The following is a 72,089-nucleotide window of genomic DNA, read 5'->3' on the forward strand; positions in this document are numbered from 1 at the left end:
AACTTTGTATCAACCTGAATGACAAACCCTGGATACCACAAATGGCTCCATATCTAGATATAAGTCAATAAAATTTCTGTAGTTTTATCATAAAAAATCGAATCGATCGTGTTTGAGGCCTGCATCAATCACAGTGGGTGGAGCTTAGTTAGGGTTGTGCTATAAATAGCAAAGCACATGGTCATGTGTATATGTGACACATTCAGTGTATTAGTATTTAATGAATTTGTTGTCAAAGTATATTGTTTGGGTACTTTTACGACAGAACAGCACCAGAACAACGGTTTCGGTTTATGTAACAGTAACGATACATAAATACGAAATTGATGACAAGATTCTTTCAGTTCAATCCGAAAATTACAGATACTTGTTTAGTTTTGGTCATTTGGATTCAACAGTATGATCTATACCAGACAATAATCAGATTATATTTATAAAATTTAAATTATTACACAGATATTTCAACTAGTGTTTCGGAAGGGGCTTTCAACAGTAAGATCTATACCAGACAATTATCAGATTATGTTTATAAAATTTAAATCCTTACGCAGAGATTTCAACTCGTGTTTAGGAAGGGGCCTAATTGGAAGCACCAGAAGTTGCACCAATATTTCTAAGCTTGACTACAATATATGAACATGTCACGTGTATCAACATAACAATGCACATAAGCAACTCATAAATACGTAACGAAATATACTTGATGTTTTGACCTACATATGATCCTATCTAGATAATATTGAACTTACGACAAACGAAAACTCCAATACACATATTCCAAGACAACTTGTATTATGGATTTCCTTTCCTTTTACAGTATTCTCACACACAGTTTGACCATTAGATCCACACTTGTCCCATGTATTTATTGTTTGGGGGATTTGGAAACACATCGCGCACTATTTTTGAAATACAATCAGGGACCAGTTTCCCGTTTTGTCCACACCAATCCTTCATCTGCTGCAACGTTTAATATCCGTTTTTTCAAGTCCGAGTATCTACGATCTCTCAAAACACTTTGTATATTTAGCTCAGCTCAGTCGAGAAGTTTGGGCCACACTGTTTTCGAATCGACGAATTTCTGCAACATGGTGGCCGCACCATTCCCTAACTGCGATTGCCTGTGCTGTGTCACGCATGGTTGACAAAAGAACTATGAACATACATATTCGGCTTTATCTGGTTCCACAAGGAAATATCGTTGTGACACGATTCACCAATCCAAAGGATCGGCACTGAAGTTGTCAAAGTTCCTGTTGCACTTGCAAGGGCGTGAAGAGAAGCGCCGTCTTGTCGATTCGAGTTGACGATCGGAATTATGTCATCTTGAATTGGAACTTTCTCCACGATAAAGTCACCAATGTCATAATCGAAATGACTAAAGGCTCCCTGATCATCTCGAACAGCTCTCCGTCAATTAAGCGCCACATGAAAATTTTTGTTGCTCATAATGAAGTTGGCGAACTTGCAAAGTTCTTGACAGTTGTAAGCAGCAACCAACTTTGATGCTTTGGGCGTGGTTGGTAAGAGATCGCGCGGTCAGAACGGGGTAAAAAAAAATGTTTTAGAAAGGAAATCCGCTGTAAAATTCAAAAGTACAATATACAAGGTATTTTTTAAAAATAATATCAACGAAAATATTCTTTTCTAAAAATGCAATCTAATGTATTAATTCATCCGAAGGTCGTAACCCCAATCACGTGGTGGGTATTTGAAGGAATCTTGTGATGCATCGTGAATGAGGCTGTGTGTATTACATTGTTGAAATCAACTGACCAGGAAGATTGTCGAGGCATTGACAGTATGGCAGATGCTCGTCATGGATGGAGAAAAAATGCATTCGAGAGAAACATTATTGCTTTGAGCTTCGAAACCAAACATGTGTTCAACTAGTTTACAAGAGGGGATGATCTGTGCGGCCAGCGGCCTGAATGAGCTTGATGAAAAAAATGTTAAAATCCATGTTCACGCACATGACAGAATTAAGGTGAACAAATATATATCTGAACATCTTTTCGAAGTATCTGAGGCTGTCTGTATTTTATCTCCTTTCCGACGTGAATTGATATAAAATCTAATTTTGTGTCTAAAGTTTTCCTGCCGCTGTGGAAAATTGCGCACCGATCTAATAAAAGAAATACTACTAGACCTACCATTGCAGGTCATACAAAGAACCAGGTCAACTTTATCTTTCTTCAGTTGTTTATTAAAAAATCGTTTCCGGAGCAAAGCGACATCATAAATTAATTCAAAGACTACATTCTAGAACCAAGTGTTTAAACTTTTGTTTAAAAATGTCATACAATAACTTACACAATTATTGATAGACATTTCTAATGAGTAATATATTTTATTTCGCCCGCCCGTTCTCTTGTTAGTTTAGGCTGCGGGGGAGAAACACATACAAAAAATATGGATGGCCTTATGCAAACGACACTTGGCATGTCAATCAACGGGGAACCTGGGTCACTGCATGGAACCCGCCACGTGTCATGGATCGACTGACTTCGGCATGAGGAGCTTTCGGACAAGTGTGACCTTGCTAAGACACATTGCTGCTGGGCAATGAAAACATGTGACGGAAACGATGTCCCACGTGACCCAAACCCTGAACTCCTCAATACGAATGAGTGAGGGAGTATGGTTTTTCACCGCTTTTAGCAGTGTTCCAGCAATGTCACGGCGCGAGAATGGGCTTCACGTACTGTACAGTTATCGCGAACACAACCTTGCTGACACCTCTGTTTGAAATAGTTTGAAGTTTGTGTCATGAGGACACGTGTTCAGCGGAAACGACACAGAACTATTTTATAACTTGACGATATCATGATGAACGTCTTCACGATTCACTGTCACCCAGATTCATGATTTATGCAAGAACTAATTCCTTTGAGAAATGCTATTCATTAAGGGCAAATAATTTGAACAACACAAACTATATCTGAAATGTATTACAAAACACTGCTGTTATTTATTCCTACCCGACAGGAGAATAGAAGCGAAGAAAAAATCGATCTTGGTCTTTTCACAGTATCCTTCTGTAACTTGTGTCTTCACTGAAGACGACGAGGCAGTAAGGTTTTAAAAACAAAAGAGGTGTGGCTTTGTTGAAAGTGTTGGCAATGTTTCATTGATGGTGAGTGACAGTGCAGTTATTGTTCTTTTCAAATGGTCCAAGAGGGAGTGTTTACATGTCATGTCAACCGATAAACAGTAACCAGTGAGGTTGTGAGCTATCGTGATGTCATATTGACAGCTCAGCTCACTCCAATAGGCATCGCTTTCTAATAGTAGGGTAGAACTACCGCACATGTAATCAATATTGAAACTCAGTAGTTATGATGTTGTAATCATCAGACACTCAGTGTGTTATAGCTACAGTTGATCAGGGTCTTGCTTTCCCACAACTAGATCTCGAGAAGTACTGTTGCAAACTATGGTCATGTTCTTGCGGATCTTCGTTGTATTGCATCTTGGTCAATTAGTACTGACTAATGCACTATGTATAAACGTAGATTTTACGAGAATTCAACAAGTTTTCATGGCACATCTTCGAAACACCGCAGCCAACTCTACTGCTGATTGTAGCATCCAGTGTTTGTCAGAAGTTAACTGTGGCGCATTTACATTCACTGATGTAGATGGAACGTGTTCAATGCTCCGTGATGACACGGGGTCATCTGCAAGCTGTGTTCAAGGACATGTGTACAAGTCAAGTATGTATAACATTCTACTTATTATTTTTATCCCCCGCAGCACGTGGGTCCCTCCGTCGGTCTATGTTTGTTTTAAACATATTTTTTTTACATATATGGTCAACGAGATTGGGCCAAAGTTATCCAACTTAGATGGCACATATGCACATATTACATTTATAGTAACAAAGAGAAATATATTTACACAAGAACATAAACATAATGTTTGCGAGAATAACATAGACATGCATAAGAATTGCCTATAGACACAGTTTACTTGTATATACACATTAATCCAAAATACATGCAAGACTACATATATAATTACAGAATCATACATACACTTATATAAATGTACATATATGCATACATACACACACTACATGTATATACATACACATATACCCTTGTATACGCATGAATCAGATATATATACATACACATACACATATTTACACACTTACACTAGGATATATATACCCGTAAACATTATGTTTACAGAAGGAGGTAGAGATACCCATGTAATCATATACATGCATGCAGTTTATTCACTGATGGCGTAATTAATAATCAATGGTTGCAGAGCGATATTCTGTATTAATGATAAAGGGTTACTCGAATCTGTCTATCTGTGCAAGATGTCGTTTCTGGGGTAGCTCTTGAAAGCATACAATATTCCTTTGCGAAACTTGGCACATGGATTAGTCTGCTGATGAACCGGAGCCTTTTGATAGCTTGGGAATTTTGAAACAAATGAAACATGGCAATTAATCTTGAAAATCGTAAATATTTTATATCAAAAAGAAGTATTTACCATTGCGGGTGATATCGATGACTTTGCCCTCTTCGTGTTAATATTTCTGTATATTGTTTACGGTATTCAGAATACGGACAGACCGGAAGCATATATCAACTGTTTTTTATTGTTAGTAGCTTAAAACCAAATAACATTAATATTGGATAGTTCTGGCATCACTATCATAAAACTCCTTGTTATTATTTTCAAACTCAAGACTTATATCGGAAGAGGCGATTAACAGGATCGGGTGGTCAGGCTCGCTGACTTGGCTGATGCATGTCAACGTATCCTGATTGCGTAGATCAATGATCATGATGTCAATCACTGGAATGTATTTGCGGACGCGATAATGTACAGACCGCTTTTCATATAGCTGGAATATTTCTGAGTGCGGCTTTAAACATCAAACAAATAAATATATGTATGTCTTTGCAAAGAAATTGAGAGATTCTTTTTATATATAAAGTACTTGCACCATGGCGGGACTAGCGTAAGTTGTACATTAATAACATATAAAAAGCTTTTGACGATTGGCAACATATCTACCAGCTAGCATTTCACAGTTACACATTAAAGAACCTTTAACATTTACGACTATACAAGATAAAAAACGGTCTATAGATTGCCTTCAACCAAAATCAAATCAGGATACTTGCAAAGAAAATTGTACATCGCTGACAAAAATGTGTGTTCAATGAAGTCGTTGTACATGCTGATGCGGTTTATTGGATTCTAAAGTTATTCATATCATATATCATTTTGAGTTGAATTCAAAAATCCGTTGCGACGTCGTTATTCTATATAAATGTAGGAAATCATTATAAATGTCAAATGAAATATCTGTCTTTTCCACAAAAAATAATACCACAAATGAGGCGACGCTGCATTAGTGTGTAAAAGTTGAAAAGCTTTGACGTCACATTTCATAAAGAATTCTATTCCTAATGGCCAAGGATTTTGCCATTTTGCAAAATTTTTGAAATAATCCTCAAGGGAAAAGGACCTTAAAAGAAAGGTAATGGAAAACAATGAGGGAACGAGTGAGCATGATTTTACGCCCTTTTTTAGAAATATTTCAGCAATATCACGGCGGGGGCCACCTGAAAGGGGCTTCACCCATTGTACCTGTGTGGGGAGTCTAACCTGGGCCTTCGGCGTGATGAGCGAGCGCTTAACCACAAGACAACGAGGGCACCGCTGGAAAACAATGAGATAATGTAATCCAAATAATGGGATTCCCTACTGGGATTTAATTTATATAATATTATATATTACGCCAATTGCTGGCAACAAAACGATAAAATAAAGTGTCCTGGCTGATGTGCGGAAAAATGATGTTGTGCGGGTCCCCAAACTTGTTTATTTCCTCCTTTCAGTGAAAACATGTAAATCATTTAGAGCTTACTGAAACCGTAGTGTCTCTTAACACAACGCCTGTCATAGAGTAGTTATACTGTCAAGGTTCATAGGTTGTAGGGTATTATTTAATTCTTGTCACGATATCCCTGAATTTTTTTATCCCCGACCTAGAAATCATACATTTTCATCAAATTCAAATATGTTATCGCGAACACAAGCTATTTGAGTGCATTGTGTTTGACGGCATTGTTTCAAACAATAACTGACAAAGTAAACACCCATAACGACCGTGAGAAGCTTGTTGATAACAATAGGCAAATAAGCGTACTTTGTAACGTGTATGACAAACTTTCGATAGCAAACAAGACCCCTAATTGCATGCACATATTAGAAAAAAACCTCTCTTGTCACATAAAAAAATCGAATTGCACGTGAGCATCGTTGCGAAGAATATATAACTGTTGGTGTTTTCCAAGGAATTGGTGTGTGTTGGACGGAATGAAAACATAGGTTTTGAAAGTAAAGGTTACGGCTTTGTTGAAAAGAGAGCTGGAATCATGTGCTGTAAATTTTATTGTTACGTGCTGATATCCAGGGTATGATCATGAGAACGGTGGGGCCCAATGATCCCACACAAGAGAGTTGGAAGAGTAATGAGCCACAGTGTCTTTACTGTTGGTCTTGTAACATGTCCGACGGGGAAGGCAGAGCCTGTGACTGAATACACCTAGAGTCATCTGAGAACCATAATGTCCTATCTCAACTTGTACAAGTTTTGAGTAAATAATGTTTTAAAATTTGAAGTGCTGTGTAATATTCACTTTAAAACAACATGTATTTATTTCACATAAAGCGAACAAATACAAATTAATCTAAATGTTTTTTGAAGCAAAAGTAATTATTAATGTTCTCTCACAGATAAATGTTATTTTTATGTGAGTACCAAAGAAGTTTGGTCCATCCATACTGTTCAGTCTCCATTGGTAAATTCAAATGTTGTATGCATATTATTCTGGACCAACGTTTTCACCCAAAAGAGTGAGTGAGTGAGTGAGTGAGTTGGGTTTAACACTGCTTTTAACAGTATTCCAGTTATATCACAGCGTGTCAGCTTAATGTGGGAGGAAAGCCCAAAGTGATGCAGGTTTCAGACGTTTACCACTTTGGTGAAACCCACGAGCACGGGTATGGTGCTGACCAACCTAGAAAAATAATCGGGGCCACCACCCGAAGGAGAGATCACATACTTCACACATCACACATATAGACATGGACATACACCAATCTGGGTTGTAGCCACTGATGAGTTTTTTGGACATAGAATCACTGAAAAAATACTGTCCAGCAACACGGGCTTTGTGAAATTTACAACAATGTAAACACGAATTTGGAAAGAAACTGCCAGAAGGTCAAATGTGGACCTTCTGGTTTTCGGCGGCGATAGTGAATGGAGATAATTCTTGTAACACTGACTGCCAATGGTGGCAGACAGGATTCGACGAGGTTAGACGTGCATGTAGTCGCTCTCGCTGCTGGGCTCATATGGGGCTATACTTTGTTACATTTCAATCTTTCTTTATCAAATAGATTGATGATATGACCAAGGTAAGTTTAGAGACAGTCAGCTTAAAATAATGGCTTATTTTGCCAAATTTTTTCTTTGTTTGGAGTGCTGTTGATCGGACTTCTCGACCCATGTGGCAAGTCTTACTTTTCGCTGAATGTGTTTCTCGAACTCGGCGATATGGATAGTGATATAGCCGGGCAGGGGATGATGAACATCTACCGATGCAGAATTTGCGCGAAAAGCGAAAAGTATATTAGAATGGTGCCTTAAAAGCGCAAAAACACAAATGATGTGTCTCAGAACGACTTGAACTCAGTTTCTGATGTGCCAGTGACACCTGTACTTCTATTTTTACGAGTTAACCCCAGACTTAGCCTAAAAAACTTGAGCCCACTTTCAAGGGGAAATAATTGATCAACTTACAGGTCAAAAGTCATTGAGGTAAAGCGTCTACTGCGTGCGAGGGAAAAAGAAGTTACTACTTTTGTTTTGCTGAAATACAACCCCCTCATCTTCCAGAAAGGATCGGATTTTTGGTACAATGTGTGCACCCCATATCTGGTGTCCCCCGACGTGATATTGCTGGAATATTGCTAAAAGTGGCAGAAAACAATACTTACTCTCGCACTCCAGAAAGGGTCAAAATGTACTTTCAGTCATTCCTGGTGCGTCTTTTTGTTCCCCCAGATATAAGGTGCTACAATTTGTCAAGAATTTGGTCACGTTTCCTTTTAATGCAAAAGTAAGTCTCCTGTGTGCACAAGATGTATTTGGGCTCGACGGGTTGATGATTGGGAAGCTGATGGTGCTTCAAAATAGCGAAATTGTGAGGTGATCACAGTGCTTCTTATAAAGGCTGTCAAAGATGTAAGGAAGCAGTGTCTTTCTAAAGACTCAGCATAGAAAACAATTTTTCTCCATCAGTAAACAAGACACCAACAGTTGCTAACACCGAAACCACCCGCTGTGCCAAATGCTGTTGCCTGTTGTTCTTGAAACTGCCCTGTGCATGGTACACCAACTGATGCTATTGCTTTGACTCCCATTAAGTCCCATTCTAGGTTGCTCCCTAGATAAACTCGATTTCCTTACGAGCAATGGAGCTCTAAAAGTCTTGTGGCCAATGGCGATAACTTAAAACACTTTTTATCAAGCATTTCACAACTGCCAGATATTATTTGCGTCAAGGACACGCTTTTGTGGCCTGAAAGTAATTTCAAAATTAATGGTTATACTGCTTTGCATTAGGACAGGCGAACTAGTTTTGATGATGTAAAATGTCCACATGGATTGTCATTAAATCAGATGTATATCTCAAGGAACACACATTACTGAGGGCAGTTTTTGAAGCTAGTGCGGTAGAAATATATTCTGGTGATAAAAGGTAAATCATAGTCAGTAATATATACAACACTGGAAGACCAAGTGTGAATGACTACATGAAAATCAAAGATATCGTACCAAGATGGAAGTTTAAAAAGGCAAATTGGTTTGAATTTTTATCTCTGTGTGATGAACATATCACTCTTGACTTGATCACTGATGATTTTGATATCTCGAGTGGAAATATTATTGAACAATTTGTAGAAATTCATGGAAAACTACTCTGTGAATGCATCAAATAAACATGCAGTCTTAGGTCCGAACCCTGGGGAAAACAGGAATATGAACAGGCCAACAAGGCAAGGAAAACCGCTTTCAATTAGGTACGCTATACCTAACTCCCATGTGATTTGGCTGTGTTCTGCAGAATTTCAACGCATTGTAAGGAGTAGCAAACGTTCAAGTTGGCGATCGTTTATCTCTACGATGAATAGATTTATTCCATTTGGTCCGGAATGAAGATGATTTGTGGCAAAAAAAACAAATATCCTATTCCTGATATGGGTGTAAATGGCAACAAAGTGACGAATAGTTGGTTAAACAGTAAAAAAATGTAAGCAGTTATGAACACTTCCTTGAAGGATTTCACGATGTTAAGGAATCATACAAAAATACATTGACTTATATCTTGAGAATCCAATCATCATGTAAGACTCCAGACAGAAGCTCAGAAAGCAATTTGCAATCAAGAGTATTTCCTGGTGTTAAAAAGGCTTACGATATAATTTAGATAATGGTACTCCACAAGGATGTGTTATTAGCCCAGTTTTGTTTATTATCATGATCAACTTTTGACTCATCTTCCTCCTAATGTGGATACATTTTGCAGAAGATGGTTTGTTCTGGAAACGATTTGGTAACTTTCAGTTTGTTACATAATCAGTTCAAAAATGTTTAAACATAGTTAATGCCTGGTATTTATAATGGGGTTTCAAAAGATCCCGCTCAAAATCAGAAGCAATGAAAATCATACGTCGTAAAATTGCTTTAAAGGTTGTGTTATCTCTTGGGGACCGTAACCTGCGTGTTGTATAGGGTGTGTTAGATTTTGACTTTTGAGTTTATTTTTATCAAGTCTTACATGGTCCAGTCATATATCCCATCTTCGCAACCGTTGTAACAGTGTTATTAATCTATTGAAATATGTGTCCAAAACTAAATGGGAAGCTGATACAACGACTATGTTATTGCTACATAATGCACTCATCTTGTCAAGACTTGACTATGGCTGCCAAGTATCCATGTCTGCTTTTGAAAGCCATCACATTAAGCTTGATCGCATTCAGTCAAGAGCTCTAAGCGTTTACACTGGAACATTTGTAACAACTCCAGTCTCAGCTCCTCAAGCTCGATTGTTCCGATATGCCCTTGTTCCCACAACGTCAAATGATAGCACTTAAATAGTTTCTGAAGGTGAAGGCAATGTGCAGTTATAATTCACTTACTGATATACGTGATTAAGTCGTTTTGACTGGACTTCGTCTTAGTCAGTGAGCATTATTCGCCTACACAAGTGTTGTTTGATATGGAGGTATCCCCTCTGTGTGACCACTGCAGTGACCATACGCCTGAAACAGTTCAACAATACCTGTTAGAATGTCCTCGTTATGACAACATGAGACATACAACAGTAAATTGCTGCATCAGGCAAGTATAAGACAGTCTAATGTCGCCTGGTAGAAATAAACATCAGAACCAAACACATGAATTGCATTTTATCGCTTTACACTTGTTTGTTCTGCTATTTTACTGAAAGAGATATCTATTTTCTTCACTAAATTGTGCGTGTGATGTTTTAATGCATACCATTAAGCAGAAGATCCTGTCATTACATCGGTGTAATTGTGTACAATGTCATACAGTTTTAATGCTGGTAAATTAATTCCTTTGGTTGAAAACATATCCTTGTATTTATGATTGTAAAATATTATTTGACCTTATTTCTGGTCGAAATCGGCCTCAAGCTACACCACCAGCATCACCACCACTACCTGTGACGGCCAGTGACACGTTAATTGTTGTGTCTTTTTCAAATGGCCCACATGGGTAGGTGTTTGCATGTCATACCATCTTGTAATCCAATTACGCAGTAACAAATGAAATGTGTGTGCTGCAGTGAAGTCAGGTAGGTCAGGTCCCTCCAATACGCCCCGCCTCCGGAGAGGGCAGCTTTAATCAATGCTAACACCCAGTAGTCATTTTGTAATCGCCAGACATTGAATACCGACTGCCAACGTCGCTCCCTTGAGTTGCAGTTAGTCGTTGCATAACTTTGCAGTTGGTGAAAACGTTTTAGCAACAGAAATGACCCCATTCATGATGCTCAAGGAGCATCGTCCTAGCGCTATGACGTTTGGGTTATGTATAATGTATTTGGTTGATGCTGCGTTTTGATGATTCCAACAATGAGGTTATTGATTTGGTACCACATATGCATGTTTCACATATCGCTTTAATGTAGGTAGGTTGGTAGCTATGTATGCCATGTGTATTTCATGCATGAATGTCATGTGTCTTTTATGCATGTAGGTACACAAGTGCATTCCCCTGACACACGTGTGCAACCCGTTGAGCATTCGCGTGTGCCATGTGCAACCATGTGTACCCGCGTGTGCCATGCGTGTAACACCGGTCCAGGTTTCAGTTGAAGGTGGCAATTATATCAAATGAATAGTGAGATAAAACAAAACAGTGTGATGTGACTCTTCAGTTGATGAGCGGCCATCGACCTGTGTTCACCAGTCTTTGTGTTCGGTTGCTGGACTTTTAAGGCCTGAACCATCCCACGAGGGTCCAGTCTAGCCACTGTGGCTACCCGACAGTAGAACAGTAGTGAAGTAAGAAGCGAGTTTATTGCGAGGGGAACCCCCGAGTTGACACGATTGTCGCGGGTTGGTAATTGTTCGCCATTAATTAAGTGATTGTTTGTTAATTGCGGACATATTCGTTTTAAGTTTTGCCCACATGAGTCATTCCAGGTGATTGCAAATACAACTTTTTCGTTCGCCAAAAGTATACTTTAGATAGTACAATCACAATAGAGCAGTCACCACTTCTTATGTCTTATTATTTCACGTAGGAATATGTCCCTCTCCCCCACATCCAACTTTCTGTTTGGTATTTTGTAGGAATTACTAGGAGAATTTTGTGTGTGAGACTCTAATATGTATCACTAATTCTAAGAGGATAGTGGAAATGAATATGAACAACCATGTTGTCTGACTGTTGATAGATTGTGAGATCTTCACAATCACCGGGTGTGACCATGTAGACATAATTTCGTTAGGGTTTCTGATTTTTACATTCGCCCAATGACCATAGTGATTTTTTCTGGGGATACCAAACGTGACATTTTTATTATTAGAGGAAATTGGTTGTGGGTACTTATACCATGCAGATAGGATATCTGTAGGATTTTAATCCTTTCTTTCTCTGTGGGTAATCCTTTCATGTTCATGGAAGGACGTCACTCAACCAGGTCATGACAATGGTTATGTGCAAGATCACTAGAGGTGTTGATGGAGGCTGGACATGCAGCATACAGCATTTCCAGTGAACCTCGTCTTTGTTTTCACTTGGTATTTAAAACCTTGATATACAAGGCTACGACCACCGAGCCATTCACAGGTGCATTTGTCTATTTACAAAGAAGTTGTTTAGCGGTCCCAGTATTCCTATACTATCTCACTGATTACATGTTAATTGGTCACTGCAAGTGCTTTAATTATTTAAAGTTCAGTTTATTCACATGTTAGCTTTCATAGGTTGTGATGGATACTTGTGAAGCGGGCACTACTGTGAGAGTTTTGGGCATGACGTTTGTGCTTCTGTGCTTGTGTAAACACAGTAACTGCTAAAAGCGGCGAATAACCACACACACTCACTCACTCACAGTAACTGTTAATCCTCTGCAGTGTCCTAGCAAAGTAGGGATAAACATCTGTGTCAAAGACAATCAAACTTAGATAAAATCTTCCAACATCTTCCAACTGGTGAGATTTTAGTAAACTTGACAAGTGATGATGGATTTTAATATTCATATTATTATGATTTATCAAATTGTAAATAAAATTCTGCTACACTCTCGCGAAAAATATATTGTCTGTGAGTAAATTTAACTATCATGTCACACCAGCATTTTTTCAAGTTATATTGCGATGCTTTTTGGACTACATGTAACATATCTGCTTTTACATTTCTTATACAGGTGCCTCACTGCCTCAGTAGTTCATGATCAATTAATTAGATTTTTTATTGTGTAAACAAACCAGTTTGCAACAATAGATGAATAAGTTGATAAATTTGGACCGCAGTTACTGATTAGCAACTTAAGACATAGAGACGGGGAGTCGATATATAACCAAAGCTATGGTCCTGGTGAGATGGTTGACAGTTAGAACGTTGGAATAAATGATAGGAACAAACTTGAACATCCCCCAGTAATATTATGAAATACATCATTACCCATAACAGTCCGAGAGACATTTTCAAGCGTCAGTGTAGGGTCAATCGGTTTTGACATGTTTACGAATAAACTCACTTTAAGGCACATGACAAGTCAAAACTGGCCGCCCTGATTATGTTCTTAGTTTTGACAGCAACTATGCTCGTGGATTTCAGAGATAGATATGATTTGTTACCTTGATGTTATTACAATAAGCGAAAATGTCTTCAAAGTCCGATTTGTTTAATAGTACAAAAATACGTGTGTTAAAAATCTATCATATTTATGTATATGCATATGCCACGGTCTGTGGCCAGAAAAGCAAAAAAGTTATGTCTTTATTATGTTATGTTATGACCTCTATTATTCCAGCTGACGCTATCATAATGTTCAATTTCAGTCTCCCACACCAAGAGTGAATAAGCGCTATACATGTGTTGATAAACCACACTGACGCATATATATTTTTTGTCGATATGAAACATTCTAGTTAATTGTGGATACACTGGGCTACACATACATACCAAAGCCCCATGACCGATGAATTGGTGCCTTGCTATGCAGCAAGAAATAATCTTTTTTATTTCCAGCCAATGGTTTACATCTACTACAAGCATGGTCGAGGGCAAGATCAAAGGGTTGTCCGTTTCGCTTTGAACCAACACCTCACGCTGTTGGTAGGAGTTATATAATCGATGCGCAAATAACTGTGTCCGGTCTACCATGGGGTTTGATGCGGTTGTGATGGTTGGACAAATCTTCGTTGTAGATCATATATTTTTTTTAACCAACTATCCACTTATTTGCTAAAAGAAAACGGATATTACCAACAGTAAGGCAACTTACTGGAAGATCCACTGACATTCCTTATATAGGATAAACGGTCCTGTTTGTGTGTTCTGGACGTACAGGCTATGGAACCGAAAGATAATATGTCCAGAACGCATCTGCTGTGTATAAGAGGATGACTATCCCCTGAATATTATATCGTCGTGTGTTTACTCCTTCTTGTGAGTGGCAGTGTTGAACTGAACCCCGGACATAACGCCCGTCAAGCTCGACTGACTGCACGTGGTAGAGGAGGATTGCACAGTCGACACAGCTCCAAATTGTGAGTCCGAATCAGATAAAGAAGTGAAAGATATATTGCGTGATATACCAACAACTGTCGAATCAAATATTAACTCCTTGGACGAACTTTTGGGAAAATTTGATGAAATGAAGGAAGTGCAAACCGAACAACACAATCTGTGGACGGAAAATGACAAGTTATGGCAGGAAAATGAACAACTTTAAACTTCCGTGGATAGACTTGAAGCACAGATGAGGAGATCAAATGTGATAATCTTTGGAATGGATGATGAGGCTGCAGAAACATGGGAAGAAAGTGAAGATAAAGTAAGAAACTTTATGAAACATACATTGAAACTAGAAAATGTTGATGACAGACAAAGACGAGTCCCAGGCCTATTTTTGCGAAGTTTTCCTCGTTCAAAGAAAAAGAAAAAAGTGAAGAAACAAGGGAGAACGGTGTTGAAGGGTAACAAGGCCTACAGAGTTGGTGATGACTATACAAGAAACATCAGAGAGACGAGGAAACAACTTGGAAAGTATATGGAAGAATACAGAACTAAAGGTGAAGAAAAATGCTATTTTTCATATGATAAACTCATTGTATCAAATCGTGCTTATATGTATGCCAGTGTAGATGACAAACTCATTCGTGTGGGTCAGCGAGGAAGGGAGAGAACTCAGGGACAAACAATGGAACGTAATCACGACGACACTGTGAAGGTTAACACAACCTAGGGATACGACCGAGGCCGACAAGATATCTCTTTAAACAAGGACAAACATATTCGACGTATAAGCAACCGTCTTCACAACATACAAGGTATTTCTAGTCCTCTGTTGGAATATCAATGGACTATACTCCAAGATTAACTCAGAACTTAACGAACTTAAATCCACATTAAGTAAACATAGTGTTTTTGCTCTGCTCGAGACATGGGCTAAATGACACAGACTTTCGGGATTTATTTCCGGGTTACTCTTCATTTCAATGCACTAGAAAGAAACTACATTTGAAAGTTAGCTTTGGCGGAAGTATCCCCGTCTATATTAAGGAAGGCTTATACGGACACTTCAGGAGAATACATAAAGCGTGGGAGGACTGTGTCTGTGCTAGATTTCTTTGCCAAAGCATGTATGCTAGGATTTATATATATACCTCCAAACAGAAATGAAACTGAATTGGAAAATAGACTAGAAAACATAGAAGGTAAATTATTCGAACTCTTACATGAATATCAAGAATGCAGATTCATATTGTTTGGTGATTTTAACGCCCGCATGGGTCAATTGCAGGACTTTATAATTAATGATGACACAGCATATCTACCATTAGATGATGATGGCCTCTACAGTATCGATTCCTTTAATATTATTCGATCATCAAAGGGTTATATTGTTAATAGCTATGGTCGATCACTGATAGATTTGTGTTTTCAGTTTGATATGCACGTGGCAAATGGCAGAAAGCATGGAGACGAGTGTGGCGAGTTTACTTTCGTAGGTTCTCAGGGCTGTAGTGTCATCGATTACTGCGTAGTGTCATCCGATATCTTTAGTTATGTTGAATCTTTTCATGTGCTGAGCGAAACGCATTCAGATCACATGCCCGTGAATGCTGTTATATCTGTTACCAAATGAAAATGACATGTCAATATACCAGCACGACGCAGCACGTGCAACAGCATGACCTGACGCGCTTTGTGCGGGAGAACTGTAGACGCGATGCATTCCTGAACCACCTTAGTAATGAACAATCTTTTAATATAGAGACATTAAAAAAAGCAGTTGAACATAATATTGATTACAGTGTTGAACTATTACAATTAGCTGTTAGTGAATCACTTGTCAAGACAGGTTTTCATTCTACTACTGGAAAAAGAATCAAGATAATTAACCAGCAACCACAATGGTTCGACAAGAGCTGCCATAGTGCTAAAAAGAACAAACATAAAACGTTAAACCTTTCCAGAAAGACAAATAATACTGAATATTATACAGAATATATATCTTTGAAGGATCATTTTAGAAGTTTGTGCAAACAGAAGAAAAAGTATTTTGAGAATAAGATTATGGAGGATATTTCTAAAGCAGCACAAGACAAAGATTGTAAACTATTCTGGAAACTAAATAAGAAACTATGTGGATCTTACCAACAATTAAGGCAAGAAATATCAGGAGAAGAATGGCTGACCTATTATAAGAGACTTTTAAATCCAGAGATAGAATCAGATGCTGCGTTTAACGAATATGTCAAGAATTACATTCTAGATCATAATTTTGCTAATTGTGAGAAATCTGCACAGCGTGATGACTTAATAGGAGGTGTAATACGAGTAACTGAAGAAGAAATTAAACATGCATTGAAAAAATTGAAAACTGGGAAATCTCCAGGAATTGATGGTCTCCCACCTGAAATATTTAAAGAATCTTATCGTATCATAATGCCTTATTTATTAATACTTTTTAATGAATTATTAAAGAAGGGATATTTTCCACAGGCTTGGAATAATGGGCTTATTACCACTCTCTTTAAGCAAGGAAGTAGAACTGACCCAAGTAATTATAGAGGTATCACCCTCCTAAATATCTTTACATCAGTTCTCTTTGGTTTGAACTTCAAAATTGCAAATCCGAATCACAGTTTGGTTTTAGAGAGGTACATTCCACTATTGATAATATATTTGTTCTCCATTCACTGGCACATTGATTTTAAGAAAGCTTTTGATATGGTTGATAGGACGAAATTACTGTATTTAGGCTTGACACAGTGTATCCATGGAGATGTATTTAATGTACTTAATGTATGTATAGCAACGTTAAAGCTTCTGTGACGCTAAGTTCTTCACATTTTACCGATTTATTTGACACCCCATGCGGTGTTAGACAAGGATGTATGCTTTCACCGCTACTGTTTTTGATGTAAACAGACGAACTAGTAAATGTTATGAAGCATCCGTGTAAGCCATGTTTCTTTCATGCATGTATGTCATGTGTATTTCATGCATGTATGTCGTGTGTTTCATGCATGTATGTCGTGTGTTTCATGCATGTATGTCATGTTTCTTTCATGCATGTATGTCATGTGTGTTTCATGCATGTATGTCATGTTTCTTTCATGCATGTATGTCATGTGTGTTTCATGCATGTATGTTATGTGTGTTTCATGCATGTATGTCGTGTGTTCCATGCATGTATGTCGTGTGTTCCATGCATGTATGTCATGTGTGTTTCATGCATGTATGTCGTGTGTTCCATGCATGTATGTTATGTGTGTTTCATGCATGTATGTCGTGTGTTTCATGCATGTATGTTATGTGTGTTTCATGCATGTATGTTGTGTGTTTCATGCATGTATGTCGTGTGTTTCATGCATGTATGTCGTGTGTTTCATGCAAGTATGTCGTGTGTTTCATGCATGTATGTCGTGTGTTTCATGCATGTATGTCATGGGTCTTTTATCCATGTATGTTATGTGCATTTCATCCATGGATGCCATGTGTATTTCATGCATGTATGCGTGTTTCTTTCATGCATGTATGTCATGTGTCATACATGTATGTCATGGGTCTTTCAAGCAAGTATGTCATGTGTCTTTTACTCATGTGTGCCGTGTGTATTTCATCCATGTATGTCATGTCATGTGTATATTGGTCTGGGAAACCAGTGTTGATAATACATATTTATCCACAGATACTAGTACAATGCAACATGACGAAATCGTTCGACTTGTTCCGGGTCCCCAGTCTGGCCGTGTTGAGATTAGGTACCAGTCTACATGGGGAACAGTCTGTGACGACGGATTCACTGATGTAGATGCCAGAGTCGTCTGTAGAGAACTTGGATTGCCCTCGTGAGTATATTAGGACACCTAGCATTGTAATCGATCAGAATGTGTTTATCAATGTTATCCATCATGCAAAACATGTATATCTTGCTACATCACTTGGGCAGGCGTTATGTTAACATTTTCAGGAGGAACAATAGTGGCTAAATATTAAAACTTGTAAAACTGACAACGTGAACTATATCTGTTTTACGTTTTCCCTTCCTTCAGAGATGGACACAGGTTACTTTGGTATTATACTTAAACTTACTTATTTAGTGTGGGGAAGTTGCCTTTTTAAAAACAATCATACCAGAATTGTTGGCAATATAATGATAACGTGTGCGTAGAGATATGTTTATTCCTTGTGTGTGTGAAATAAACCAGTCTTTGGACGAGAAACAATCTTATGAAAAACAATTAAACATATATCACACTATTACAACGATGGCAACAATTATCTTCATTCTGTGACATAGAGGATTAACCACTGTGTTCGGTTGTTACCTAAAAATCTACACACGAGTGATTAATCTGCCACGATTAGAACGAGGCTTTGGTTGTTACCGAAAAATCTACACACGAGTGAAAAGCAAAGCCTCGTTCTAATCGTGGCAGATTAATCACTCGTGTGTAGATTTTTAGGTAACAACCGAACACAGTGGTTAATCCTTTTTCTCCCATAACCACACGCCATAAAAAGTCGAGCTCGTAGTTAAAGATTTCCTTCCCAAACAACCAATCAATATCCACGGCAGAACTAATGGGCATGGCCTCAGCCCTCCATAATCAAGAATCCCAAAACCACAAAAAAATCCTAATACTTACCGACTCCCTAAGTGGACTGCAAGCCCTCCAAAACAAAAATACAAAAAAACGACCTAAAATAATAAATCAAATACTTAAAAGCTCCAACGACCTAACTAAGGCAGGCAAACAAATAACCTTCTTGTGGATACCCGCCCACGTAGGAATATACGGTAATGAAAACGCCGATAAAGCAGCTAAGCTATCCCTCAAAATCCCAGAAATGAGCTTAAACTTACCCATCTCAAAATCAGAAATTAAAAGTGTAAACAAGCAAAAAATCACAAAAATGGCATAACCTATATCTAAACTCAAATAGCCAAATCAAAAAAGTGCTCAGCAAACCACTAACCAAACCAAACATTCTCCATCCATCAAAAGAAATCGACAGAGTAATCACTAAACTCCAAACAGGACACACCAACCTAAACACCTAAAAATTAAAAAAAACACCAAAACACACTACAGGTAACTGCCCACACTGCAAACAACTAGAAACCCCAGAACACGCACTCATCCACTGCACACACTACCTAGCACATCGAACCGCATTACAAACCACCCTCAATCAAACCACAAGGCTCTCACTCTAGAAGCAATACTAAACCCACAAAATAAACTAGAAAACTTCAAGGCCTTAGGCGTATTCTTAATAAAAAACGGAACTAATAAAACGCATCTAAAAACACAATAACCTACCAAATCAAAATCACATAAACAAACAAACATCCACCATACCCAGCTCCCTTAGTTCTCCTCCCCAACCCCATCGGCATCTATTCCAAATCTCAAAATTCCCAAATTCTATATAAGCAACCCCTAAACCCCTCTCTTGGGTTGCACAGACCACTTTCGCCCCTTTCGGAAACACATTAAATGGCCTGGCCGGGCCCGTGTGCGAAATACGCATCAGTCGGAAAGCGCACGTTAAGAGAAGGGTTTGACTCTCTTACCAAGCAGACCTCTCTCCCACAGCCCAGAGGGTTGTACCGACTCTCTGTGGCACCCTCAGTTATTTTTCTAAGATATTGTAACGTGCTCATTGTTGATTGTTCTTGTTAATAAAATTGTGATTAGTCTCCTGTGACTCCGGCTCTTTGCTGACTAATTCCCCAAGAAAACCAGCACGACATTTGGAAGATATTGTTCACCCAGAACAGTTCCATGATACAGCCAATAAGATTGTGTGAAAAAAATAAATTACTGTAAACCTTTTAATGGGAAAATAGTACAGAAAAAGTACATTTTTATTTTTTCATATGACCAGTTTATCATCCAAAGAAATGCTGAATAATTATCTTTAAAATTAAGCTAGCTATGCATATTGGGGTTCTTTATCTGCTATGATAATATAACATTTGCATTATTAAAGACATTCTTTTTTCAGTAAACATGGTATATAATAAATACAACTTTGGTTTTAAAGAATATATATGAGACAAACATAATTCTACATTTCTTTAATACTCTGCATTGTCTGTTAATTCTGAAAATAATTAACTGTGATAGTGAGTTTCTACCTAAAAATGATAATATGAAATTAATTTTGAGATGATTTCAACCTATCAAAAATACCAAATATATTTTAAGATGCATAGATGTGAATCATTATTGAAAAAAAAAAGAATATTGTTTTTGAAAAAATACCTATTAAGGTTGATTGGTGCCCACCATCTTTATCTTCATCATTTTGTCTGCTCCCTATAAGAAATCAAAATAGCTAAGAAAAAATATAAATACATAGATCTAGGTACTTAAACTAAATAGATCCGGGCTAGAATAGGTCTTCAGCAACTCATGCTTGCCGTAAAAGGCGACTATGCTTGTCGTAAAAGGCGACTAACGGGATCGGGTGGTCAGGCTCGCTGACTTGGTTGATGCATGTCATCGATCCCAATGGCGTGGCTCGATGCTCAAGATATCAATCACTGGATTGTCTGGTCCAGACTCGATTATTTCCAGAACGCCGTCATATAGCTGGAATATTGCTAAGTGCCGCGTTAAACAGAAACCAACCAACTTAAACTAAATACTTTCAAGTTATGTGGTAATGTTTTTTTATTAAAAAAAATGAGTTTCTTTATTGGCCTGAAATAGTATGTTTAAATATATGAAGTCTTCAAGTTAAAAACAAACAAATATATAATTATTGGCCAAAATAAATGAATTATATTGACCATGATAAACTCCAACTGTTGAAAGGGGAAACAACTGCTGTGGTTGCAAAACATGTTGGTCGTGAGATGTTCGGTCCGACAAAGGTTGATCGTTTAATGCATTAAAATTGAGTATGTCTTTTGATACAAATTATTTAAGGTGTTTATTTGAAATATAAGCCTCGATTATTTTAATATAACTATAAAATATGTTTTTGACGCTGGGTTACACAAACGATCGATCGGCTCTTGATCAACACTTCGAAATAACGTGACATTTCTTGTCTGGTTGATGGTTATTTTTTAAAAATACCAAAAAAAATATGGTATGTTTCGCTATTTTATCAGTATTTGTACAAGAGATCATTAACTGTTTCATAAGCTGTTATATTAGTCTTGAAAACGCCCAGTAAAGAATCTACGGGAGTGGCTCACCTAATCCCGTAATATCGAAGCGGTATCTCGCTTCGGTTACCGTCTTCTCATTCTGCAACTGAATCTCGTACACTGGGAAGCCCAAATTCTCTGATACATCTCCACCTATCACATCCCTTCCTCCCCAGCAAGTTTTCTCTTGGTCACCATCTTTCGGAGATGGAAACATCGTCACTACGGTAATGTTTTGACAGTAAGGGATTTTCTGTACTAGATGACCTCGGGTATCCCCGATACGAAAATAGTGCCGGCAATTATTTTTAGACAGCCAATCAAAAAGCGATGACACAGCTCTCCACTCTCAGCCAGCCAAACAGATTGCGTGAATAAAACTAAACCACTACGAATAAATCACTGCTGGCGATTGGAGATCAAGCCCTTTGTGGGAGAAATGATAATATTGTGATATATTTTCACCACTTTAGTAACTAAATGTCAAGTGGATGGATCACAAACGTATTTATTGCTACAGAAAGCAATTATTTCCAGAATGGTAGTTCTTGAAAACAGATTTCAGGGGGTATGAGTTGTTTTGATGTCTAGAGTCTGTTTTTGCATGAGAGAAGGTTTGATTTTCGGAACAGGATTCGTAGGAAGATTTAGGCATGCTGAAAGTGCGTGAGGATGTAAAACGGCTCGTAATCTTATATCAAGAAATGGGTTAATGCCATGTTTTCTATCTCAACGGTCAACATGAAATCTGATATAATCGATCTTTATTCAGCTGGTAATCTCTGGTATCTATTTGGTAACACTGATATCACTGTCGCACTCCACCTTATTGTATTAAAACGTTGTCTCAAGCATCAATAACAGGCTTATATCATGGATAATAGTAGCGAAGTGTACTAAAACTATCGTTTAATTCAATACCTATGATGTAAAATCTATACCCCATACAAGTGATATCCAGCTCTGCAATAGAAAGTTGCATAGCAACATTAGCCATCTGTCAAAACAATCATTAGCATTTTAACAACGTTCGTAAACATATTTCCAGAGACAACGCAATACCGAAGGCTTCTGCTTTCTATGGTCAAGGAAGTGGCCCCATACATCTGGATGATGTAAATTGTGCTGGGAACGAGGAATTTCTAAGCCAGTGTTGTCACCAACAATGGAGCACTCACAACTGTGGTCATGGTGAAGACGTCGGCGTCCTCTGTCAGTAACTGCCTGGATACATCCCCAGCATGGTACAGAAACAAGTGATGCCCTACGTCGCATAACAGGTCTATATGATTGCAGTAATTAGAACCAGGGGCACGGCACTCTATATAGATGTGGGTTCTTCATTTATATAAAAATAGGCCGGTGGCGTAGCCAAGTGGTTAAAGCGTTTGTTCGTCACGCCGAAGTTCCGGGTTCGACTCCCCATATGGGTACAATGTGTGGGGCCCATTTCTGGTGTCCCCCGCTGTGATATTGCTGGAATGTTGCTAAAAGCGGCATAAAACAATACCCACTCACACTCACTGATAATGCACTGATCGTGGGTTCGAATATCAGTTTGCTTCTTACTATGATCCTTGATTTGTCAGCACCCATGCGCATGCGTTTCACTGACGTGGTGTGTTTTCCTCTAGCATGTAACTTGATCAATGTTATATAACTGAAATACATTTCAAAGCGACTCGGAACTTAGAATCCACACGCCAATAAATGTCTTCATTTTTCCTTTAAGGCAAGATGATAATTATTCTAACAAAAATCAATCAGTTCAGGTGCAAACTGTGTTGGAAATGTGATACATCTTCATTTCATTTCAACATCAGTAAAAATGCACAACAATATGTACCACCGTGTAGACAGATGTTGGCTAGTCTTAGGGTTACTTTTTCCATGCACAGTATGGAGTACCTTTAGATCATCCATATGTGCTTAACAAGCATCAATCATTTTAGATGTTGCAATTGGATGCCTCTCTTTCCTTTTGATGTAAGTAAAAGTGTACATTTGTATCCTAATATGTACCTCATTTACATGTACCTTTGTGACGGTCTGTCAACTGAATGTCTTTATCTTGAATGTCGACTTTGAATTTCTTAATCCAGAAATTTATAAAATGTTACCAGCTTAATGTTGTAAACAATTGACAAGGCCACTGGAACTCACCTTGGAGCTCAAATGATGTTGCTGTCAACATTGATAAAACATGTTCTTCATAAATAATGAGTACCCACAATTCTAAACAAAAACACTAAAGTCTGAAGGTCGCGTGACCTATAAAGTTTCACATTGTCAATCAGGATCACACAAAGTCAGGGCTGGTACAACGGAATGTCGTGTTATTTTCCCTCATCCACAGCAATAGGAAACTGCTAGGGAACAGGTATTGTTCAGTCAGGACAATCGCCAGAACAGACTTGTGATGATGCACGGACGCCATTGATTTTCAGTTACATATTGTGAAACATTGACAGACCTTTGCGGCTATTGCACAAGAACTTTATGCTAATCAACAGCAGCGATAGTTGAACGTCGTCAACGTTTCCTACACGGAGGAGACAGTGATGTCTCGTCAACATCGGCTACTACGTGGCGTACACGTACTACGTTCTTTTTGGATCAGTGACACTTGAAGTTTTAGTGAATTGTGGTGCAGCTTCATCACCAAATAGATTGACATGTGCACCTTCTTTGTGACTATTGTGAACTTAGACAATTGTCTCATTGTGTATATGTGCTTTGTGGTTATATTATAAGGAGAAACACAGCATAGATGTTTCAAATTTCAATTATCGTACGTGACACTTATCTGTACTTCTAATTCAGGAAGAATATATTATGAATATCCAACAGCTTGTATCAGTTATCGTAAGTATAGTTTTGTGTTCTTTTAACTCAGAAAGAGTACAATTAAAATCTAGTAGCTAGTAGCTGTCAAATATTCTGTAGACCAGTAGACCCTGTTTTGCTTCATACATGTAAGTTATATATGTTGTTTGTACACATCCCACCCTAGTCCAGTCTTTTCTGAGCCAAGGGCAGCTCTCGGCCGCAGGAGATGTTATCAGTTAAAAATGCCTTCAAGAAAGTTACAGGCAGAGGGAACCATCTCCGTTTTATGAAGACCAGTGACACGTGAACGATTTCGTGGTTGTGTAGTTTCATGGCTAAGTTGATTGACGTATGTACCATCTTCATTACCATTGTGGACTTCGATAATTATCCAAACGGGCATATCTGCTTTGTGGTATATTTCTCAATTCATCAGTGATGGTAAGTATTAAGTTTTGTTCGTTCAACTCAGAAGGCAATTAAAATCCAATAGCTGTTAAGAGTCAATTATTCTGTAGACCAGTGCACCCTGTTTTGCATCATACATGTTCGATATGTATTTTGTTTGTACACATCCAAACCTTGGTTTAGACATTTCTGATATGAAAGTTACAACATAATACAAGGCAATGCATAATGCAGTGATGGCATTAAGTAAAAAAATGGTCGACTGTTTCGGGTGTGTTTACAAAAAATCTAGAAAATGTTAAAATTCAATTGTATCGATGTGGGAGAAACGGTAAATCGATTAATAAAAAACGGTAATACCAATTGGCTAAGATGATAAGCAAAGAACGATATATAGAGAATAACAAAACGAGAAAGTGATGACGGAATGGAGTAGTTAAGTTCCGGTGTTCCGATCGCGAGTTCCAGTCTGGTCGAAATCCGTATGTTGCGGATCTCATGTTAATAAAGAATGTGAAAAGGCTCTTGTTGACTTGTTTCTCTGAACGCGAAACGACTTAGTTGAGTGGTGAGTGCTTAGACTGAGGGGAGTTCCGCAAGGATAATCACCTCTAGGCCTGTAACACCGTAGGGCTTAAGAGGTATTATATCGCGAGTGAGCCACACATGGCAAGTACAGGACGTATGGATAATTGTCAGAGGTTTCCGGAACCCAGATGAAGAATCAGCACGGTGTAGATGCCGGCAGCCAAAAAGTTGTATTAGTTTGTTGTTTAACGCCGCACTCAGTAATATTCCAGCTATGTGACGGCGGCCTGTAAATAGGCGAGTCAAACAATCATACAATCCAGCGTTTGATGTTGTGAGCAAAGATGCACGCCGTCGGGGTACGATGACATGCCATCAACTAAGACACGGGGCATGACCACCGATCGCCTTGTACAACCAGTAGAGGTTTTTAGGACATATTCCAACCCGGATTCCCCACTGGGAAGGTGCAAAGTAGATTCAACTGCCACATTACTCTAAATCTTATTAACGACTTGCTAGACGACACAGGAACCTTCATCAATCTTGAAACGTTTACCAACACTATAAATACGCGACAGATGATGCAAGAAACCGGATTCTTAACTAGAAACAGATTCTGCCGAAACAGATTCCATTTGGCCTGAGACCCGTGAAGATCCGGGGTAGAATAGGTCTTCAGCACCCCATGCTTGCCTAAAAGGCGACTATGCTTGTCGTATGAGGCGACTAACGGGATCGGATGAACAGGCTCGCTATTTTGGTTGAAGCATATCATCGATCCAAGTTGCGTGGAAAGATGCTTATGATATCAATCACTGCATTGCCTGGTCCAGACTCGATTATTTCCAGACCGCCGTAGCAGGAATATTGCTGAGTGCGGCGTAAAACAACCAACCAAGTAACCATTTTGCCTGAAAGGTAGAATGGTGTGGGAATTACATTAGTGGATTACTGAAAACCAGTGATGAGAGCATCTGTTCTCGACAAGGTTATGCAAAAGTCACTTACACAATTTCATAAAAACTTGTACTCCTTCCATGGGACAGCGGATTGTTAACAACCAGACAATCAAGTGAAGGATCAGAAAAACTTGTACTTCTTCCATGGGACGGCGGACTGTTGACAACCAGACAATCAAGTGAAGGATCAGAAAAACTTGTACTCCTTCCATGGGACGGCGGACTGTTAACAACCAGACAATCAAGTGAAGGATCAGAAAAACTTGTACTCCTTCCATGGGACGGCGGACTGTTAACAACCAGACAATCAAGTGAAGGATCAGAAAAACGTGTACTCCTTCCATGGGACGGCAGACTGTTAACAACCAGACAATCAAGTGAAGGATCAGAAAAACTTGTACTCCTTCCATGGGACGGCGGACTGTTAACAACCAGACAATCAAGTGAAGGATCAGAAAAACGTGTACTCCTTCTATGGGACGGCGGACTGTTAACAACCAGACAATCAAGTGAAGGATCAGAAAAACTTGTACTCCTTCCATGGGACGGCGGACTGTTAACAACCAGACAATCAAGTGAAGGATCAGAAAAACGTGTACTCCTTCCATGGGACGGCGGACTGTTAACAACCAGACAACCAAGTGAAGGATCAGAAAAACGTGTACTCCTTCCATGGGACGGCAGACTGTTAACAACCAGACAATCAAGTGAAGGATCAGAAAAACGTGTACTCCTTCCATGGGACAGCAGACTGTTAACAACCAAACAATCAAGTGAAGGATCAGAAAACCCCGTGACACAATAGTGAATTTACTGATTTTGTGTCAATCAACAATCTCTGTATATACAACGCCTTCTAGATCTACAATACACACAAAAAGCTCTCATCACAAAGCTTCCTACGTATACTTACACGTTAATAGCACCCTCGCCATTTACAGCCTTCTCCATACGCGTACCACCCACTCTACACATACGACAGTCCCTTGTTATTCATAAATGCATAATATATCACTTCTTGGGCGTGTGAAAATCTACGTAAGAAACCTTTAGCAGTCATTATTCATGTTCATATTGTTAAGTTAGTTCGTATTATAGTGTCAAACACAATCGCTCATTCCATGGATGCCGATAGTGTGCTTTTATGGACAGATATTCAATGCATAATTAGTCCCGTGGCTCTTGCAACTCAGCCTCAGAAGCACTAATGCTATTGTTCAAATTATATACTTGTACACTGCCAAGGGAATTTGTATTCAGTCACGCATCCGCGTCACTTATCAACAAAGAATCTTTGTCAATGCACATTCGTTTCGATAAACATTATTTTTCACAAAGAAATATCCTTTATGTTTAACCAATACGATTCGCAGCGGGATTATTTGCTTGGTGAGTTTTCATATTTCAATACACGCGACATAACAAAAGCTGAGGTAATGGGGGACATATTCTATAAATATTCTTAGACAGGGACGCAAGCCACATAACGTTCACACTATACAGGTAAAATAAGTCTGTATGCTTGACGACAAAAACGAAGCTTGCAAAGGATTTAAGTAAGGATAATGACATCTCTTCCGATATCTATTTAAAAATAGGAACACCTGAATGCGCATATCAATTAAAAAAGACACTGTGTTGTCAATGCTAACCCAGATTACCTTAGATGTAACTGCGTTAAACTGAATTTGAAACAGAAAGCCCAGAACGCGCAGCAGTCGGAAATATTCTAGCATTATCACAGCGACCAGTACATGATTGAATCTGGGCCAAAAAAACAGGGTTAATTAAAACACACACACATACTCACTCTACAGTAAACGAGATATGTTGTAAAGCTTTGTGGTTTATAGATTTGAGCGTTTTTGGTACGGACTGTGTTCATATTAATTACGTTTTCGAAACAAAACAAACCAGGTGTTGACGTTGTAGCAAAGTAGCTCGCGGTCAATCAGTGTATCAATACTGTATGGCAGTGGACGGGTGGCCCAGTCGTCTAAGGCGCCGCGATTCGCTGTGCAGAGTTGCGTCCCCTGGACACGCCAGAAACCTATGATTATGGGTTCGAATCCCGGTTCGGGATATAACTGGAATAATGTTAAAAGCGGCGTTAAACCAAACTCACTCACTCACTCACTCACGTTTATAAACGAGTTTGGAATAGACAATCCACTGCGGGATAGAGTGATCAATAATCCACACATTCGAGGTACGCTGGGTAACAATCAATAAAGTCAAAACGTTTGTTAAAGACAAATTCCTTCATTTAGATAACAATGATCATTGAATCAACGAAGCATCAACTGATATTTTTAACAGAAGCACTCTGCAATATTCCACCTATATGACGGTGGTCTGTAAATACGCGAATCTGGACCAGACGATCCAGTGATTGACATCATGCGCATCGACCCACGCAATTGGGATACGATGACATGTACGATTTACGATTATTTTACAAGTAAGAAAAAACAAGAAAACGACGGGCATATTTACACATCTCATCTATGTTCATAGTCACTTGAATGCTCTTTCATTGCATAAATGTAAATTTGGCAAAATGATACGTACCTTCTAGACGTTGGGCATAACACGTTCATTTCCTAGAATGCATATGTTTTGGAAATGCTGTCCCATCGTGTGGTGTGTATTGCTTACATGATTGTCGCAAGCCTCAGTTGCCATTGTCAGTTGGCACCCTCAGTTGACAGTCCCTGTAACTACGTCAACCCAATTTCACCTCACCTCACCTCACATAACTGTGACGGTAGAAATGTCGCCATTGCCAGAGTCTCCAGCTATCAGTTAGAAGCATCTACATTGATCGGGTGTACTGCGTGTCATCTGGATGACATGGGACGTATCGACTTCTGGCTTGTCTTTAAACCTGAAGACATGTCCATTCCTCTGGCATGAACTTAAGCTCTGTGTGTGCCGTCAACAGACACGGGAGTAAATATACAGAAGAGGTAAAGGAAACGTTGATTCATGATAAAGCCAGTATTATTCCAGCTCTATCTTGGCAGTCTGTACAAACTCGGCCCTGGGCAAGACAACCAGTGGTTGATGGTATGAGCGTCTAACTACGCAAGGATTATGATGATAGTGGGTTCTTGTCCCAGATGTTCCCTTGGTTATGATGGTATGTTTAGCACCAGCCCACGTTAAGTTGGCACGTGGTGTAACTGCAATATTATTCACGGTAACGTGTCCTCACTGTCAATGACCCTTTCTGGTTGAACAATTCTAAACAGTGAGAATGTTACTGCACAGCGTTTGTGTTTATCATTGATGGACATGCTTTGTTAAGGTGAAAGAGTGTTACCTCACACCCATCGCGTCAATGATATCTATTACAGGTTATAGAGAGTGCTATTGTCCAGCCATCGCGTTTATCACAGATGGACCCGTTCTATTACAGGTTATAGAGAGTGTTACTGTCCACCCATACCGTTTATCATTGATGGACCCGTTCTATTACAGGTTATAGAGAGTGTTACTGTCCCCCCATCGCGTTTATAACTGATGGACCCGTTCTATTACCGGTTATAGAGAGTGCTACTGTCCTCCCATCGCGTTTATCACAGATGAACCCGTTCTATTACAGGTTATAGAGTGTTACTGTCCACCCATCGCGTTTATCACAGATGGACCCGTTCTATTACAGGTTATAGAGAGTGTTACTGTCCAGCCATCGCGTTTATCACAGATGGACCCGTTCTATTACAGGTTATAGAGAGTGTTACTGTCCACCCATCGCGTTTATCACAGATGGACCCGTTCTATTACCGGTTATAGAGAGTGCTACTGTCCATCCATCGCGTTTATCACAGATGGACCCGTTCTATTACCGGTTATAGAGAGTGCCACTGTCCTCCCATCGCGTTTATAATTGATGGACCCGTTCTATTACCGGTTATAGAGATTGCTACTGTCCTCCCATCGCGTTTATCACAGATGGACCCGTTCTATTACAGGTTATAGAGATTGTTACTGTCCACCCATCGCGTTTATCACAGATGGACCCGTTCTATTATAGGTTATAGAGAGTGTTACTGTCCACCCATACCGTTTATCATTGATGGACCCGTTCTATTACAGGTTATAGAGAGTGCACACAAAATCTAAATCAATCAACAGTCTCATCAAGCTTTGATTTTTCTCTTAACATTGTTCATACAGACCCTTGCTAATATGCTCCGTTTGAGGTCGGTGTCCACCTTAGGCAGAGCGGCGCCATCTTGAACACAGGCAGCAGCAGCCTCAGACCACTTCGACGGGGATTTGGCCAGCTTGTAGCACTGGTCACTACGTCTGTGCCAGGTGTAATCACCGCCACAGTCATCTGCAATGTTATTATCAATCCAGTCCGTACTCGCTCATTGAATAAGGAAACGGGATATTGCACGAGTGAGTGATCGAGTATTGTTTTACGCCGCTTTTAGCAATATTCCAGCAATATTACGGCGGGGGGCACTAGAAATGGGCTTCACACATTGTACCCATGTCGGGAATCGAACCTGGGTCTTCGGCTTGACGAGCGAATGCTTAAACCACTAGGCTACCCGACCACCCCTTGATATTACAAGAAAAATAAAGAAATATGAAAATAAAAATATGTTGTCTCAATAGGCTTTTCAGCATAAAGTGAGTGTGTATGGTTTTAGCGATATTCCAACAATATCACTGTGGGGGAAACCAGACATAGGCTTCACACATTGTACCCATGCGGGAAATCGAACCCGGGTCTTCGGCGTGAAGAACGAACGCTTTAACCACTAGGCTACCCCAAAGCCCCTTTTCAGCATAGAACTACAACCCAATAAATTCACTAATCATTGGCGGTCGGGTAGCCTAGTGGTCAAAGCGTTCGCTCGTCACGCCGAAGACCCAGGTTCGATTCCCGACATGGGTACAATGTGTGAAGCCCATTTCTGGTGTCCCCCGCCGTGATATTGCTGGAATATTGCTAAAAGCGGCGTAAAACCAAACTCACTCACTCACTCACTCACTAATCATTGTATCAAAGTACATGGTTTACAGACATAAAGGCCTTGTACATTAACCAACTTAATGAGAGATCACAAAGCGTTACTACACGACCACATAAACACATCACTGAATGCTAACACGAACTTCTTTGGCAAATTTTGGTCCAAATGCCATTCATTGTTTAGTAGTTAACAAATTAGTTGTTTTTTTACATATCACAAGTCCATTGATATTATTCACGATATATTGATGTTGTTAACACGCAAAAACACTCTCCCAAATGTTGCATTAGTGCAAGATGCAAAATACATATATGAGAATATTGTATGAACTGCTACTAACAGTATACTCGCAACTATTAAGCTGAATTGTTATGCTTTAACAATGCGAGTTTGATAATATGAAGTCGTCAGATATTTAGGAGACCCGTGACGAAGACGTTATGAGCTGAATGGTTTGACACAGAAAAGTGAAAAATATGACAAGAAACTATTTTTGGGCATAATTTACGAAATGAGCAAAGCTGTTTGAAATTGCTGTGTAAGTTATCGATAATCCCACATAAATGAGAGTTAGACTGTTCAGTTTAACACATGCAGCTGACATTTTCAGCGGTCATGCCTGCTTATAGCAGGGGAATCCTGCCTCGTTCTGGTTCTATGGAGAATATAATTTGATACCGGGCTGAAACTCCACTTATCAACAGGGAGATACTTTTTTGTATTGTTTCTTGTATTTTTTAACATACAGATATGAAATTATCATCCGTATATTCAGTTTGCATTGTACTCCTTGTCAAATGCCCAAATGTGGCACAATATCTACGCATAGATTTAAGTCATCACAGACTAACACCAACAGAAAAAAGCTGGTGAAATAGATGAAGACTTAGGGACTTCATCGCTTTTGTGGTGGCAAAATGTGACTTTTATCCAGTACAATTGTGGAATTCCGAATTTTGGATGTTTGGTGTTATTTCTGTGTCAAAATTATAAGATATTGTCTGCCTGTGCTTACACTGTGCCGTGTTTGGAATATAATCAGTACTATTTGTTTCAGATGTACATTTCTGTTCCTACTGTGCTACTATTTTCACTGATCAGTACCACTATTTCTACACCCGGAGGACAGGAAACATGTAATAATAGCATTCCACAAATATTGAAAGAGGTGAAGTGAGGTGAAATTGGGTTTAACGTCGCGTCCCAGATTATTGCACTTATATAGCGACGTGCATGTACGTGTGTGTGTTTGTGTGGCTGCTTGTACTAGTCCGGACTGATGCCGATTTATAGTGCTAGCTCACTGAGTTACCATGCCGCAGTTTAACATGAATACCCAACTCAGACACAGTATACTGACTCCGAGCCGACCAGTCCTTGTTTTAGCCCCTTAATGCCGAGCGCCAGGCAGGGTAAGAACAAGTACCGTTTTTTAACGTCTTTTGGTATGACGCGACCGGGGATCGAACCCCTGACCTTCCGCTCTCCGGGCGGACGCTCTACCACTAGACCACGGAGGCGGTCAAATATTGAAAGAGGATAACTGTCGTGGAAAACGCAAGGCGCAAGCATCAGACCCACAAACACCATCTCATGAGGATAATAACATGCCACAAGGTTCTGAGCAACGTAAAAGGTGTAAAAAATGTGACAAAGCTGGTGCCTAGCCACCCCCGTGTACAGTATCGGGGTACAACTTGGAAAAATCGAAAACATTCCTATCACCATAGAGTAAAAAAAGGCAAGATACCCTTTAGGCAGAGCAGAAGTGTTAAGTGCCTGTCTTTCATATGGTGGTTACAACATATATTTGGATGAAGATAGTAACATTTTTCATGCCTGTTACATGGACTGCACGGAAAATGCTGGAACACATCAAAATGGACAGAAGCCAATATGGTCAAAATATTATTAACAAACGATTCAGAACAGGAAAGACATTGCTCAGTCTGTCATCATGATTCGAGCCTATCAACATGTCAATGTAAGGACACATCACAATTTCGAAATTTTGATGTATGGTTTTTGGATATATCATTAAATATTTGGAAAAAGTACTATGAGATTTCTAGACCATTCTTGGCAACATTGAGATCTTCTAGTGTCTTATGTAAACGACATTACATGGAATTATATCATAACAATCAGAAACGTAAATGCTGTATTTGCTATTGTAAAGATAGTAAAGATTAGACATTTGTTGACAATGTTAAGTATAGAAATTGAAGACATAGATGGCATGACTTGTTCTAAAGATGACTGAATTTTTGTCAATGTAGTTTTGATTTATTGAAAGAGGAGAGCACAAAAGTTCAATTTGAAAATAATTTAAAGTCACATTTTCAATTCATTAGAAAACTTGCAGATCATACCAAAAATTGCACAACAGATGTGAAGAAGAATGGTTATAAAATGAGAAGTTCATTCGTTTATGCCTTTCGACAAACTTTCCCAGATTCATCTGACTGAATTGAAAATTAATCTTGCAAACCAGATACGAAAATGTGTGGATATAAGCTCTTCTAATGATTCAAGGACTTGTGGGACAATGTTGTAGGGCAAGACTGTTTTTAATTATTCAGTATATATATGGAATTGTACAAGATAATTTGAAACTTTTAGCACCAAGAGAAGGATCTACTACAATCAGTGATATAAAGAGTATGATTGACATTCAAACGGAGCTAATGTGTGATAAACATAAAAAAATGATCATCACAAAGAAAACGAGCCGCCATGTTTCCTTGACAACTATTTACATTCGCCATTGGTACACTTGTTAGAAGAGGTCTTACGCGATAAAAGAAAAACCTACACAAACAGAGATTAAAGATTCAAACTATCATTGGCATTATGTGCAATATTCGAAACCCTAAAGTACTTTTTAGTCCACATATTGTTTGGACTTTCGGCATGTGCTTGTGGGATTATCATGTGGATTAAATTTTATTCGGCAGGAAGCAGTTTTGTGGTCTAAGAAGAGAACAGCTACTGATGAAATTACTAAATCGGCATTTTGAAGGATAACCTCTGACAATCTAAATTTCAATTGAAAGTTTGCAAAAACATTGTTCATGTGGTAGTGAAGTTTTGGGAAGAATGTTGAATCTTATAACTGGCCAAGTTACACACAGGAATGTTTCTGTGTCGGACCATGAAATTATGAATGTGCCAAACCAGGAACATTGATGTAAATAGTTTCAGTAGTGATATTTACCTACCTGACAATTCCTGGATTCATTACCAACAAAATTTGGGTCATCGTTGCAGGCGGATAACAGGAAGCATTGACTGCCAGCCAACAACGTTATTTGATTTGAGAAATACAATGTCTGATTTCACACCAGCAACAGGACATAATATTGCCCATGCTACAGTCGAAACAGCACAGGCAAATAGTATTACAGATGTATGAAAGTATCTAATTAAACAAGAAACAAGATCTGAAAATAAGTTTAAGAAAGGTATCCAAATAAGGTGGTTGTTGGAGGTGACCGGCAGACATATGCAATTACGAAAAAAATTATAAAAAAAATATTCCAATGGATTACTCTTGTTCCTGGCAATTGGCACCTAGGTAAAAGTACAGCTGAAACTCTTACAGACATGTTGTGGGATGGGAGACTTCAAAACTTATGTAAGGTATGTAAACATATCAAAGATATTGTACAATGAAAGTATTCATAATATGCTTTCTGCACTCCATGAATCATTGATCTGAAGAAGGAAATCAACAAACTAATTTAACTCTTGGTGAATAAATAGAAAGTAAGTCGTCATGAGAACATTTAGATGAAGTAAGTCGATTTTTGGCGCAATCATTAAGATTTCTCAATGCGTACACAGGATACTACTTTGCTATTCGTTCAGGAAACTTTCAGCTTAGAAATATTTGTTTGCCAATTTTAACTGAGCTGTTCTTTTTTTATTCTCATAACAAATATGGAGAATTATCATGTCAAATGATCAATGACGTATTATGTTTGCCATCCAATGTTAGAGTTTGTAAGGATGGATCAATGAGAATGAAGACATACATTCGTCAACATTCAATGCAGCCATCGCTTGAAATGCCCAAGTCCCAAAAGAATAGTAAATTTAAAACGTTCTTAACGAAGGAAACAAGCCCCCGAACCCAAAAACAAAACTATGTTTGTTATTAAAAAGAGGGGAATACTCTGCTGAGAGTGTAGGCCGACGATTGTTTGAGACTTTTGACGTCGAAAAATGTATGTGAAAGGCCCAATTGGGTTCGAAAAGGTTGATTTTATATGTTTTCAGAAGACACTATAAATATTGAATTGAATATTGAAACATCATCAAGACTTTGACCACAATTGATGTAAATAAAGACTACACACATGCTTTCTCATGAAATTGACTCTTTCGATTGGTGATTTATGACTTTGCAGTGACGTACAACTATGTTGTCACATGCGTTTTGACAATAACAATGTGAATGATCTCATTTTTACCCCCTGTATCATTGTCATATCATCACCCGATAAATATAGTAGACTATTCTAAGCTATAGTCACGGAACAGTCAGTTGTATTGATCAGGAAGTACGGTTGCCTTTGGGTTCTCCTAAAGTCCAATACACATAAAGTCCTTCAACCTTACCTCTGTTCCATGCGATGTATTGGATGCCGATGGCAGGTTCTGTCAGCTCACTGGGTTCGAACACTTCGTCAGACATATAACACATACCGAGCTCGGAGAAGAAGATAGAAGAGCAGTTTTGATCCCAGTAGCATTTACTCGCACACTCGGCCCTCGTCAACCCCGTGATACCCAAAGGCATGGATGGAGGTTGGAGGTTGAGTGCCACGGTCCCCATCAACAGATTCAATAAGCACGTCATTTTTCAGGAGATGCTTGGTGTAAAATCTTCAGTGAAACGGGACCGTAGTATGATTATCGGTATAGATATTTAACTGTCTCTACAAGACAAATACAGGTCCGAGAAGGCTTACTGTCACGTGTCACTATTTGCTCATGCGTACATCAATTAACTCGATTGATTACTCAGATACTTCATGTCCATCGAAAACTAATAATCTTTATCAAGAGATACTTAGTGGATATGGATAAGTATGACAGCTATTGTTACATTGTGTTGCATAGCGCCAATGCATACACACGTAACATCACGGCCGCTATATGAAGAGAGGAAATTGATCATGGAGTGGAATAACTAAATTCTTTCAATTCTTACTGATCAAAAGATTATATATCGTACATCTTCCGAGTGGATACGGGGGTGACCGTGACAGAATAGAATTGAATAGAAACCTATGTTGGCGACGAAATGGATCCTGTAGTCAGTGTAAGTGCCTTGGTTGATTGTGTGTCATCTAACCCGATCGTTACTTACTGTATCGATCACTGGTCCCGATTTGATAAATTACAGGCCGCCGTCGGGACGTGTTGTGTAACCCCCCCCCCCCCCCCCCCCCCAAAAAAAAAAAAAATAAAAAAAAATATACATATATACATAAAAAATCAATCAATTTATCAATCAATCAATATAAACAAATAAAATATGTCAGGTTGCACATTCTATTCCGAGGTAAATAACGTCCCAGTAACTGTGTAACACTCCCCTGCATTACAGGCACATTCTCACGTGAAACTAGAGATACTGTACACCTTGTGTTGCAACCAGCGTCTTGAGCGTGCGGCGTTAAACAACAAAGTTTTTAACAGTATTCCAGTATTCAAGCCGACAACACAGCACACTTCGCGGCGACACTGGGCACTTTATCGTTCTACCGTACTTTCCCGATGTTCTACTGCCACAGGTTCTACACCATCAAGTATTGTTCTGTGGAGACCGGGCTAGAATAGTGAGTGAGTGAGTGAGCTGGGTTTAACGCCACTTTTAACAGTATTCCAGTTATATCACGGCGTGTCAGCTTAATGTGGGAGGAAAGCCCGAGGTGATGCAGGTCTCAGACGTTTACCACTTCGGTGAAACCCACGAGCACGGGTATGGTGCTGACAAACCTAGAAACATAATCGGGGCTAACTGGGATTCAAACCCACAATCATAGGTTTCTGGCGTGTCCAGGGACGCAACTCTGCACAGCGAAATCGCGGCGCTTTATACGACTGGGCCAACCGTGCCCCAACAGTATGATGAAACATACACACAGGGTGATGGACAAGAGGACACTTTCAACATGGCGAATCAGTGTCGCACCACATGTCTTCACAGTATGATGAAACACCCGTACCCCCTAAACAACAAAGAGCAAACAAATATGTCGTACACAAGTACATGTATATCTTGTCGATAAACCTGACTTCCTTTATGTCATCACAACGATCACCAGGGACATGTCTTGGGATTTAGCCTTATCTATGAGTGAAGTAATTACGGAGCGTCACGAGAGGCATTTATATCCTTGTCATCGAGTTGTTCTGTACTTCTGTTATATCACAACGGGAGATTTTCCACTTCAGTTAATTCAGGAACACTTGTATAGTCCTGACAAACCAGGAAGCACAACCAGGGATAATCTTTCGTTAAAACCCCATGATGACCAGTTGTCTGAGATGGAACTCGGCACGGCAACTTGCGGAGTCTTAGACGGCTGGGCCTATCGTGCCCCGAATTTATTAGAACAAAGTATAAGAACGTGAGGATTTCCAAAATCATACTGTAACAGCAGTAGTCTTGTTTTAATGATCCCAGTTAGATTTCTGTTTAGTGAACAAAGAAGGTTTAAAGGATATCAAGGGTCAGAAGCTCGATGGCATATATAGAAGTTCAGTGTCAGCGTCGTCATGGTAATGGGATCTCACAAATGTACGGCCCAGCACTGGAACACCCTGTATCATGCCAGGCACCAGTGCGCAGGTGTAAACAGTCTTCGTTGTCAACAGGGTCAGTCTGGCCAGGGCCCCAGAACGTCAAGTTGCCAAGAGTAGAGTTGTTGACCCCTCAACTGCAAGGTCATTTCCTCCTATAAAACATGTTGTCCTTAAAATAGAAGCCATTTTCTCTAAGGTAAGTCCTAAACACTCGTGAATATTAAAGTGAGTGAAGCGGATAACCTTGTATCGGGCCTCGTCATACATATGACCATCATGGTGCGTCTACTCTGACGTTCTGTTTGTGACGGGTGCCAGCGGTTGGGGCAGGACACGCTCGCCTTTTCACGAACACCTGATGTCAACACTAACTGATAGTGATTCAAAAGTATCTGTACATGATATAATAATCGGAATCGTACAATCATCTCTGCGTTTGGCGGAGATTTCCTATGGAAAGGGATGTGTCGCTTTTATTGGTGCAAACCAATCCTTGCCATGACCTCTGTTTAAGTGTCCGTGTGTTCTGACCAATCCCCACACAAAAACTCGACGCTACTATATGTTTAGTGTCACCATTCACTTTCCTTGCTACACAAATCCTGAACATCACAGGCTGATTAATAATCTATCCACGGTTTTATATTTTAAACAATAATAATAGTTATTACATTTTAATGCTCTAATACTAGTTTTAAATCAAAACTGTGATAATCTAGTTATTGTACTGCCCATCATCGACAGTTTTAATATATGGCTGAAAAATTGCTGATGTGACTGTACAATTTAACTCGCTCACTCACTCACTCACTCACTTTTCCACCGTCACCTATAAATCCTACGTGTTACACTTGTTTTATCATAAGGCCAATGCGTACTTACCATGTGACGCACAACTTTCGGCCAGTTCGCTCTGTTTAAGAGCGGTGTCCACCTTGGCCAGACCGCCGCCATCTTGGGCACACGCGGCATCAGCTGCAGACCACGACAACGGGTAAGTGACAAGCTTTGTGGATTCCAGGTGTAATCACCGCTACAGCCATCTGCAAGAGAATGTAGTTCCTTATGCACATTTCACCCCGCTGCAGCAACTATTACACTGATACTTAGATTCAATACATTTACAATACAAGACGTCGAATATAAGTCCCTTTCTGAGAGGCACAGGATTAACAATCTTTACTGAATATCACATACATATAGAATTTAAACTGACATTTTGTAAACTAACATGTTATGTTTGTTGCTGTCAAATAATCAAAATAATACTTAATGTCAGAGCAAAATGGAACATCTTCCTTCACAACTAAAACATTTTACTATGCATGAATCTAAACAACTAAACTGATTTATTATGCCAGATATGAGTGCGTGTGTTTGACGCCTATGCCTCCTCCAGAATTGAAAGGGTGTTTACTACTATTTGACATGTGCGCCAACTGATATAAACTAGTGGGCAAAAGAAAGTATTCACCAATGCTTGGTGGTCATCAAAATGAAAACAAACCAGGGAATGTTATTCAGTGATGGTGTATTCGCTAATAGGGTCGCATGCGATAGTCCATGCACAATTTCAGTGCGAAACTCAAAACAGGTGACGTGTACATGACGTTTACATGAACATGGGGGTAGGGAGATCACAGTTCAGAGGAATGATCAATGTCAACCAGGAACTGTCTTGATAAGTTTGTGGTCCTTAACGGAAACATGGTACGCCCGATACGCATCGTTGTCTGCCCGATCTTGGCCTGCCTTGTGTCCTGCCACTCTGTCTGAAGCCTTGAAATAGTCTGACGACCGTTGCCCGTGTATAGTTTAGGTTTCTTGCAATCTGGGTGTGGTTTGCTCCCATCTGCTCCATACCTATGTCTCTCTGTCTTTATTCCGCAGCTAACCGTGGCATATCTTAGGTGTTTTTTTAATTACGTGATGTCTTAGCAACGGTTCATCGCCTGTTTATACAAATGAACACAAAATGAAATTCGTCCTTAATAGAACCATTGTTACATAGCCGATAGAGTTGTGAATAAACAATATCCTTTCATCAGCTCAGATTACTCTGTATAGGCAATTCATTTAATCTCACTTAAACAGGCATACGGCTATGATCTCTATTTCTGAAAGCTTTAACATTATATTCCATGTCCAATAATATCTCAACTTGTGAATAATATCTTAATTTACAAGACTTATAACTCATCATCTCTTTGTTACAATCCACCAAACGTTGTCTAAACAGCCCAAGAAACAATTAACATCACCAATATTCTGCTCGTGTCAAACCTAACCAAATCCCTAAATGGCGAGTAAATATTTAACGTGAGTTGCCCAAGTAATTCGACCACATTCATCCAGCCTCCTCAGTAACAAATAACACTGTCGGTGATATCTTTCATAATTCATTCTTATAGGTTTACATCAGTATGTGACACATTTCATATGATAATCCACATGATAATCCTGAATGTGAATGAATCGTCGACGATACTCAGTCAGAACCATAGAATATAAAATGAAAACAGAAACATGTTATATAATCATAAGAAATATCTGCTACATTTAAATCATTCTTCATTTACGATTCCGACAATAAGATAACCGGTTTGTGAATCACAAAAAGATAGAATGATGATATTGGCGCAACAGTGATCGTATCCTGCCCCACCGATGGCATCCGTCACGAATGCACGCAAAGGCCAGTCCATTGTTCTCGAGTTTGTGAAGGCGAACAGTTGACTTTCCTTTGGGCGTGTTATTAGTGGGATGTCCCCGGCCATCTTGTTGCTCACTGATGCGTCACATTTGAAAATTTCCTCCACATGTTGTTTGTTTGTTTCTTTCTTTTTTAACGCCACACTCAGCCATATTCTTGTATTCTGTAAATAGTCGAGTCTTGACCAGACAATCCAGTGATTGACATCATGAGCATTGATCCACGCGTTTGGGATCGATGACATGCTTCAACCAAGTCAGCGAGCCTGGCCACCCGATTCCGTTAGTCGCCTCATACGACAAGCATAGTCACTTTTTACATTCGAGACAAATAACAGGCTGGTGTATGATATTGATATAGTTTTGTTTTACCTTGCTTTCATCAAGATCATGCACAAACCAACTGAACAAAGCTTCGATTTGTTCTCAATATAGGACGTATTCGTTCGGGAAATATCAATATACATATTTTTTTCATTCTCCCATTATCGATTGTAAAGAGTCTTCAAACGGAAAAGCAGTTAACACATCAACATTTTACAACTTTTTCTATTTCATATCGTCACTGAAGAGCTGCAGAGAATGTTGGACCAATTGTTTGACAATTAAACTTGACATGACAAAGATATGACAAAGAAGTTTCTGGGAAGAGGTTCAGAGAGTAGTAAGATTTTGAAGCCATGTACCAGAAAGAGAGTAAAATGTACCACGCCTCCAATGACCAAGCATCAAAAGCAACAGAAACATGTACAATTTGACAGCAACTGGGCGACAGATAACCCTTATATAACGGGCAAAAGAAATGCCACCAAATAATTTTCTAATCTGAAAACAAAACAGACGCAAAATTTAGGAACGGTTGATGTTTTATTATAAACAAAAACCAATTATTCAAAAACGGTATTTGAAAATGACAAGATCGAATACCATGTAATTTAAGCTCTGCAGACACGTTTATTAAGGTCGGTGCATTGGCTAGTATTCGATCACACCCGCAGAATCGACGTCAATCTCTTTTAAAGTCCCGTGCTACCAACATGGCGGATATGACCCCCTCCAGCAACAATGCAGCCCTAACGCGACGTCGAACTGAGTACACGAGTCTCCTGACATCCTGATTAGGGACCTTACGCCATTCTTGCTGCAGGGCAATTGCCAAGGCATCCCTCGTCAATGGCGGCTGTTGACGTTTCCGAATCCTGTGTCCACGTTGGTCCCATTGGTGCTCTGTGGGCGACAGGTCCGGTGATCTGGCTGGCCACTGTAATACGGTCACGTTGTTGGCGTTCAGAAAGTCGCTAGTGACTCGAGCTGTGTGAGGGTTGGCGTTGTCCTGCTGAAACAGCGTCCGTTGGTGTCGTTGCAGGAAAGGCAGTAGTACAGGCCGCAAAACCTCATCAATGAAACGATGTGCAGTGAGATTTCCGCCGATGATGACCAGATCTGTCTTCTGGTCCCCACAAATGCCACCCCAGACCAGACCAGATCCCGCAGATGACACTACCACCTCCACAAGGCTCCACTTCCTGGACAAAACAATGTACCGTCCGTTCTTCACGTCGTCGGTAGATTCGAACCGGCCCATCAGACTTGAAGAGCTGGATGTCAAAGGCTGTTTGCGGATGATGGCGTTACAGTTGGGAATCTGGACCTTTGGTGAAGCACCCGTAAATACCGGTCTTCCTGTGGGGTCTTCTACTCCTCGGCCTGTCTGCAGTACTGTCAGTTTGTCCGTGACGTGTGACAAGTGTGGCGATGAAGAAAGTAGCCCATGATCCTGGCAACGTGCTCCTGCGTCGCTCCCATTTGCAACGGCCCGATGGCACTCTCCCTCTGCTCGGCGGTTAGTCGAGGCATGTTCGTTGTTTTAAACTGCTTCATGTGATGAGAGACTACAACCCTGCTCATGTTTTATACCAGAATTTCATACGTGTAACGTTGTGCAAATTTCGCATTTTGCGTAATTAAATTCACTTTTCTCGCAAATCACGTGCACATGTTCACGAGGAATAGGTAAGTTGCATTCCAGCTGTTTTTTTTTTTTAAATCTGACGACCATTATTTATTTGGTGGCGTTTCTTTTGCCCGCTAGTTTCTCTGGAGCAATTTTGCTAAATATGTCTTAAAAAATGAGTTATTTATATATTGTCTGTCGAGCATTAGGCCTATGACCTTGGGATGTTTGTGGTATCTGACTCTCCACAGTCTACCTGCAGATAAAATTTGAACTGCGTCAGGGCACTGGTTAATAATTATAAATACCAAGGATTCCAGCCATTCTTGAATCCAATAAGTATTTGGTAAACTTTGGGAAAATTAAAAACTCTCTATATATACAACACTGTCAATATATACAACACCCTCCATATATACAACACTCTCTACATATACAACACTGTCAATATATATAACACCCTCCACACATACGACGCTCTCTGCATATACAACACCCTCCACATATACAACACTCTCTACATATACAACACTCTCTACATATACAACATCCTCCACATATACAACACTCTCTACATATACAACGCTGTCAATATATACAACACCCTCCACATATACAACACTCTCTAAATATTCAACGGTCTCTGCATATACCATACTATCTACACAAAGCTCAAACCAAAGCGTGGTTTATTTCATGATAAAACTTTGTTACATCATGACGTCATTTCTGGAGACTCAGAAATGCGCTCGCAACTTAATGACGTCATATATTGGACGACGTTATTTTTGAGAGGGGCGTGTCTTGTGAGTTGTTCCACATATATGTAGCTAGGGTACGCAGATAAACGCAGTGTCCAAACGATCGCATCCAAGAGTGGCATAACAATCGGTATTAAGAGAAAAGGTATAGATGATCGATGTGAAGATTGTGAGAATATGTGGAAAATACCAAGCTTAACCCACCTGTTCATAAATTTTCTTTTCTTTTCAGGGAGTCATCATTATTAAAATTAAGGTAAATATTTTTAAAGCTTGTACATATTATCAACATCCTTCAAGCGGCTGGACATACTATTGATACCAAATTAGAATTTAACGACTCGTGATCGTTGTTATCGTACAATAAAACACTGCAGGGAGAATAAATCTCTCCCACTCGTCGTTTATTCCTGAACTAGAACACTTCCTATCTACATTCTCTGTATATAGAACACTATCTATACGTACAACACTCTCTACATACACTCTGTACATATACCACAATGTCTACATGTACAATACTATCTACATATACAACGCCCTTGTGACTGTATCCTCAAAGTGGGTTGAAGTAGCGTAAAATGATTGTCCGCCTGAGAGCATAGGTGAGACTACATCATTCTATCATTCTAAGTTCGTTTGCTTCTTCTACTTTTTTTATTTGTAGCTAACCTTGCTGACTCTTGCCAGAAGCTAGAAGGGTGGTGTAAATCCTTCTGGGGTACCGTGAGGGTAGCAGACGGACCTTAAGTCCCCTTGGTCCCTAGTTTTGAGGCCCTACTTTGGAATTTGGTCATCTATTGCCTGTTGTATTTTTTTATGTATTGTGATATCTTCGTAAGGTCTCATACAAGTGTCAAATATACATCCGTGATATTGAAGTTGTTTTACTGTCCTTCGTCGACAAGTTTTATATATTGTAAAATGATACAGTATTAATGTACACTTTGTATTCACGATATGACTGAACTACTGCGGTTGTCAACTCTTGAGGAACACAACGTTTCGGTATACATGCTTACTCCATCGGCTGAATGAATGCTAGGATGCAACGTAAACTGTTAATTTTTAATCAGTAACTTAGATTGTTAGCAGCTACATCCCAGAAGGGATTGAAAATGCGTTTGAAGCGACTCGTTAATGCCATTATGCTACATATTAATACAAATCTGCCAGAGTGTAGTCATACTGTCCATTGTCGACGGGTTTAATATATTCGAAAACTTATCTTAATTCAAGTTACAGTATTGCTGAAATTCTTCTGTTTGACTTTCGGGACCCCTACGTATGAATACGTTTTGTCAAATTTCACAAATTCTTTCCCAAGGTAAGCTTTGATGGTGATCCAGGAATTTATACATATCATTTTAACGGGGGACGCAAAAGTTCTCTAAATGTGTATTCCAAATGTCCTCTTCTCTGCTGCATAAATTATAAAGTTGAACTCACGTGGCTTGTGTCTAATAAAATTGAATGGTTCTGAGAACACCAGAATTTTACCGTGGGTTTGTTTGTTGGACGACAATTGAAGCTGCCTTTGTATAATACGCAATATATATATATATATATATATATATATATATATATATACCTACCGGCACCGTGTTAATATCCTGAGGAATAAGTTTAATATTTTTACAACGAATGAAGTTCATCAGGCTGACCTCTTGTTTCTTCCACATGATAAGGTAAGATGTGGCTAGTCGCTACAAAGAGGCTGAGCCATTAACCTCGAAAGATTCAGCAGAAGTAGCTAATGCACTGAGCTGCATATATAAAAGCAGACCACTAAAATGCCCCAAGTTATTTCAAGTAGATCCTGGTCGCGAACACTCTCCTACCCAGAGTTCCTTGCGGCCGGCAGCCAGCCAGCATAGTACCTCTGCCACAGGCCAGCGCCATGTGATGATTCGTCACATCTTTCACAGTCCATCCAAGATATTGCATATGCTTTCATCCGTTTCATGTTTGACAAATGTACACATTTTCATAAACAAATGTCAAAGAATAGTTACGGTTCATTAAGAAAGTATCCTAAAACGTGAAAATCTACTTGTTTTTGCGTAGTTATCCTTTGTTTACATTGGTGGTACGGCTCTACCTGCTGTCATCGAAGCCCTACGGAGAGCTAGCGATACGGTCACTTTGATGTATAAATATATATTGTCATGCAACTCACTGTCGCAGTTATGGTAGCATATCTATATAATTATGCAAAACAATATGTAAAGCATGTACCAAATACTTGCATTAGTCCGTTCTATACTGATTTCTGAAAAAGCGCGTTTGTTTACAAACAAGAGAAATGTCCGGTCACGTGATATGCAAATTAGCCTGTGGCAGTGGTGTTATGCTGAGTCACCACTGCGACAGAGTATGGATTGCGAGTTTATGGGATCAGTAACTAAACTATTAACAAAGCACGATGTAGCAATAAGGCGTGGGGAAAAAGAGGCCCACCGTAGTCAAGATATCATTAAAAGATTTAACCGGACATTAGCGGAACGTTTGTTTGGATATCAGTATGGGATTGAAATGAAATCGGAACGATAAAGATCAACTGAATGGATGACACGATTATCAGCTGTTGTATCAGCGCTGAATAATGAAGTAACAAGATTAATACGGAAGAAACCACCCAATGCGATTAAAATGAAATCTGTGACTATCGAATCGAGGAGAGGCAAAGAAGAAAAACTTCCGGATAGAGTAAGCGTAAGATATTTATACCAGCCCAGTGAACTCGAAGGAGGCCAACGCCACACAACCGATCCGATTTGGTCTCTTAAGATATATACCATAAGTCGATTGGTTATAAAAGAAGGAGAGCCTATTCCTTATTATCTTAAAGATGGGCAGGGGATTTGTACGAGAAGAATTGCTAATAGTTCCCAACGATACAGTACTACCACCATAACCATAAGCATAGGTAGTTACACCATCATTATCAATCAATCTCTTTGTATCAAAGGGGGATAATGATGTCTTGTACATTCTTAATCCATATATCCTGTGATTGTCACTTCTTAAAGTGTTCATCTCGTGTATGAATGTTCTACTATTGAATAATGCTTCTTTATACTGTTCATGTTTGATATGCTTTTTCACTACATACTTCTTAACACCATTAACTTTTCTTATCTCTCCATTATCGGACTTCTTTATAGAATACATCTTAGGTCTTAATCCTGCATACTCTGCTATAGGGGTCCCAGCACATTCATCCTTCATCTGACCTTACACTTTTTTATTTACTACACTGTGCAGCGGATTATCTTTTGGGTAATCGCTCGTATCGTATATCTATTTTTTCTGTCATATCTTTATACACATCCTCGGTTTATATTTCCATCAACAAAGAAATCTGTGTCGGAATATAACAACTCGTACCTATCGCCGTATTGCTTCTTAAGTTCGTTGTAATCAAAGCCATACATTAAGTGTTTTGACAAGTCGAGAATACTCATACCAACATACATAAGTCTGTTGAATTTCATATTACTTTTCTGCATATACAGCCGCGCTAAGTCGTCATCAAATATCTTGCTCTCTGCTAAAAGCTGGACTGGCTATAAGTTTCCTGAGTCTTTCTTCCTCATTAGACCTGACTAATTTAACATCAACACGCTTCCTTAGATTCTCCATAGTTTTACGAAATACTGAGTTCAGCCTTTTATAGGGCTCCATCCAAGGGTTTTGATCAAACTTATGAACTTTGTGTATTTTCTTTAGTTACATGCCTAACGATAGATAAAACTGGAGATTTCTATAGTGAACTATATATTTTGTCTTATCCATCAAATTTGGTACGAGTTTTTCTACGTTAGCTAACCTAGTATTACCCGTCAATGAGTGTTGATATTCTGACATTCAATCTTTATTAACCATTAATCTTCCGGGAGCTAGCGGATAACTGTTATGGTCTTTGTGCAACTCTTTTTGATATTCAAAGTCAACTTCTAGAATGTACCCTTAATTCGCATCGGATTTTGTGAGGATGATATCACATCGATATCATTCACATCAACCCACTCAAATCCACCCATGGGTAAAGCTTGACTCATAGCCCATCCATACAAATTGTTGGCGTCGAGAAATGATATATGTGTTTCGGGTTTACTAGGATCATACGCTTCCACTAATCTATCATTAGCCTTAGAAAACCTTTTCAGTGTCATTGATATACCACCTCTTAATACTTTCTCAATAAACAAGTGCATATGGTAATTGGTAAGTTATTTTAGTTCTACAACGGTCTTCTTCAACAATGCATCCCACGATAATCGGGACTCGAATAGTACCATGCCGGGTCCAAGTCATATCGTTTTAAACACGTCTTTCTAAATATCTCGAATATATAGCGGTGAGTAACAGTACATCAGTTTTGAAGTACAGATCGTGATAATCACCTAAATTCTTACAACCTAACTTATCCCACACTCTCAGAGCATGTTTATAATCGGCATCGGTTATTTTAGATTCTGTTAAGTTACTATAGAATGATTCAAGGGGTGGTAATTTAGTTTCATTGAATCTAGACCAATCATCCATATATTCGTTAGGATATACACCTTTTCTCAGCAACAAATGCCATGTTAACCGATCAGTATATTGATTTGTTATTGCAAAGTCATCGGGATCGTTCACATTAGGTAAATTGTCCAGGGAAGATAACGGAAACTGTCTATAAAACTAAGCCCATTACTAAGCTTTATTCTAGCTTTGCCATCCTTGTCCGTATAATGTATATTTTTAGTTAACGAAAATGATATGTATTTTTCCATATTATTAGGAATGCACGTTAAACCGCCGTCGGTCTTTGAGATAGCTTGCATGATGAGATGAGAATCGTATCCTCTAAGGTTATGAAACACAACGGGGATGGGTATTGTTTGAGCATTCATTTTTAGTTTCAAGTTACACTTGTTATGCGCGGCTCCCTGATAATTACCTGTGACGTGGCAATGATCTCTTACGGAATCCCCATCCAGGGGTTTATTACAAACGTGACAAATCGTTGACTTCTTATAAGCCCTCCAATCATCCCTCGTCATACACATGGGTTTCTTACACGATAAATTTTCACTGATTATTCTCTCTTGGTTTTGTAGATATCCTAGGAACTTTCCCACTGGATCGCGACCTCTGTAAATCATGGGCGTATTTTCCCATCATACCTTACAACTATATATCCAAACCCACAAGGAATATGTTCTTGAGTTTTGTATGTAAAACTACATTCAGTATTGTGTTCAGTATTTTCTATCGGTTTGATAAGTGCTTCGAAGTCAGCATAAATTATGTATGGTATTGGCATTTGATTACAATAATTTTCAAATTTTAATATGTTTTTTCCCTCTTTAGGCATATCGATCCTGATAGCAGTCTGTCCAACACCTCTACAGTCTTCTTTATGTGCTTCTAATAGATCTTGTCAGCTGTACCCATGCAGGCATCTTTCGCAGAAATAATTGTTTGGTCGTAAAAAAGCCTGTTTAAACTCTTTGTCCTTGTATAATGATATTTTCCATCTTTTTCTATCAGAGATGAATTGATTCTGGGAATATGTTCTAGGGTGGAGCTTATCCTGTGTACAACATTTCCTTTAGGAGAATGTCCGAGAACATTTATAGCTAAATTATTTTGCTTTTCCGCCTTATCAATTTGTGAGATTGGTGTAGGTTCGTCTATATCATCAAGGTTGAGTCCATCGTTTGGCAGATAGCTGGAAGGTCTATTTGCAATTTTAGAATCTGCGGGAAACAATGCAGATCTTATCATCATTCTGAAACAGTCATCACCTTTATTTTTTACATTAATTATGGCTTTTTTCATCTTATAATATGAGGGTAAATCTTTATAAGATCCACCTTTGAAAGACATATAATTTGCTTTATCTAAATATAAACTATTTATTATAGGAAATAAGGTTCTGTATGTTCGGTGTCATTTTTTCTCAATGACTCAATGACTCAATTTAACCGTCAGCTATTATTTTACACTATTTAAATTATCTCGTTAATTTTGCTCGATACAATGGGCTTAACATCATTAACATCCATGTTGGAATTAATATCCATCTTTCAACCTCTTAGGTATTTACCAATGCTGGCTGTGGGTACAAATCTTAACTCAACGGGTTGATTATTTTTATCAACATCATCTGGTTGATTTTCATCAACATTCAGTAAAGCGATCAATTCAGCTTTTCTCATTCAAGAATAACCACTTTTTGTCGCTTGAGCTTTGAGTTCTTTAACAGTCTGGGGTTTGTTGTATTCCAAACCGAGTAAATCAATTAATTCAGCTTTTCTCAATCGAGAATAACCATGTAGACCACGTTGTTTTGCCAAAGCCTTCAACTCTCTAACAAAAATGATTGTGGTTTAATCGTATATACAAAATGAGACAAATGTCTAAATGGTTATATTTCCATATATCTAAACATGTATTCTCCCCAACCTATTCCTCTCATTGATGTAATCACTCTTCCTAGCATAAATAATCTGCTTCCGGACCCTATCAGCACCATGTTTCTTATATAAACAATAGCGACCTTTGACTCTTATCCCACATACAAAACATGTATAATTTACATTTCCTTGTCTGATGTAAAAAGCATGGGTGCCGCAATATATTCAAACGCATTGTTTCTTACATTTAATTGGCTTCCCCATGTGTAAATCTGCACAGATTCATGGTTATACACCTATCATTTCATTTGTCTAAAGGCAAACCACACATAGATCATAGCTTGTGCATAAATGTGTAGCTGAAAATCGCAACTTAAGACAACCCAAACATTATAAATACTATCTCTCGTTTTTTTTGTTCCTCTGACGATGTATAAAACTGACTTATTGATGGCCTTGGTATGTGGTTAAGTGTCTTTCCATAAACAAGGAAGTATTCATGCATGGCAGATTCAACATCCTTAAACATTTGAATTGAATGTCCTTGCTTACGCAGTTCATCATTAATAAAATCTAATCTCAATATCCTCTATCTGGCCCATTGTGACTGGGCTGATTCAAGTTGTTCTAATGCTTTATTATATCGTTTATGCTCCTCTTCAATTTCTTTAGCTTTTGATTCCCTCAAAGTAGAAAATAAAAAAATACTCCCCGAAAAAGCTAGAGCATCAACAGTAGCTCCACCGACCATCATCGGAATTGATGCCATACTATGTATAAAAAATATTCAAATGTGTAATTACTTCATTATGTCTTCTGGGATAAGCCCTTGTTTGATTAGCATATCTTTTGTGGCAATTGCTAGTCCTACATCTAGAACCATCATACCAAATCACAACCATTAAAATCTGGCTTGGGTGGTGTGGCTTTAAGTAATCATTTTAGCCATACTGGCATAGCCAATAGCCAAGCCGCTGATCACCGCTGAATGATATTTTGCGTCTACCAACATTTCACCATCTGTAACTGGAGTAGTCATGCTTTTATAACATTACATGAGGGCTTAACTCTGATTGAACCTCATCCTGTGCAATCAGGGGTGGTGTTTTCTCTTCTCTGGTTTTAAAAAACAACCATACCACCGCTATAATGACTATAGCATAGGGAGCCCAAGTTTTAATCGGACTATGTTCTGTGTTTGAATTGCCTTCCTCGCTAGTGCACCCTTTCTACCAGCTGCGACTTTTTGAGGATTCTTAGTCACTTTGACTTGTGATGCAATCACTTGTGCTTCCTCGGTCACTTGTTGTGCAATCGGCGATTGTGCTTGGTGTATTTCCGTCTCCATTACTAGTAAGTGGGCACTTATGTTTAAATTGACAATACCTAGCCGTAATTAAAGTGGTGGCATGTAGCGCTAAGAACATTCTGTATAATGAGTATAAAACTCACAGCTTACTGCGCCTATAGCGTATACGATGAATGGGTATTTCTCAAGAGATTCGCATAAAAACATGCGATCTTCTGCCGGAATAGGAAGAAACACACTAAAGTACTCACGGAAATGAAAAAACCCTGTTTTTCTCAATTTAAAAATCGACACAAAGTGTTACATAGCTGTAAATACGAAATAACAAAACAACTCGAAAAGTACTAGTCTGGATTGCTAGTTTGATCTCAGTGAACAATACAAAATGTACTTTACAGGAGGTAATTTGTCGGCACTTTCAACATTCAAAAATAAAACTAAGTCCAAATTGACATGGCAGAAACAGACTATAGGCATTACGCACCTGTTCTCACCTGTCGTCAAGGTGTCATAGGTCACCTCGATCTACTTACACCTGGTTATGCCCTGTTTCACAATAGTCTGTTTTATTCACATTTTTACACACTTTTACGTGTAAAAAGGCATAAAAACATTTGATACGCTGTATTTGTGCCACGGCCCAATTAGTACTAATTTAGTTGTTTGAATATTTACATATTTTGTATATTAACTGCAATAATTTAAGATCTGAGGTCGAAAAAACAGTTTTTTTGTTCATTTCCGTGAGTACTTTAGCTACTACTGTGTATAGTTTTAACATAGCCGAACCTATTGTTTTAGTCATGATAGCTCCCAGTCTAGACTCGTAACATGCGTATATTTTTTAATTTCCTCGTCGGTCATGTTATCAATTTTTTCAGTGGTATAATTTTCCCCAAAATATTGGGAACATTTTCCAGCGGCTACCAAAGCCGCGAGTCTTTCTCTAAAGATAACAATAGGTTCTGGCCCATTTTGGAGCATTTGATCGATAAGTTCATCGCATTCCATAATGTAATACCTAAGGAGATATTTAAGTCTAACATGTGGAGGTATTGCATATCCAATACAGCCTGAAATAATTAACTGTTGTAAATGAATGAGGACTTCAAACCATAATTATTACATATTAACCGCTAATGTTCAATTTATCGTATTTTTGCTATATTTTTGATAAATTTGGCTATGATTTTGCTATAATGTTGCTACATTGTGCTATAATTTTGCTAAAGTCTGCTAAACAATTGCTTAAGCTTGATAAGCAGTTTTTAAAATTCGCTGAGCAGTTGCTAAAGTTTGCTGAGCAGTTGCTAAAATTTGCTAAGCAGTTGCAAAAGTTTGCAAAGCAGTTGCTATATTTTTGCTAAAGAAATTACATTAGCAGCTGGTTGATCGTTTCCACAAAGAGTTTTCTGACTTTATCTCGTTTTAGCTTGGTAGAAATAACATCATTTTCGCGGAGACATTCCTCAAATGAATCTCGGTCTTTGCAATGAAACAGGGCAACCAATTTAGTCTGCACTCTGAGATCTTTCAGGACAGAGTTGTATTTTTGAGTAAGTACCCAAACGCTATGCTCCATATGTCGACCAGAGAATGCTAAATATGAAAGCATATCTTTCTTTTTGGTAAGTTCTTTACTCGCACTACAGTCGTCTATTATGAAAAGGGTTGATTCTCCTTTGTATTCTTCGTGACATACTCGTGAACAATCTTGTAAACGATCGCCAGGATCAACTTTGTACACCCTTGATCATTCATTGCCCAATCTCTCGATAGGTATGTTTTATTAACGTAGTCGGGCAGAGAATAATTATATGGGCGAAAACATCCCGATAATGACTTTGCAAAATATCTAGAATAAAAGTTGTGTTTCCGCGACCTGTTTGCCCTCAGATTATAGCGCAGTGCGGTTCTTTACGTAAAAGATTATTAGTAGATTGCTTGCACGAATATACCATTCTGTATATTAAGTTGCGCGTCCATAATCACATACAAGTATATGTTTAATTTACCAGCCACTTTGGCGAGCTTCGTTATCTTTATAGTCACACCCTCACTAGCATTTTCTATTCTTCGTCCACTACCGTGTAGTTGGTCATCATCTGTGGTTCTCATATCGAGCCATAGCACATACTTTGTGGTAAAGAATTCAGCCATCGATACATCCCCAAGGGACAGATCTTTCCCGACAGCGTTAACTTCTGGGCTTCGTTTTATAGGAGGGAGTTTTTTAATCTCATCCCACTGTTGATATGCTCGCATGGCTTGACTATATAGTTGATTAGGCACACCCTCGATAGTCCATTGTACTTTTGTAATCTTGGGGTTGTAGAACGCCTCGGTATCTCTTTGAAATGCTTTAGAGGGGTCCTCAAATAAAATTAAAATACCCTTCAACAATCTCGCGGGGACGTTTAGATTGATATTCCACTTCGTATCTTTTTTGTTCCTGGTGATCTAGTAATTCAAAGTCGAGTAGAATATAGAATCGGTTACCTAATGCATCAGCAACAGCCTTATCTTCTATGATGGTATTATCGCCAGCACCCACACGCAGTCTCAATGTGTTCTGATTACAAATACCTTGGTACTGTAAGTTTTCCCGTTCTCCAGAGATCCATGTAACAGAAGTATACATCACTATTGTCAATACTCAAAACTTCATTACCGCTAATTTTAATAGCAATTTTCTTAACAATCGCACGACCATTTGGTCTGATCGAGCTCCCTGGCAGTGTCAGTAGAAGTCAAACTAATTGTAAATGATAGACGGGCAGTTCCTGGAACGAACACATCATGAGCTCCGAGATTTGGAAAGTGAACCAGAAGTGTTTGAATCTGATAAATGGCACTCGGGTTATTAGTTATAGTTACAGACTGGTGAATTGCTTTGACCCCTACTGGATCCCAAAGTCTATGTTGTGGGTTTAACTTGCGTCCGTATTGCGAAGACATCGTTTATAATGAAATTATGTAACCTTATGTTTAATATAGAAATGGATCATATTAATTTAGATAACCTAACTGATACAAGTACAATCAAAAGGGGTACTGATGAAACCAGCTTTATGAATCTTAACGAGGAACTTTTGAAACCAGCCGTTAATGATTATTACCATGCCTTAAAAGAAACTCCTATTGGTCGTGACTATTCAAAGTTTATGATAGATAGTAAAGGAATATTGCGACTGCGGGGCTCTCTGGATATTGACCTTCTGCATTCTCGTACTCGCAAGCCCCTAACCTGGTCTACGATAGCCAGTAAACATGGCATCAACATTGTTCGTAATGAATTAGGTTTTGTAGACTAGGTTTTCTGCGAAGACTACTAAGGTTCTTCTTGTGTGCACTGAACTCGGTGCCATAGATAAAGATAATTTGGAAGAACGCGCTAGGCGGGCCTCGGACGGACTCGTGGAAATCTTGGATACCTACTACGATAATGCCACATTACAGCTGCCATCCTCAGGGCTCAGTATTAGGGAATTACGAGGCCTTGACAAGGCAATGCAAACAATGCGGGGAGAACTCATCAATAATATAGCCAGGTTATCTAAACTCGACGAGCATACAGATCAAGAGAAAAGAAAACTTGAACAGACTGGCAATGAATTCAGTAGACGCCACGTTGCGGAAAGATTGTATAACTTAGACGAAAGATCGGCCTGCCTGGAAGCTGCTTCAAGTAATAGAAAGGCACTTCGTTCACAAATCAGTTGAATTGCCAGTATTTTAACTGCACTGGGATTTATTATATCAACTTTGACTCTTGCGTTAACCAGTGGAGGACCACCTACACCATCCACACCACCTAGTGATACAAATGGTGTTAAAGAGTGGATAAAAAACAAACATTTAAAAGCATTAAGAGAAGCACTGGGAAATTTCGCTGGGAAAGCCACGTCTACACTTCCCGGTATAATAGGGAGTATTGTTTCCTGGCTCTTGAATTTATTACCTAAGACCACCACTTGACTTAGCTAAAACTTGTGGGCACTGATCGTAGCAATTGCAGGGCTGTTGTACTTAGTTTGTGTTTGCGGTATCGTTTAGTTGTACAAACTTTGTAACAATATAAATTAAACCACTCTTAAAACTCATAATATCTTCTCTCCAATCGTTACATGAAAGTTCCCAGTCGTGATACAAATTTTTAAATAACCATCATGTATTCTTACATAAAGTTCTTTTGTCTGTAACATCCTTAATGGATTGAATGTTTTTTTGGTGAATTTGTTTAACTATATCATCACTTTCTTCTTTAACAGTTTTTTGTCCACTCTACGGAACACCTAGACCATGGTTAAATCCTTTAATATGCCAATCTATACTCATAGAAATATTAAATTCCTGACAAATACGTTCATACGCGAACCTATTGTATGGATTATTTGAGGAATTCCATGCTGGATCCTGCGGTAATGGGGCACTAATTTCTTTAAGTATACATTTAATTTGATAGCACACGTCAAATGATAAAACAGACTTATTTAGTTCAAATCCTGGGGCATAAAGAGATACACCACGTCCTGTTGTGGCACACAATATGGCAACGTTTAACTGGTTCTGCCAAAATTGCATTGTATTGTGGAACCAATCATGCAACATTATATCGCTAGTTGCCGTGACCCTGTATTTTTCAAAGATATCAGGGAATTTAACAAAAACTTAGCACCAGAGGCACTCACTAAAATCGACTGATTCGTAATGTAAGTTGATTTCAGTATCTTTTTATATTTGATATGTATGTTACACTCTCAGGAATAACAAATGGCCAGTCTATTCAACTGCTTCATATTATCGATAACTTGGCTGGGCAACTTGAAGTCGCTCTATGCGATGTAACATATTACCCGTGGTGGACCAAAATAAGTGCTTCGAAACAAATAATAGGATATTGGGAAATGTAGAACATCACACTATATCTGATGGGTATTACAGTGTATGCTCACTCAATGATGACATTTTTAAGCCTTTGGGAACTAGTCTTACACAAAATGAGTCGAATGGGATGCTGATTTTAAGCGCTCGAGAAAAGGATGTAAATCTTTACAAGAACTTAGGAAGAAATATATATTACCCAACGAAACATTGCATGGAGTTAAATTGCCAGATTTAGTTCCCTATAAAGAGTTGTGCATCCATCTTGATCAGATCAGTACAACGGATAATATTCAACTTGAAAGTCCATCAACTCTGCTAAGAGCTATTCCAGTCAAACATGAAAAATACAATAGTGCTAGAACGGAATCTTTCTCATCATTACAATATAAAAAGTTAAAGCGGGGCATTATTTCAGATCTCAAAATTTCCGTATTCGATGTAAAACATCAACCTGTACATATAGGAGTCTTGAGTGTAACACTCCATATTATAAATAATAATTGATTCATCAGGTCCTGGATCACATAACCTAACTGTAATACAATTGCAATCTTGGAGACACAGAAGGATTTGTTAAACCTGGTACCAATGGCACGCATTACACTTACAAGATAATGTATACAAGCGGCAAAAAATAGTATTTACAGCTTGTCTAGGAGATTTAAGTGATGTCGACGTTAGTAGACTCAATAGAAACACTTCATACAATCTTACTCGCAACAATGAAAAAATCGAGTGGCTACTGAATATCGTCATTACCCCACCATATGCGATGATGGGTAAGGTACATCAATTAACTAAGATAAGGAATAGTGGGATAGTGCTCGGGTCTTATATCCTCTCAAAACGAAAGAGTTTGATAGTCGCTCCCCTTCCAGAAAACCCAGGTCATATGTTATTGAGTTGTACAGCATTAAAAAATGTTAGTTTAAATTTAGTTACTGAATTCAATGATATAAAAGATAACTTGAATGCTATACCTGATCTTTCTACACTTGTTATTGAAGTCTTGTTTGGAGATACACTAGTAGATGCCTTCGAAATAACAATTAAATGGCTTAAGAAACACAACGTTGTAGTATTATTTATATGGGAGTATCACCCGTTGCAACCCTTGGGGGGTCCAAGTCAATAAAGGTGTAAGCATTTCGCTTACTAAGATATCTATGCCACATGATATACATTTAATAAGTTTGATGTATACTCTCAAAACATTTAAGCAAGATCAATTAAAGACTATTACATGATATAATAATATACATTATGGGTTTATATCTGGCGCTCAATGAAGCATCTCAAAAGATGGATATTGTTGATGGATTTCGATTACATCAAATAAGCGACATAAAACATTGAATAGAGAAGGATAGGGAGTTGAGACTTTGATTGTATAAAAAGTATACAATGAGCAGAGACGTGAATGCTCCCGACGAAGTTGACACTGTGCTTGTAACAGCTGGCATGGGGCTCGGTGTATCCAGTGTTGGATTATTATCAACTATAATCGCCCTGCCTATCATACTTGGTATTGAAGTAGCGGCCGGAGTCTCAGGACTTGCGGGAATAGAGATAAAATTAATTTCTCGTTAGTTGCAAAAGAAAGCATTAAAACATGATAATATTCGGATATTCGCCAAGGCAAAGTTGAACAGCATTGAGGATCATATTTAAACAGCACTGGCTGATTGTAAGATATCCGAGGGGGAGTTTCGTTTAGTGCTGTCAGAACTAACCAAATACAACGCAATGGAGCAGGAGATTTGTTCCAATTCTCATAAGACCTGTGGTATGAGCGAAGAGGAGAAAAAAAAGTTTATAGAACAGGGGAGACAACAAGGGCGTCAATTATTTCGTGCCAAAACCAAAGAACTGGCTGGAGATTAAAAATAGATTGTTTCCTGTCGTTGGATCACATTTAAACGAATGCTTACATTAGTAAAAATGTGGAATATCACTTTTTTCAAAATAATGGTATGTGTATAAGAAATAATAGAGAATGTTTTCATTACAATTTAGTTAAGTGTCATGATGATCGTTGAATTACATCATCATTTTCACATAAAAAAATCCCTCTGTGGTAGTAGTATTGGGTATAAATCTGGCTCCAGTGGGGTTGCGGTAGAACCATCATTGTCTATAACTGCATTCATAGAAATAAATGTAATGTAATAGTAAGATTTAACCAACTCCGATGACTTTATAGTTACAAAAATATGCCTACCCACCGCACTTACTCCCTGAGTAGTTCTGGAAATAACGCACAAGGCGTCAAGGTAAACAACCAAAAAAAAACCTCGCCTCATTCTCTTCAGTTCAGTAGAGCATCAGAGGCATGTCAACTAACGCTTCCATACCTGTATTGATTGTACAGTTCGCTGAGTACTTGAGAACAAAGAGACAAAGGTGCTTTCACACCTGGCACAGATCATGTCTGGCACATGAGGTGGAATAAAGTTTAACGTCACCTTTAAGATAAAATATCAACGCGCATGGACGTGTGTGTGGCATCTTGTACTTGTATGGTCTTAGGCCGGTTTTACAGTGTAGAAAGCTGTTTTCTTAGGCCAACAACATCGCTGGTGACTGTAGTCACGGTGGACTGATTCTTGGCTGGACAGCTATGGTACAAAGATGGTATGTCCTTGTATAAACTACAGGATAACATACGCATTTCCCTTTCAAACATACACGCTGTAAATGAATCTTTAATCGACAAATGTTCTGCAAAGGAACAAAAGGTACTCTTTATGGAGGAAATGAATAAACATTTTCATGTTTGTTTGGTGTCCAGACACTATGGAGATAGGATCAATGAAACAATGAGGCAATTAAATGTAGCAACGAACTTAGTTTCTGCTTTGTTATCATTATCTTGACATTTAAAAGAAAACACGAACGCACAATCTGGGCACTATCGCACTTGGGGTAATATGATATGTTGATGTGAGAATTATGCGTATGTGCATTATTTGTCAAAGCACCACAAGCACATCATAGTATTGACATGGAATTCAACACTATTCTCCTTTATAGCCATGTTTCTGATCTTTTGACAATCATGGACTAACGAATAATATGTGAAATGTCGAACATCCTCGAAACATATGTCATGCCACAGACCACTTTATATGTGTCACAGAACATATCACAGTGTGTGTGTCATAGTACCTATCACTATGTGCGTGGCAAAGGCCCTCATCAGCATGTGCGTGTGCGTGTGCGTGTGTGTGTGTGTGTGTGTGTGTGTGTGTGTGTGTGTGTGTGTGTGTGTGTGATAGTACTCATCACCACCTGACATGGTTTCTACTGTACCTATCATTGTGTGTGTTTTTCATAGTACCCATCAGTATTTCGATGTATTGTTGTACATCCCTTATTGTTTCCATGAATGCGGGTGTCACTCTTCTCACCAATATGTGTGTGTCATCGTTCTCAACAATGTGTGTATTATTGTACATATCCCTTATTGTTTCCATGAATGCGCGTGTCACTCTTCTCACCAATATGTGTGTGTCATCGTTCTCAACAATGTGTGTATTATTGTAGATATCCCTTTTTGTTCCCATCAATGCGGGTGTCACTCTTCTCATCAATATGTGTGTGTGTCATCGTTCTCAACAATGTGTGTATTATTGTACATATCCCTTATTGTTTCCATGAATGCGCGTGTCACTCTTCTCACCAATATGTGTGTGTCATCGTTCTCAACAATGTGTGTATTATTGTAGATATCCCTTTTTGTTCCCATCAATGCGGGTGTCACTCTTCTCATCAATATGTGTGTGTGTCATCGTTCTCAACAATGTGTGTATTATTCTACATATCCCTTATTGTTCCCATCAATGTGGGTGTCACTCTTCTCACCAATATGTGTGTGTCATCGTTCTCAACAATGTGTGTATTATTGTACATATCCCTTATTGTTTCCATGAATGCGCGTGTCACTCTTCTCACCAATATGTGTGTGTCATCGTTCTCAACAATGTGTGTATTATTGTAGATATCCCTTATTGTTTCCATGAATGCGCGTGTCACTCTTCTCACCAATATGTGTGTGTCATCGTTCTCAACAATGTGTGTATTATTGTACATATCCCTTATTGTTCCCATCAATGCGGATGTCACTCTTCTCACCAATATGTGTGTGTCATCGTTCTCAACAATGTGTGTATTATTGTAGATATCCCTTATTGTTTCCATGAATGCGCGTGTCACTCTTCTCACCAATATGTGTGTGTCATCGTTCTCAACAATGTGTGTATTATTGTACATATCCCTTATTGTTCCCATCAATGCGGATGTCACTCTTCTCACCAATATGTGTGTCATCGTTCTCAACAATGTGTGTATTATTGTACATATCCCTTATTGTTCCCATCAATGCGCGTGTCACTCTTCTCACCAATATGTGTGCGGCAACGTTCTCAACAATGTGTGTATTATTGTACATATCCTTCATTGTTCCCATCAATGGGGGTGTCACTCTTCTCATCAATATATGTGAGTTAACGCTAGCACACCATCAACAAAGTCACCAAACCTGACCACACGATTCATGTAAGAATATAGAACCAACTGATGACAAATCAATAGGTAAAATGTGTTGATGGGAGGTTTCATCATACTGTGAAGACGTGTGGTGCGACACTGACTCGCCATGTTAGAAGTGTTGTCTTGTCCATCACCCTGTGTGTATGTTTCATCATACTGTGAAGACGTATGCGATTCGCTGTGCAGAGTTGCGTCCTTTGGGCACGCAAGAAACCTTTGATTCGCGGTTCGAATCCCGGCCCGCCCGGATTATGTTTCTAGGTTTGTCAGAACCATACGTGGGTTTCACCGAAGTGGTAAACGTCTGAGAATGGCATCACGTCGGACTTTCCTCCCACATAAAGCTGACATGCCACGATATAACTGGAATACTGTTAAAGTGGCGTTAAAAACCCAACTCACTCAAGTACTCATCATACTGCGAAGAAGAGCGTAGCAACACTGACACGCCATGTTGGAAGTGTCATATCAAATGGCTTGATGTCTCTTCTCTTAATACTAGGCTCGGGTTAATCCAGTTTATTCAGAACCCACAAGTGTGTCTCCTAGCTTTCCACGTGATGTTAATAGTCAACATGTCTGACGTAATTTATCACCTGGGACAGTGAAACTGGAGAGTATGATATAATATTTATCATCTCTCAGATCTTTTCAGTTATGATATGATCAAGTCAACATTATCAATGTTTAATATGTTTTTCAAAATAAATGATCAATAAATGGTCAATAAATGTGACAAACATGAGGCACGCACTTTGACAAGAGTAACGTAAAAGAAGTACCGTAAGTCCCCATGGTCCCTAATATGGTAGCCTAACCTTGGTTGCTGGTGTTCTATTGCCCAAGTTTTATGTTTTTTGTCTATTGTCGACAGGTCTTTTATAAACTCTAAATGTATTGACTATTAAGGTACGAATTGTTCTCGTCACGATTTTCTGAAATATTGACGAATGACGTTAAATTGTAAATTGTAACATGACAGCAACTTCCCATCTAGAAGGTTTGAGAATAAATTAGACCATACATTTATTAGTGTATTTGGTGATGGATATGTAGCTTGCTACATTTACTGGGTGGCAGGGAGGTTTTAATCTTCGTGTATTTGGTTCAAAATAAACGAGTTAATAAAGATCCATTTAACGTGGGTTAGAAAAGTTCAGTGGAACCACGTGGCTTGTCGTGATAGGCGATAGCATGCAGGTTTATCTGGTGATGTTCTGTGTGCACAACAGAAGTGAAACAGAAGTTACAGATTGTGGTAAGTCGAAACTCTATCCCGCCGGAAACGATACAGTTGTCCTGCATGACCAACTTCACTCTCTAACTGGAAATAGTCACAAGGGAGATCCATACTTTAGAGAATCACAGTGACGGTTGTCCTGATTTGCTGTATTGACTTTTCCACCACACGGGATAAATATTAAAGCTTCGTATGTGCTCCTTTAGTGAGTTAGTCTTGAGGCCATTGAATTACTTAATGGATTTTGAGATAATGGGCAAAGTAAACTTTTAGTGTTTAATCAGTGCATGAGATTGTTAGTTGCTGCATCCTCAAGGGGGGCTGATGTTGCATCTTTTCTACCCTGTCAGGTTTAAGTACAAATCTGTGATAGTGTAGTTATATTTTCTGTTGGCGACTGGTATGTTATATTTCAAATTATAACTTAATTCTAGTCACGCTATCGCTGAAATACTTCCGATGTCCCAAGTAACCCCAACTCTGAAATCCTCAATACGAATAAGTGAGTGAGTATGGTAATGTCGCTTTTAGTAGTATTCCAGCAGTATGACGGCGGGAGAATGGACTTCACATTCTGACCCTGATGTTATCAAATTGTAATAATACTCAAGTAAACGCGAACGCAAGGTTGTTGACACCTGCTTTTGAAATTCTTGTGTCATGAGGGCACAGCGGAAACGAGACAGAACTACTTCATAACTGGACGATATCATGATGAACGTCTCAACGATTCACTCTCACCCAGATTCATGATTTATGCAAGAACTATTTCCTTTGAGAAATGCTATTCATTAAGTGCAAATAATTCGAACACCACAAACTTTATGTTAAATGTTCCACCAAACATTGCTGTTATGCTACAAGCGAAGAAAACATCAATCTTGGTCTTTTCACAGTAACCTTCTGTGACTTGTGTCTTCACTGAAGACGACGTGGCAGTAAGGTTTTGAAAACAAAAGACCTATGGCTTTGTTGAAAGTGCCGGCTTTGCTTCAATGATGGTGAGTGACAGTGCAGTTATTGTTCTTTTCAAATGGTCCACGGTAGAGTGTTTACATGTCATGTCAACCGATAAACAGTAACCACTAAGATTTTGTGCTATCCCGAAGTCACATTGACAGCTCAGCACACTCCAACAGACATCGCTTTCTGATAATAGGGTAGAACTACCGCATATGTAATCAATACTGAAACTTAGTAGTTGTGATGTTGTAATCATCAGGCACTCAGTGTGTTAGAGCTACAGTTGATCAGCGTCTTGCTTTCCCACAACTAGATCTCGAGAAGTACTGTTGCAGACTATGGTTATGTTCTTGCGGATCTTCGTTGTATTGCATCTTGGTCAATTGGTACTTACTAATACACTATGTATAAACGTAGATTTTACGAGAATACAACAAGTTTTCATGGCGCATCTTCGAAACACCACAGCCAACACTACTGCTGATTGTAGCGTCCAATGCTTGTCTGAACCTAACTGTGGCGCATTAACATTCACTGAAGTTGGTGGAACGTGTTCAATGCTCCGTGATGAGACTGGGTCATCTGCAAGCTGTGTTCAAGGACATGTGTACAAGTCAAGTATGTATAACATTCTACTTATTATTGTTATCCCCACACGGATCCGTCCGTATGTTCATCTGTGTAAGATGTCGTTTCTGTGTCAGATCTTGAAAACCGTACATTATACCTTCACCACACTTAGCACATAGATTAGTCTGGTGATGAACTGTAATGGCTTCGGAGTTTTGTAAAATGTATTTTACAACTTTTGATTGCAACAAATTTGACTTGGACTGAAAATGGGGCTTGTGCTCGTTTCCGGAGCAGATCTTGAAAATCGTAAATATTTCTTCAGCAAACGTATTCAAAACAAGCATTTACCATTGCGGGTGATGTCGATGACTTTGTCCTCTTCGTGTTATTATTTCTGTAAAATGTTTACGTTAGTCAGAATACGGACATGCCGGAAGCATACACTAACTGTTTATTTCTGCTTGTAGCTTAAAACCGAATTACATCAATATTGGACATTTCTGTCATTACTCTCATAATACTCCTTGTTATGTACAGTCCGCTGTGGTGTAGTTATACTGTCAAGTTTTTATAGATTGTAAGATATTATTGAACTCTAGTCACGATATTGCTGAAATTATCGATATTAACGGTCTTACGAGCCCCGACCTAGATATCATGAGTTTTCGCGAAATTCCAATGAGTTACTTTTATACATTTACACATGATGATCTGAAAGGGGCAATTTCTAAAGCTCTAAAGAATATGCCCGATTCTGTTCTTGAAGTTCATTCGCGAGATTTTGAATATGTGCTGGCTTTCTGGATTCGTTCCAAAGGCGTGGAGACCCCACTATTATACCTGTACCAACAACAGGTAAAGACACCTCACTACCTTACAAAAGATCCCACTAAAAATCAGTAGCAATGATGATCACTCGTCGTAAAAAAAGATTGAGTTATCTCTTGGGGACTTGACTTAGGTGTTATATCAGAGTTTACATTCCTGGGAGTTTATTTTAAACAGAGACTCACATGGTAAAGTCATATATTCAAACTTTGCAGCCATTGTAACTGTGTTATTAATCTATTGCAATGGGTGTCCAAAACGCAATGAGCTCATAGACCTACCATACTATTGCTACATAATGCACTTATCTTATCAAAACTTAACTATTGCTGCCAAGTCTTCATGTCAGCTTCTGAAAGGCATCACCTTAAACTTGATCGCATTCTTCTGGAGCTAAAAGGATTTGCACAAGAGCATTTGTAACAACTCCAGTCACAACGCTTTAAGTTGAATGCTCTGACACGCCCTTGTTCCTGTCACGTTAACAGATATCACATGAGTACTTTCTGAAGATAAGGCTATGAGCAGTTATAATTCAGTTACTGATACAGTTAATGTGTCGAGTTTGTCATGTGTGGCCAGATTCCGTTTGGCTTGATAATACAGAAATTGGCAGCACAAAAGGAGCTGGTCACATGAATGCAGTGGATCATTCCATGCCTTCTAAAGCTGCTCCTTGGCTACTCCTTAAGCCAGGATCGTGTCATGAACTCTATTCCATTGTTAAGAATGATATGAGTCTAAACATAGTGAGAGCATTTTCTGAGGATTTTGTACAAGAACACTGTGCAGATTTTACACACATTTATACTGTCGCCTCCAATGAGTCTTCGATAGTTCGTACTGCTGGGGCTTTCTGGGTCCCTGTTTATGCTATCTCAGACGTGTATTTCCAAATTTGCAACATAACATATAGTAATTCTACAAGCATAGACACTAGTGGCTAAATATGACGATGAAGCAATCATTTCTACTGATTCATTGGCAGCCATTAAGGCTCTTGAGTCTGGAGTGTATGAGTCCAGAAATGACATTGTGAAACAACACATTTCCTTAATACTAAATATATCCCAAGTGATATTGTATGGGTTCCAGCTCATGTCGGTTCGCAGGGTGATGAAATAGCAGATATTGTTGCAAGGTCGGAATTACTAAAGTATGGGGTTGATAATTCTGAATTCAGGCCATGCCAAGGAGATTTCAAATATACCATTGCGAAATCGGTCTTCATAAAATGGCATCTTTTGAGGGGTGTTGGTTCTGCTGGACGACATTTGCACAGATTACGCTCATCTGTTACACACAGTTTTCCCCGTTGTAAAAGACGTGATTAAGTCGAGTACACTTCGTCTTAGTCACTGTGCATTAAATGCCTACACAAGTGTTGGCCTGACACACAGTTGCACATTACCTGTAAGAACGTCCTCGTTATGACAACATAAGACATTCTACAATATGTGACTGCATCAGGCAAGTATGAGACAATTAAAAGATATGTTGTTTCGTGGAATAAAAACCAAAAAATTATGTAGTCACTGTGCATTAAATGCCTACACAAGTGTTGGCCTGACGCACAGTTGCACACTACCTGTAAGAACGTCCTCGTTATGACAACATAAGAAATTCTACAATATGTGACTGCATCAGGCAAGTATGAGACAATTAAAAGATATGTTGTTTCGTGGAATAAAAACCAAAACATTATGTATCACATTCAAATCGCTTTAACATTTCTCTTTCTGTTTTCTGCTGTTTTATTGAGAGAGCGTCATCTATTTTCTAAACTAAATTGTGTTTGGTTGATGTTTTAATCCATTTCATAAAGCAGAGGATCCTGTTATTACTTTGGGATAATCGTGTACAATGTCATACATTTTTAATGCGGGTAAATTAATTCTCTTTGGTGCATTACATTTACTTGTATTCATTGTTGTAAAACATCATTTGATGTGTTGGGCGCAAATCGGCCTCAGGATATACCACTAGCATCACCACCAATACTACATATGGCGTCTTTGATGCATGTATGGCATGTGTCTTTGATGCATGTCATCATGTATATTTGATGTATGTAAGCATGTGTCTTTGATGCATGTAATCATGTGTCTTTGATGCATGTTCATCATGTGTCTTTGATGCTTGTAATCATGTGTCTTTGATGCATGTAATCAAGTATCTTTGAGGCATGTATGCCATGTGTCTTTGATGCTTGTAATCATGTGTCTTTGAGGCATTTTCGTCATGTGTCTTTGATGCATGTAATCATGTGTCTTTGATGCATGTTCGTCATGTGTCTTTGATGCATGTAATCAAGTGTCTTTGAGGCATTACGTCATGTGCCTTTGATGCATGTAATCATGTATCTTTGAGGCATGTATGCCATGTGTCTTTGATGCTTGTAATCATGTGTCTTTGAGGCATTTTCGTCATGTGTCTTTGATGCATGTATTCACGTGTCTTTTATGGATGTACGTCATGTATCTTTGATGCATGAATGCCATGTGTCTCTCATGCATGTATGTCATGTGTCTTTCATGCATGTATCTAATGTGTCTTTCTTGCATGTGTCATAGCGACTGATTTATGACTACCATTGTCTGCAGTACATTTGACTTCAAGGGCAATTTACCCTGTAGCCATGTCTCCATAACTTAATTGTCATTACGTTTTAGGCGCTAATCCCCATTGGTAATCCTCACCAACATTCCATTGTATATTGACTGTCAGTCAGCCTGGACTACCATATCACTTCCCTTTAACTACTGTTTTTATAGTATGGCATTTATTGCCCTAATTGATCATCCCATGAACTGTGTTTGTTAATCACGCCCATATGTCCAAAGCAACGTCGTTGTCTCTTTGTCTGTCCATTGTTGTTCATTACTATATATGTGCTACCATTACACAGTTACGGGAGTGTTAGTCAGGCTTGGTATTCCGAGTGCTGGCATAGGGACGACCTCGAGCAGGATATGCTGCTCGTAGGAAACGCTCTGAGGTGAGCTGGAGCTCCGCTCACCTCTTGTACGCCTGAGCTGGAAAGTCTGCTCATTGCTGTGTTTGTGTTGTCAGAGCAGGTATTCCGCTCATTGTGCAATTATTGTTTATTGTTTACATGTTGTGCATAAAGCGTTCCGGGACAGTGATGTCGATTTTGTCCTTTTTTCCCCCAAGAGCTAATTCCCCGTACACATGCACGTTGACAACTGGTGTTAGAATCCGGCTGGAGTAACTTTTGAGCTTACTCCCGATCCCGTAACCTCTCTGTATGCCTACCACCCTGAAGAACAATCATCAACTCGAGCCATGAAGAAACAAGATTGAAGAAAACAACAGGAATCTCTCCGAATCTCTCAAGATTTCGTTCATACACAGGACCAAGGAAGTATAAACGCCTATCCCGCAGTGATCCTGACCACAGCCATCATGATGCAGATCATACAGAAACCGCCTCACGGGCACCTACAAGATGGACACTGTGTACAAGATATCTCATTGGGACTTACTAATTTGTGTTTACTTACATGGACTCAATCCAGGATATATGATGTGTGACTGTTGATAAGTGCAACCAGGTATGTTTAATCAAAGCCAGTATATTAATGCCAAAATGTGTATCCAAAATTAATTTTTATATGTGCAATATACTCAAATTCCATGTTTAGTCACGCTAGATCTTTGAAGTTATTGTGTAGGGAATCTTGGAAATGTCTCTAGGCCACGCCAGACATATAGATACAGCTAGGGCCCAGACAAACCTAAGCTGTAGGGTTATCGAGTCACACCTGAAAGTTAGACTCGTAATTTCAAAAATCTAAACGACCAAATTTGTCATTCGTTACAAGTTTTCAATGTGCACAGTTTGGTACAAAATTGAAAGTATTGTCTTGGACTTTGAAATCAGATTAGGGATTTTCTTGGGTTATCCACCCACACACATGTATATTGTATGTCAGTATTAAGTAATTAACAGCACAGCGGTATTCAGCATTTCAGAATTTTGATGTCGGAATTAAGGATTATTATTTTCCTTGGGCATAGCACCCATAACATATGGGCAAGCTCCGTTAAAGACATGGGAAGAGCACCCATTGTACTTAAAAGGGCAAACGTACCCACAAGTAACGTTTGAGTCGCGCGGTAAAGTTAGACTCCTGGTTTCAAATTTCTTTATGTGAAATATTTGCTGAGATGTTTAATTTGTACTTTTTATGACATTACTCATTATCATTATTCAGTACTGAGTCGCACCGCCAAACCAGACTCCTGAATTCAAAGAACCTCAATAATATATTTATTGAATCTGTCCAAAGCGTTAATTAACTCGTAGTGAATTTGCACATTACAAAGATCACTTTCAAACTGGCACTTAATCAAATTGGCTAGATGACCACTTTCATACCGTCATTGCATAGGTATATTTGTTGCACAAGAATTTCAACGATATCATGAATTCATCTAACTGATTTTGTTCACATTTTGCACTATTGTTTCCGTTGGTGAAAAAGTTCACACATATCAATTTGGACTTGTCAAAGCTTGGGGTCCAAGCTTCACGGAACGGAGGGAAGTTGTCATAGCGACTGATTTATGACTACCATTGTCTGCAGTACATTTGACTTCAAGGGCAATTTACCCTGTAGCCATGTCTCCATAACTTAATTGTCATTACGTTTTAGGCGCTAATCCCCGTTGGTAATCCTCACCAACATTCCATTATATATTGACTGTCAGTCAGCCTGGACTACCATATCACTTCCCTTTAACTACTGTTTTTATAGTATGGCATTTATTGCCCTAATTGATCATCCCATGAACTGTGTTTGTTAATCACGCCCATATGTCCAAAGCAACGTCGTTGTCTCTTTGTCTGTCCATTGTTGTTCATTACTATATATGTGCTACCATTACACAGTTACGGGGGTGTTAGTCAGGCTTGGTATTCCGAGTGCTGGCATAGGGACGACCTCGAGCAGGATATGCTGCTCGTAGGAAACGCCCTGAGGTGAGCTGGAGCTCCGCTCACCTCTTGTACGCCTGAGCTGGAAAGTCTGCTCATTGCTGTGTTTGTGTTGTCAGAGCAGGTATTCCGCTCATTGTGCAATTATTGTTTATTGTTTACATGTTGTGCATAAAGCGTTCCGGGACAGTGATGTCGATTTTGTCCTTTATTCCCCCAAGAGCTAATTCCCCGTACACATGCACGTTGACACATGTATGTCATGTGTCTTTGGTGTATGTATGAATGTGTCTATTCGCGTCATATTTGTTGGAGTATAAAACTCCTGTGTCCCTGGTGTTTGCAACTTGGATATCCGTTGCAATGTGACACCGCACCTGTTGACGCTCCATGGTGGGTGGGGAGTGGGAGTTCTGAACTACTTTCTGTCATCATGTCTCTCCCACAACTTGGTTCAAATAGAAAAAAGAGAAGACTAGTAATTGAAAATCAACGGACAGTGTATCTCAAAACATAGATTCGTGGGCTAGCATTCTAGTGATTAGGCCTAAAGATCAACTTCCCATTCAACTCAACCCTTTTGCAATTTCAAAAGCTGTTTCTGGGATTTGTGGCGATGTTAAGAATGTCACTCGTCTCCGTGGTGGTTCCATCATGTTGGAATGTTTGCGGAGACAGCAATCTCTTAATCTTTTATCGATTCATACATTTGCAAATGTCGAAGTTGCTGTGTCCGCATTATTCGAGACATGGCTCGTTGCCTTTCTGACATGTCAGAAGATGAATTCACTGCAGCGTTGGAAGATCAGGCTGTCACGGCTGTTAAACACTTTACCGTCAGGAAAGAGAGTGGCATTGAAAACACAAATACATATCTGCTGAATCTATTGCACACTCATCTATTCCCCAATCTATTAAAGCAGGTTATAACAACATCGGAGTGGAGGTGTATGTCCCTAAATCCACTCCGATGTTTCACTCGTCAACACTTTGGTCATTGTTCCAAATCATGTCGTTACTCAGTGGTTTGTTATCGCTGTGGTGGCGATCATGATGGCACCAGTTGTACAAACGAAATCAACTGTGCTAACTGTGGCAATGACCGTGTCGCCTCATCCAAGTCCTGCCCTGTGTGGCAGACAGAATCTAAAATAATCAAAATTAAATGCGAACAAAACATTTCCTACAATGATTCAAAACAACTTGTAAAAACTCCCTCAATGTTAAATTATTCTGCAGCTGTTTCCCGCCCTATCTCTACTTCCACTAGTCATTGTCAGACTGATTTGTCATGGGTAAGGTCTGATCTCGAATAAGGGAAAGAAAAAACAAGCTGTCAGGGTACCTTCTCCACCAGAGGTACCGGTTTGCAACTCCTTTGAACTTCTGGACATGGAGGTAACTCCGTCTTCAGAGACCGGAAGGAGTTCTTCTTCCTCAAGTCCGCGTGGGAGATCACCAATTGAGCTACCATGACTCACTCATCGAATTTAATTCAACTGAAATATAGAGGACTGAGGCATAATTATAATGATTTACAAGTCTTAATCCAGGATTTTAAACCATCTGCAATTTGTTTACAAGAAACATACTATACTTAACAACAAAAGTTCCTGTGACATTAAATAAGATTTAATGCAAAGTTATGTTTTTTACTAAATCTGAAACAATTTCGGTTTGCAACAATTAAAAGACTCCTGTAAGTGTTCAAATGGTTTAATTTGCCATTCTGACTTCAGAAAATGCCTCATTTCATCAAAAACATGAACATGCCAAAATGTCAATTTACAAATCAATAGCGTGTGTGTCCACCTCTGGTTGCGATGCAAGCAACACATCTCCTGGAATGGACCAGGCGTCGCACAAAGTCCTGTGGGATATCTGTCCATATCTGCTGGAGCATGCTTCGAAGTGCCTGGAGTGTCTGTGGAGCGAGCCGGCCAGGAGATGACATTCACGTTGTTTTGTTGAGGAGATTCCTGAACAAGTCGAGCAATATGAGGCCGGGCGTTATCATGTTGAAAGGTAATGCCTGGGCCATGACGACGCAAAAACGGTAGAACAAACAGGGCCGATGATCTCGTCGCGGTAGCGCTGTCCATTGAGATTTCCCTCTACAACTATCAAACGGGTCCTCTGTCTTGCTGCAATCCCACCCCATACCATAACGCTGTCTTCCCCGAACCGATTATCTTCCATGATACAATGATTGACGTAACGTTCACTTCGACGTCGGTACACTCGAATCCGTCCATCGTTGTGGCTGAGGTGAAAACGAGACTCGTCAGTGAATAGAACTTGTCCCCACTGCATGGCCGTCGAGCGTAGACGCTGTTAGCACAACTGTAGACGTGCTTGACGGTGGTTTCCAGTCAAAATGGGACGCCTGGAGGGTCTTCTGGCGACAATCCCTGCACATCTGAGGCGGCGACGTACGGTTTGTGAAGATATTCGTCGAAGGCCAGGAATGCTTCTTGCAGTCACTGTTGCTGGCTGGAATCGATTTCGTAGGTGTGTTGTTCGAATCCAGTTGTCTTGTCGATTGTTGGTTATGCGTAACCTACCACTCTGAGGGTGGTCTCTGACTGCATTCGTCTGTTGCCAACGTTGCCATAAACACCAAATGGTGTTTCTGTTGACGTTAAATTGTCTTGCAACATCACGTTGACTCGATCCTGCTTCAAGTATACCAATGGCTTGCAGACGCTCATTTTCGGACAGGCGTGTCATTTCGTAATGTTGAATACTAGCGTAATTTTTTTTTCTGAGTGGTTAACGCACATGTATTAATACCCATTCTTGCGTAGTGAAATGCATCGGGCCTGCATAAAGGTAAACTTTTGCATTGAATGCATGCTTTTCTGTAGCAGTTGCGTTTTCGTGACTTGATTCCATACATGTACT

General features: G+C 39.1%; 2 protein-coding genes across 2 annotated transcripts in view; both read left to right on the top strand.

Moving 5' to 3' along the window:
- Positions 1-3,421: 3,421 nt before the first annotated feature.
- On the top strand, positions 3,422-22,798 carry LOC139457630 (scavenger receptor cysteine-rich domain-containing protein DMBT1-like). The gene is made up of 3 exons (XM_071238984.1): positions 3,422-3,716; positions 18,012-18,171; positions 22,543-22,798. The coding sequence occupies exons 1-3, from the start codon at positions 3,437-3,439 to the stop codon at positions 22,712-22,714; spliced, it is 612 nt and encodes a 203-aa protein (XP_071095085.1). The 5' UTR covers positions 3,422-3,436; the 3' UTR covers positions 22,715-22,798.
- Positions 22,799-63,168: 40,370 nt separating this feature from the next.
- LOC139457631 (macrophage scavenger receptor types I and II-like) overlaps positions 63,169-72,089 on the top strand; it is a 16,016-nt gene continuing 7,095 nt past the window's right edge. Inside the window, exon 1 of the mRNA XM_071238985.1 lies at positions 63,169-63,442. Within this exon, the coding sequence (XP_071095086.1) occupies positions 63,169-63,442 (274 nt within the window). The remainder of the gene's footprint in view (positions 63,443-72,089) is intronic.

The sequence above is a fragment of the Haliotis cracherodii genome, unplaced genomic scaffold (assembly GCF_022045235.1).
Source record: "Haliotis cracherodii isolate W230 unplaced genomic scaffold, xgHalCrac1.p SCAF_12, whole genome shotgun sequence".
NCBI classification, from domain to species: domain Eukaryota; kingdom Metazoa; phylum Mollusca; class Gastropoda; order Lepetellida; family Haliotidae; genus Haliotis; species Haliotis cracherodii.

Coding starts and splice junctions, on each gene's coding strand:
- LOC139457630 (XM_071238984.1), top strand. CDS start 3,437: ATGGTCATGTTCTTGCGGATCTTCGTTGTATTGCATCTTGGTCAATTA. Junction 3,717..18,011: donor AGGACATGTGTACAAGTCAA/GTATGTATAACA, acceptor ATTTATCCACAG/ATACTAGTACAATGCAACAT. Junction 18,172..22,542: donor AGAGAACTTGGATTGCCCTC/GTGAGTATATTA, acceptor ACATATTTCCAG/AGACAACGCAATACCGAAGG.